This window comes from Homalodisca vitripennis, chromosome 2, assembly GCF_021130785.1.
Source record: "Homalodisca vitripennis isolate AUS2020 chromosome 2, UT_GWSS_2.1, whole genome shotgun sequence".
Classification (NCBI taxonomy): Eukaryota; Metazoa; Arthropoda; class Insecta; order Hemiptera; family Cicadellidae; genus Homalodisca; species Homalodisca vitripennis.
In genome coordinates this window covers 115,102,445-115,174,533 of record NC_060208.1, presented here as the reverse complement: position 1 = coordinate 115,174,533, position 72,089 = coordinate 115,102,445, and positions in this window count along the sequence as shown.

The window sequence follows — 72,089 nt, the reverse complement described above, 5'->3', positions numbered from 1 at the left end:
ACCTTTGTTATTTTTTCTCATGGAGACATTTAATTAAACAATTGTTTGAATCACATTAATAGTATTTCTCCTTCCATCCGCCTCACAATGGAAGTGGAAGTCCAAAACAAGCTTCCCTTTTTGGATGTGTGTGTATTAGGAGATAGGGATTTCCATAAGACAACTGTTTTTCGAAAGATAACACACACAGGAAAATATTTAAATTATCAATCCAACCATCAAAAATCTGTCAAAGAAGGAGTAGCCTACTCGTTGTTTGATAGAGCAAAGAGCTTGTGCTCAGATAAAGATGGACTAAAAGAAGAATTTAAGAAAATTGAATCGGATCTCAGAAGCAATGGATACCCTCAATTAGTAATTAATAATTGCAAACGAACCAGAAGAATCATTCCTAAATCAGAAAACCAGAATTTTGATAAATTTGCGTTTATGTCAATCCCTTATGTGCCAGGATTATCGGAGAAAATTAGAAGAGTAGGTAGAAAGCACAACATTAGAACCGCGTTTAAAACACACAACACGCTTAGAGAAAGTGCCGTAAAAACAAAACCAAAAAATGGCACACAGGATTCCAAAAACTGTGTTTACAGTATAAAATGTAGCTGCAATAGGGAATACATAGGCGAGACAAAAAGACCACTAAACGTAAGGATAAAAGAACACAAAGAAAACACGAGAAAGGGTTTCACAGAAAAGTCAAAAATTGCACACCATTGTTGGTCCGAAGACCATCATATGAATCGGGATGAATCCCACATAATACATCGGGAACCACATTTCTTCAAAATGAAATTAATTGAGGCAACATACATTAAATTGGCAGACCAACCAATCAGTCAACCATATGTCGAGATTAGGCCGCTTTGGTTGCCAATTCTAAAAAATGAACTAAAGAGAAAACCAAAAGTATCAAACGGATCGGATATTTGTAATAAACCAATGCGGAGTCACAATATGGTTTTAAGAAGTTCATCTCGCATGAACCAATAATAAGGAAAGGGCCCATTCCTGTCCCCCTTCCTTTGTATTTCCGCCATCTTGTTTTAGCCAGCCGTCACGATTACCATTGACTAGTCCCTCTGGTCAGTCGTAGGTGGTTAGTAGACGAGTGAAGACGTATTGTGACCTGTATTCCGTAGTTCTGTTTTAATGATTAGTGTTTTGTATAGTTTTTTATTAAGTGCATGTCTTTAGAGTTAGTGAAGTTGACAAACAACATGTAGGTTGTGATTCCTGACTTAGGCGCGCCACAACGCTTTAGTAAGATTTGTTTATTTTAACCTAGTTTGTAATTATGTATTAGGTTAGTTCTTTACCTGAAGAAGAGATCAGATTGCAGATCTCGAAACGTAGTGTTACTGTTTTCTTGTTTCACTGAACGATGGCAAATGTCCGGAAAAATACTATTTCCTTCACAATCTTATAAAGAAATACATTCATTTATAATTGTTATAAGAATAAAATTATACCCTTGAAATTGATTGGGTTATTTAAAAAGAAAAACGCTTTTCTTAGTGCTGGACGCCATTCAGTAGCAAATACCTTTTTACTTAAAAGTGTATAACCTAATTAAAATAAAACCTTATATTATCGTCACGACTCGTAGGATTTAATTTTAAACGGGAAATCAAAATAATACTTTTTAAGATTAAGTGAATTCTATATAAACTATATAATATATTCGTCTTAGATTTTTATATATATATATATATATATATATATATGTGTGTGTGTGTGTGTGTGTGTGTGTGTGTGTGTGTGTGTGTGTGTGTGTGTGAGTGTGTGTGTGTGTGTGTGTGTGTGTGTGTGTGTGTGTGTGTGTGTGTGTGTGTGTGTGTGTGTTGAACTAGATGGTTCAAAACATTTAATTTGCAAAACAAAATGACTCGTCTTCACCTTTTGTTGTACTTTAAACGTATCTCTTTGACATAAACTGAAAAATCAAATTATCTTAAAAGCCAAGGCACATGCCTAATTACACGCATATAAAGTGGCACTCAACGACGCTTAAAACTAACTTCCTACTTTGTTAAGTTTAAATCCTACTCCCTTTTCACTTTCCATTTACGTTTATCTATTTTACGCTATTAAACCCTATTTCGAATTATTTTTTAATACTATGGTTTATCATTATTCCGTTTTGCTGTTTTTAAACCGATGATTTTAATTATGTCCTTTCCACTAGATACACAGGAATCAAAATGTATGGGATACCCATAATGAGATATTGTGTTAAATGTAGATAAGTCTATGTATTAAATTCCACTGCTATCTCTTTTGATGGATCCGTTTATTTCTGCCTTCATGAATAATGTGCGCTGGATAACAAATCGAAACTCCGGTTGAATCGATGCAATTTGTTATGATGAGTTCTTCATTTTTATCACAATTGTTTTGGATTAACGGCAAAAAAGAAAACAATCACTTGGGCTATAAATAATATTACAACTTACAAATTTTTATTTTGTAAATTAGTTTTATTAATAAATTATAAATAAAATAAAAACCGCGTACATTTCAGAGAAATTTCAAACAAAGGATACATAAGTAAATATTATAAATTAAAGAAGAAAACATGAGACAATTTGATAGCAATATATTGTATAATAGTTGTAAATAGTTAAAATGATATTATACTCAAGCAAAAATTCGTAGCCTATATTATGTAAAGATAATTAGATCCAAACTTCTAAATCAGGACAGATAATTAAAATAAATATTGCATTATAACTATATTGGTAATATAATGCACACATATTTTAAGAACAAGTTTTTATATAAGTATGAGACATTTATAATCTATACTGATTAAAATGACAAGTTCTGAATGAATCCCACAGCAGCCCCAACTCTAATTTATTTATTTATTTATTTCATTCCAACGGCAAAACCAATGTTTACAAATCAAATCTATAACATGCAAATACTTAAATATACTAGTAACAGAATACTAGCATGCATGCAGTATAAATACAAGCAGTATGTAACAACCTGAAAAGTATACAAGAACAATAACAGCGATAAATATGTGTATATAGTAACAAAAACAATTAATAAATATTATCTGTACGTATGCAAGAAATAAAAAGACAAACCAATGTTTACAAATCAAACCTATAACAAGCAAATAATAAGTATACCAGCAACCGAATACATGCAGATATAAATACGAGCAAAGTATGTAACAACTTGAAAAATATACTAAGAATAATAACAATCGATAAATATGCATATATAGTAACAAAAACAATAACAATCAATAAATACTATATGTACGTATGCAAAAATAATAACAAATGAAGAATAGATACGGTAGGACGTTTCATGTAGAGTCTTGCTGTGCGGCTGTCAATACTCCTCTCCTTATGGTCGAAACCCCGTCGTGGAAGAGATCCAACCCGCCGCAGTGACGGTTGCCAATCCTCATCATCCTTGCAAGTGGACCATGGAAGTCATAGTTACTTGAGTATTGGCGCCTCCCAAACAACTCCCGCGAACGAGTCCCCAATGGTATACGGAAATCCACTCGCGAAAGCAGCGACGGGCAGTCCAGCTCCCCCTTATCAGCCGAATCAGCAACAAGACATCCGCCACACAGCGCCTGGTCCGAAGATCTGGGAGAAGAAGCTCGGCCTGCAGCTCAGCAACAGGAATGTCTCTAAACAGCAGTCCTCGCCGCAGTCCCACCAGTCTCAGGAATCTCCTTTGGACCGCTTCCAGTTTGTCAACAAGACCCAGCTGGTAGGGAGACCAAACAGGACTCGCATATTCCAATAACTGGCGAACGAAGGATGAGTAGAGAGTCCTTAAGACTGCAGAGCTTGTCATTCCACGAGTTGACCTGTTGATGAATCCCAATATCCTATACGCTCTTCTGCACAGCTCATCGACATGGTCATTGAAGGAGAGATCAGCAGAGAAGGTAACACCCAAGTCCTTAATTTTGAATACTCTATCCAGAGGTTGACCATCCAGTGAATACTGAAAAATACTAGGTTGATGCAATCGACTGAAGGTCATTACAGAGCATTTGGACGAGTTTAGCCTCATGTTGTTAGTTCTACACCAATCCAGAACACCATCAAGACTCGACTGAAGCAGTGCAGAGTCGTCCCAGCTGGAGACCACCGTGTAGATTTTGACGTCGTCAGCAAAAAGCAGGCCACCCACTTTCAGTATCGAAGTAATATCATTGATGAATACAGTGAAAAGATATGGGCCTAATAAGGAGCCCTGAGGGACGCCCGAGGATTGGTGGAATTTAAGTAGACCAGATCTAATGTAAGTAGACCAATATAGGCTAAAAAATTACGCAAAGCATTTATGTTTAACGTTCTTTAATTACAATATTTGACTGAGCAGGAACAAAAGTCAATTTAACATCGTTAAGAGTTGCAATGATAAACGTATCATTCTAAGAACTGATGGATTGCCTCTTCACGTTTAACCTTTTAAAAAGGATTATTTATTATTCAGTAAAAGTACAATCAGAAATTTCCTACTAAAAGATCAATCTACAATAAAGGAATTCTTATTATAAATTAAAAGGAAAATAACCTAACAAACAAAAAAATTTTAAAACGCTGACTGACTGTTAAAACATGAGGCTTGTTCATTCAATTTAGTTCCAACCAATGAGGACTAGGCTCCGTCTCTCTCCACTGAGCTTGGAACGGGAATGTACATTACTGGCTCTTCTAGTTTCAGTTTAACACCTTTTCTCATGATTCCCATACATATCGAGGCAGAAATATATATTATAATATTATGTATATATATATATATATATATATATATGTGTGTGTGTGTGTGTGTGTGTGTGTGTGTGTGTGCGCGCGCGCGCGCATATCACTAATGTGCCATTGTTAAATAATCCAGTTAATCCGGGACTTTTAAAATTCCTTAAGAAAAATTAATATTGAATGTTTTCCATCCTAAAACCATGAACAAAGAAAAAGAACCTATGGTTTCGCTCAGATACCCAAACCCAAAGACGGCTTGGCATTTATATGTTTCTCTTTATTTCTGAATAATTAAATCTACTTCATTATATACGTAGTTCACGTTTAATGGAACGAACTTGTTTTTTATTACAAATTGTAACTAAAAGGTCTATAAAGTTTGTGTTTGATTTCCAAGAGATTTTTTTCTTATCATTTTGAATGCATTAAAGTAAATATTGTAGTATTTAAATGTGTTTTAAGCAGATGTAATGTTAAACTATCAATAAAATTTCATAATGTTCACAAAAGGGTATCACAAACTTCTATTGGAAATATTATTCGTAATATTAAGCAAAACATGTCCTATAAATATAGGTTGAGTAACGTGTCGTTTAGGCCGCCATCCGCCATTTTGTATTTGGTCTACAAAATTTATATTTATAAAACTATTTAAGCGAGTGAAACCTAATTTTCCACATATATTTGAATAAATAGAGAAAAATTAAACCACTAATGGTGTTACTTTCTTTAATATTAAGAAAATAGTGTCAGTTAAAAATATTCAAAGTCCAATAACAAAAATATTTGATGTAATAAATGTAGCAGACCAAATATTTAAGCAATTTGATTAAAATTCCAACGGTACTTGTTTCAACGAAATACTTTTAGTGTTTAACCGAACAAGACTATTTTAAAGGTACGCTTGCATAAGCCGAGAGCAACATACATTTTGTTTTTTCATAGGCATCATCTGTTTCACATAAGTTTGAAAATTTATGAGATACCAGATTATAATTTTTTACAGCAATTCCACCAGTACTTACGTTGCACAAGCCGAAAGCGCCAAATATGTGACAGTAACTGTTGACGGGTGTCATGAGTTGGTAGCTCCTGGATTTTATAAGCGTATCTTTAAGAGGATCGCGCTCCTTAAATTTATGCGTTGACGTATTTTATTTTAAAAAGTACAGTTGTAATAGTTGTATAAAAGATATAAAACAATTTTTGACTGTACAGATAGAGTCAAAAACATGCAATATTACATAAATTTTACATAAATGTATATATCCATGGTAAAAATCACGCTATATATTGAAACTAAGTTCGGCTATTGCCATTTATACAAATGTAATTAATGTATTTACAATAAAATTAAGCTATTTACGTTTATTTAAACGTCATTTGACAGGTAGTTGGATTTCCGATCATTTATGTTAGTTTGGTTATTTAAATGCATATGTGATACACGGTAACATACAAAGTATAATTATATATTTAACAATTATATTATTATTTAGAATTATATATAATATATATATATACCAATTAAACTTGGTACCTTATTTAAAAGTAATAAATCAAATAAGAGAACAGTGCAAACTAGAGCTTTCTATCACAACCCGGTTCAAAATTGCAGCTCACTAAAGTTAATTAACTTAAAAGCATGGATGATTCGATCTGAAGATCAATGGACAAAAACTGAAAAATTAAACTGAGGACACTTCTCTAGAGAGTGTTTGTTTCCATATTCCTAGGAAACAAAAGCGAACCATTCCTATAAAATGGGGGGTTTTGGGCACAGTTTAAAAATATGTAAATGTTAAGTAGTACAGTAGCACTAGTAATAACAATAACGTTAAGCAATTAAACTGCTATAATTGACTAATCTGCGTTTTATATCAGATGTTAAAACTACTATTTAAGTACAGTTTTACCTTGTCCAAGCCTGTTGTAGAAACTTTAAAAAGTACGCAGAATGGATTCATGCGGGATTTGCCTCAGCTATTAATCCCTAACGCCATTAAATCACTGGGGTTTATTTTTTTAGACGTAGTTTTTAATGTGACCCAAATAAATTAGTCACAATAAAAAAGTAGACAATACTTATATTGTAGCCGATGTTGGTCATTCAGGTTTGGGGCGGTGTTTAAACGTATCCTGAACTCGTTGGATTGTTCTAACTATTGATTTAAATCCAGGGTTCCGATAGGGATAATTATAATTAAATAAACTCACATCATCAGGATCATAATGAGTTCTTGTTCACTTAAACACTCCATTTCAACCTAAAGTATAACAAAAACTCATCTTAACTTTGTTAATTACAACCGGAAAGTCAACATGATACTGTACTTCCTCAAACTTGATAAAATAAAGCAAGTAACCTTTCTTCTATCTTATCTAAAGCAGGTAATAACTATAAAAGAGGTTTGGGTTTGTGAAAGTGGTTGACTATTGAAGTTATTTACATTCTGAATGTGGATTTTCGTGTTGTTTAATAATAAATATTGATTTTATATCAATGAGCTGCCATTTTGCACTGGGTTTAAGATAGAAAGCTCCAGTTTCTACTTTTCTTCTTCTTTCATAAAGAGCTTTGATATCAGTTAATAGGTCTTTGCGTTTAAGTTTTATGTTACTCAGTATTATTTGAATATATATTTGCATTTTGACACAGTATGTACCGGGACACATAGATAATAGCAATGACACCAACCAAGTAATCATATTAATTATAATATTACATGATAAATTTATTTATATAATTATTTATATAATTTATTTATATAAATTTATTTGCTACTAATAAATGTGCATATGCTTTCAAAAATCTGATCTACGTGTCATCAAGAATGTGAGGTAGTATTATTTAGCTGTTCATTGGCAGATTTGGATTTGAATACATACCATACGTTAAGGTTGAGTGTGGACTGGATAGCCCTAAGAGTGTCTTAAATTAAAAATTTTCGTTCTATTTTAATAACATACTTTACAGCCTTCTGCCAGTTCTTCCTCCAGGAGGGATTTGATCTGGCACTGATTCAAGAACCATGGCTTCACCAAGGGAGAAGTGGCGGGCCTAAATGAAACCAAAGGTAAGTTTAATTTACTGTACCTCTCTAAGGAATGTCAGAACCTGCATCCTGTTGAGGAGAGGCTTGGATTTTCTAACCCTCAATGAATTCTGCTCCAGAGATCTCACTGTGGGCACACTGACCTGGAAGAATGGAGGTATAGTGCAGAGCACAATTGTAGGCTCCGTATACTTGCCATATGATGCCAGGGAACTCCCTCCATCAAGAGACCTAGAGCTCCTGGTGGAAGAAGCACAAGCCAGACGTCCAACAACTTCTTCTAGGTTGTGACGCCAACGCCCATCACTCTGCTGGATGGGGCCAGCAGCACCAACACTAACCCTAGAGGTGAGGCACTTTTACAATTTCTTCTAAGTAGGGACCTATTTATATGTTAATAAAGGTAACCGCCCTACGTTCGCAACACGAATTAAACAAGAAGTTATTGACATAACAATCTGCACACAAGGAATACTTGGAATGGTTGATAAGTGGCACGTAAGCGAAGAGGCCTCATTATCGGGATCACAGGTATATCCTTTTTAACTTGCAAGATGAGGCTGCAGAGGTCCTCTATCGTAATCCCAGGAGGACTGACTGGTTGGGATATAAGTCTGACCTTCAGTCACAGTTGGGATCGGTAGGCGGAAGTGTGCGATGCTTCACAGACATAGATCAGATAGCTTCTGACCTGCAGAATGCTATAATCAATAGCTTCCATGACAATTGCCCATTGCGACGGGGGAAGAGTCGAACCAATAGTAAGTGGTGGACTGCAGACCTCGCTCGCAAAAGGGCTAATGTCAGGAAAGCTGTACAATCAATGCAAAAGGAGGCCGTATCTGGGAGTCCTACCATAGAGCTCTAACAGAATACAGCCTAGCAATTAAAAAAGCAAAACAAAGTTCCCTGGAGGCAGTTTACACAGAAGGTAAATGAGTTAAGCGCGGCAGCTAGACTGCAACGCTTGCTAGCCTCAAGTCCAACCGGTCACTTGGGATCTTTAAGGGTCCCAGGGAGGTCAACACACTTCCGGGTCTAGTGATAGCCTCAAACTTCTCCTTGAGACTCACTTCCCTGATTGAATCTTTGAGAATGACGACACTGGAACGTCTGGTAATCACGAGGCAGGCTCACGGCCAAGAGCTTGTCGTGGTAGCTGGGGCCATTGCCAGAAGGATTGTCACTCTCTCTAAAGCCAAATGGGCAATTTCTAAATTTGCCCCTTTCAAATCTGCAGGAGGGGATGGAATCTTTCCGGCCCTGCTTCCAACAAGGGCCGGAGAATCTCCTTACCCTTCTATGTGAACTATTCAGGGCGAGCCTAGCCTATGGGTACATACCCACAAGTCTGGCGTCTCAACAGGGTGGTCTTCATCCCTAAAAAAGGGGAGAGCGGGACTACTCTGTCCCTAAATCTTTTCGTCCCATCAGCAGTTTATCTTCCGTTTCTACTGAAAACATTAGAAAGACTGGTGGAGAGGCACCTGAGAAAGGGAGTTCTCTCAGACACTCCCCTTCATCGCAACCAACATGCATACCAGCAAGGCAAATCCTGTGAATCAGCACTGCACCAATTAGTCCAGTAGGATTGAGGATAGCCTGTCCGCCAAGGAATTGGCATTGTGCACCTTCATAGACATTGAAGGAGCTTTCGACAATGCCAAATTCACTGCAATGGTAAGTGGAGCACAGCGACGTGGCCTCGAGCCAGCTCTGTGGCCGGTGGCTTAGGGCCATGCTGTGCTCCAGACGGATCAGGGCCGATCTCAATGAAGTATCGCTTGTGATCGCACCCACAAGGGGATGTCCTCAAGGAGGCATCCTGTCATCTCTACTGTGGAATCTAGTAGTAGATTGGTCTACTTGAGGACCTTACTAACAACGGAATCTATGTCCAAGGATATGCAGACGACATAGTCCTTATGGTACAGGGAAAATACACAAATGTTGTTGTTGATATCATGAATACCAACCTTCAACATGTACACAACTGGTGTCAGGGAGAGGGACTGAAAGTAAATCACCTCTAAGACAGTAGTTGTACCATTCACTGGAAAAAAGAACCTAGAGTCTCTTTCTAGGCTGAAACTCGCATCCACTCAGCTGGAGTGGTCAAAGACAGTCAAATATTTAGGACTGACTCTAGACCATAAGCTTACGTGGAATGATCATCTTAATAATATCCTGCACAAAGCAAAGTGGGCGCTCATGACGTCCAGGAGACTTGCAGGAATCTCATGGGGCGTAAAAACCCTAATATAGCACTATGGCTTTTACAAAGCAGGTTGTAAGGTCTCAAATCACTTATGGTTCATTAGTCTGGTGGACAAAGGTGAATCAGGTAACTGCCAAAGCCAAGCTTGAAAGCTTACAAAGGCTTGGCACAATCTTTGTAACCGGAGCATTCAGGAGCAGTCCCTCAGCGACCCTCGAGGTGGCTTTAAGGACTTCTACCTCTTGATGTTCATATAAAAGCTGAAGCGCGTAAGTCAGCTTATCGGCTGATGGTTGCTGGCTTGTGGAGGAATGGCGCGTCTAACGCGAGCCATGGCGCCATCACTGAAGCTGTAAACCCAAGCGCATTCTCGAAATGGTCTCCGACACAATGAGAACGGAGTTCGTATTCAATAAGCCATTCTCTGTTGACTTCTACTCCAGAAGATGAGTGGAAATCGCAAGATAACATCCCAACAATAAGAAAGAGCTTTGTCTGGTACACGGATGGCTCGCTTATTAAGGGTAGAACTGGATATGGAGTGTTTAGTCAATCCCCTAGAACTGCCCTTAGCGGCAGTTTGGGTCGAACTTACTGCTCCATATTTCAAGCCGAAATCTATGGTATCCTAGCCTGTTGCCAACCTAGGCCCTCACCAGAAGGTACCAGGAAATGAACATCTGTATAATGTCAGACAGTTCAGGCAGCTCTTAAAGCTCTTGACTCCAACAGCATTTCATCCAAGCTTGTGTGGGAGTGCTTTAAACACTCTCTGCAAGCTTGGATCACGCAACTGTGTGCGTCTTGGTTGGGTACCGGGCCACACAGGCATAGGTGGCAACGAATGCGCCGACAGGCTTGCCAAAAGCGGAGCAAGCATGCCATAACACCGGTCCAGAACCGAGTTGTGGTATAAGCAAGTCAGCCGCCTTATCAAAGTATAAACAAATGGTCCAGGAAGACACACCGCTTGCGGTGGCAGAGTCACCAAGGACAAGCACTCGGCAAAAGACTGCTTGCCGATTCTAGCTCCGGATTCACCAGATGGCTGATGGGGCTGGGGAGGGGATCGGGTTTAAGCAAGTGATTGCCTTGATCACTGGACACGGCCACTTCAGGAAACACCTAAACACTCTAGGTTTACGAAATGAGGACTCGGAGTGTAGACTCTGCAATAAGTCTGAAGAGACTGCAAAACACATAATACTGGACTGTGAGAGACTGGGAGCAAGGAGAAGGGCTCTTTTCGGTGATAAACAACCAGGCGACGAACCAGATGCTAGTATCGGGAAAAAGCTTCTTAGCCTAATTAAGGGCACGAAGATAGACTTACCCCCTCTAACATCAAAGGGGCACACAATAAGCTCAGGGTTGACGTGTGAGGATCTAGGAAATCCACCCCAATATCCCAAAGGAAAAAAAAAAAAAAAAAAACATACTTTACTACTGCATATGCAGATATGAATTGGGTATAATTGTTATCATAAACAAACATAACATAACGTAGTTATACAATTTATACATTTATGATATTGTGTAAATCTTTTATTTATACAATTAGCTACTACTAAAACAAAGTAAAAGTAATAAATATTGTGTTTTGTGAAACCTTCATTACACGCTGCCCTGTACAGTTGCCATAGCCTAGAGAACAATTACTATTGTTAGAAATTTTAATATGAACTAAATTGCATGAATATTAATAAGGGTTGGAAACAACGGGAAAGTTTCCAGTCTATGTTGCAGTGTTTAGCACTTAACTGTCACAAACCCAGTTAGTTTTCCTTACCTAGTAGTGCAATATCAAACGATAAATTATATCCAATTTAATTGTTTAAAATAGTTCCTTTAACCTTACATCATGTACTATTAATCTTGGCAGTGCTTAAAACATTAAGAACAAGTCTTTTGTGGGAAATAGCATTGATTAGATACTCAATAAAGTTTTATAAAATACTAAACTTAATTGTATTAAACTGAGTATAGTACACAACATTAACTTCGAGTTTATTACCTGGAATACTACCTAGTCGAATTGGGTTATAATGATTAAACATACGACCCGGTTGTAAATATAACCAAAAGCTACATCAGAGTGAGCTATTATAGAATATTTCTTCGGTTACTTTTTAAATTACTTTGTTCCATTTTAAATGTTTTCTTAATGCGTTTCATTACAATATGTACTGGATTTTGCATGGATTTGGTTAAAAATCTAATCATATACACTATATAATAATGTTTAAGAACTAAATTATGATTTTCGTATATAAAAATAGATAATCTCCTAGCAAAGTTTGTGTCTGAAATCTAGCTAAATAAAAAATATGTATTTTACTTTGACAACTTTATAGTTTTACAACCTATAGAAAAAAAATTTAAAAATTATGGTATTGATTTACAAGAACTTATTAACTTAAGGTATTATAGAGGCCACTAAAATTAAGTTTGCAGTAAAGAAAATTATGCAATTTGTGGGTCGTAACTGACAACTTTTATTTTAACATTATCATAAGTGATTTTTAAACCTAATAATCTATTTTTTGTTTTATTATATCCAAAACAAGAAATAGATTATTCAATTAATAATAATCCGCACAGAGTGATTTTTAAATGCCTGTTTAATCAGCGGATAAAGTTGAACTTATGTGTTAGATCTAAAGTCCCTTCAATCTAACAAGCTTGGAAACAGCTTAAGTACAGTTCAGTCTCAATGTGTCCTTTGCTTGAGGCTTCAATGCCCCCCCCCCCCCACCGTACCCACCGTATCGGTTGGTGTGGAATAAATCAGCCGTTTGACCGCTGGAGTTGAAGTAAATTACAATACATCTAAATGGTCATTTATATTTTGTGCGTTGCTGTATCGAACTATCCATCTATCATTCCAAGGTGATACTGAGTGTGTAATTTGTTAAAACTTTCTTCAATTCTGTTTTGTTGAAGACTTAAATTACATAACATATATTATGCCATTTGAGGTCACATTATCCCATCGCATTATTAATGTACTACTAGTACTAGTATGGAGACCTTCATACAGCTCAAACAGTAATCAGAATGTATAAACTAGGTATTTCATAAAGTTTCAATATTAATTAGGTGTAAATGAACAAAAACTTCCTTTATTTGGGTCCAATTTCCTTTAATTCTGCACTATTGTCATTTTAAGTATCCAAATATTTCGTAACGTCAGCAGCAGTCAATAACAATCAATACGTCTAACGATCACAACAAGTCCATTTAACTCTGGTAGTAAAATGAAATAATAGACGTCGCAAGGAAAGTAGTTGAAATTAAAATGTTATAAAAACAATTATTTTTTATTGACACTCCTAGATCTCTTATATTTCTTTTGTTCAGGAGTACAAAACCAATAGCTTAACGGGAAAATCACATTTTACCACTCTGGCCGTGAAGTTTACAATTGCATTACTTTTTATAAAGTAATCATTTAGTTTATGAATGAAATGTCTTGAATATATTGAAATGTATAAATGTTGATTTAAATCATAAATTGTACAGTTAAATAATGTTATAGATACATTATTATGACCTGTAACAACTGTCTATTCCGTAGTAATCAGTTTTGTTAGACAAAGACGAAACAATTGTGAATATTGTTTCTATTCCATCAAATACTTTTTTATGAATATTTTGTGTTGAACTTGACTTATAGAAGCTGTTAGCCAAGTAAAGTAGTGTCCAGTGCCAAACCACCCGCTGTGTCAGTAGTATAGTCACGCCGCAGTGCGCTACAACTCGCCATGTGTTAGTGCTATGTTTTACGTTGCTCATTCAAGTTTTGTCAGAGCTACCACTCAGGACATTAAAGTTTAATTGTGTATGCAATCTTGAAATGAAAAGATTGATACATACGGAAAAGCACCAACAATTACTGTATTACTCTAATACAAGCAGGTTCTTCACTTCTTTTACAGTCTCTTGGAGATATGTATGTATAAAATCTCCGAGAGACTGTAAAAAAAGTGAAGAAGCTGATTATATTAGAGTAATAAAGTAACTGTTGCTGCTTTTCCGTATGTATCAATATTTTTATTTTAGTATACATTTTATCATAATTAATAAACCTTATTTTCGTTTTATAACATGTATTAGATTGTCCAAATAAATGGTGATGTGTTCGTTCATTTTTCTTATATATTGTTTTACCCAAATTTCATTCCTAAAATGATATTAGTACCTTTTGATTTTTTATCAGTACGTTACACCAGTGTGTAAACACAAATACGTAGGCACATATTACATGGGAGACTTAAAAAAAACCTTTTAGTGCAGATTTGTTCTTTAAATATAAAGAGTTATAGCTACAGTTCCCGGTCAACAAAAGGTTGTCGTGGATAGCATACTAAATAATAATAATGTAACACTTATCCATCGTTTTATGCGTCCCGATAAAATATATAGGCCTACATTAGTCAAAATTTCATTATTGAAATGAAAACAGAGTAAAAACAATTTTGCTATTAACCACATATCTAAAACCTAAACTTGTTTCTTTAATGAACGTTATATAGATTGTGTAACCATTTGGCTGGGCAGGCAGACCGCGTGCAAGGACAGGATCGCTCAACTCTCATCCAAGCAGCAACACGCTCAACGTTGCTTGATTCGGTTATCTTGTGAAAAGCGCCATATCCACTACAAAGCGCCATAGACCATTAGATGCGTGATATTTGGATTTTTGCTACAACATTAGTCAGCAATTTAGGGGGCTCTGCAAGGGTAACCCGTCTCTCTATTGTAGCGATATCTCCTAACATGTCACACGATACGTTAAGAACGGGATGGATAATCCGAATTAAACCTGGATAATAAATAATAGCGATTGATGACAACAAAATGAGTGGGGTGAGGTTTGGAGGACATACATAAATCACGCAGTGAGTGTTTCTCGATGATTTAGGTTTTGGAATGTAGGAAGTTCCAGGCCGGTCAAAAGAAAGATTTTTGTTATGAATAAAAAAACCAGTGAAAAAACATAACTGACTAATCTAATAATTGGAAACAGCTTGTTTAATTTTATAATAATAACATTATATTGCCAACTGACTCTTCTAATGTTATTATTAACTAATACGAGAAAGATTAATGGCGCTGGCCATTAGCTGTGAATATAGCTGTAACTTTATAGGTTCCGAAAAAATCTTTAAACATAAATTTGTATATATTAGTTAAATTAAATCGTTTACTCATGGAAATAATGTTGTATGGAATTTACAAAACGTGCTACTGAAAAATTACTTACAAAAACGTAATTTAAAGCCACATATAAGACGTCAAATAGTGTGAAAGGTCTAAAGCTTATTTTGAAACTTGAGCTTTCAAAGACCATTAAAACTGCTTGTCAGAAAATTGTGCAATTAAGGATGACGCGTCTGAATCATCTTACTGCAACCCGCGCCAAACACTGCGGAATTCTATGATTATATGGAAACTTACTGATCTATTTCAACATTTGTTGCAAAAGCAAACATAATCACGTCTACAGTTAGGAAAATATACGTACATTTGACTTCATTCATCTGTTTTGGAGATAGGATAATACATCAAGCAGACAGTATGTGACCATAGCCACGTCGTTCGGGAACAGCTTTGGTTAGCATCAAAACCACAACCCCGCCTAAAATCTCATCGGACTATGCTCAGCTTATTCCATTGGAATATTTTTTCTTCTATTTTTGGGAACAAAATTACCCTTTTTGATTATGTTTTCATTATCTCTAGCTTAAAACTCGTAAAGAAGGTTTAAGGATATTTAATTGATACTATTTTTGAATATGTATTGGCTTAACAAAAAATGTCGAATAACCGTTTATGTGATATTGTAATTGCGGGTGTATAACAGCCTTTAAAAGTTGCCAATAAACAGATTTAATGATTTTATGCCATTGTTTGATTATGTAACAATATCATTGAAAATAATGTTTCGAATCGCTATCATTGTTTTATATAATATCTTTTGATTCAGAACTGACTAGCAGTATGTACAAACTAATGTACCAAATATTTTTAAACTCAGAGGAAGAAAAGCATAATTTACTTTTAAATTTTATTTTATAACAATGTTATAAAAAATTAAAGTAATATTTTTATAATCGCAAGAATATTTAATTAACTTTAATAACTGCTAGTTATCAACACATGAAAAGATCAGATTTTCTTAACTTTTTATTGATAAGACTATGTACTGGAAAGTAAAGTAAAATAATTCACAATTCAATAGAACTGTGTTGTTACTTAATTTTTTTGTCCAACAGCTATATTTCTGTATAATTAATATAAATTTTAGTTATAATTAACTGAGTATATACTCAACAATACAAAAAAAAATTGTTTAGTTACAATTGGAAATTAAACAACAAACACGAGAACATAATTCTAAAGACGAGTCATTAACCGTATGTAGAACGATCAGCAGATATCTCGTGGATATAACTTATTATTGATGTAGCTAAGAGCTAACACTATGATGTCTGCCTTTACCGTGAAGGATTTTCTATACGATTTCTTTAGTTTTTTATTGCTGGATACAAACACTAACGATAGACTTCATTGCTTAGGTCAAGTTTGTTTAAGCTCACAAATATTTATTAAATAATTTAATTAAAGCATCTAATATAAAAAATATAATACTATAGCAAGATAAGTTTATTTTGTTGTCTTTTTTATGTTACCTAATACAAATCTATATATCTCATTAGTAATAATTACAGAGATGATTTTTTTGAGATACATATCTGTATCGTACTCTAACAAATGTAACGCTGGAAACAAAGTAACATGTAAAATTCTGCTCGATTTGGGATTCCTGACCGAAATGGAAAGGATATGGTCAGTACAGATCAAGGACATTACATGAGTAGCTAAGGCATCACCGTCATTCATATTACACGCAATAACGGGTTCGAGCCATTCATGTCGTGCAGTTTGTTGTGAATGGCGAGGCTCGAACAAATTACCCCCCCCCCCCCCCCCCCCCCCCCGGAAATCGGCCCTTACACAGCGATATCAGTAAATGTAATTTTTGAACTGTATTTCGACTAGGGTGATCCTAAAATATATTCTTGTCTCTAGTCATACGAATCGTAATCCTAAGAAATTGAAACATTAAGATCTAGTAATTTTATTTTTATTCTGAATACAAGATAATAATAAAATTTATAAAAGTATAAAACTAATATCACAGTCGATTCTAACAGATGTAAGTGAATACAGGCTCAGGCCCTTTCTTTTTAGTATTATATAAAGTAGTATTTATAGTAGTTTTTATTTATAAAGTAGTTAGTATTTATATAAATCCAATCTAAATAATATTTAAATCTCCGCTCCAAATAATGATATTAAACTAAAAGTAAAAATCTCGTATATATATGTATTACTAATAAACTAAATTGCCTAATAAATTCTCTAACGTAGATGTACAATAATTTAGTTTATTTTAATCAAAAAGTATTAGGTAATTGAATCTACAAGTTAATATTTGTCTTAATCATATTATGAAGAAAATATAGTACTTCAGTAGTTTAGACTTTAGTGACCAACAGGTCTGTTCTCGAAAATTACAAGAATAAGCATAAGTTCTCCATAAAAGTGTACTTTGCCTCTTTTGAACCTGCATTATATCACATTGAAATTTATTATTAGATGTAATAAAATTAAATGTAGCATAACAAGAATTCATCATACAGATTAATTACAATATTTAATAAAATGCAGTAAATATCTGAAGAATGTATCTCACAAAAACGTAGGTAGAATGTTACCGAGCTATTAAGATAAAATAACATTTACCATATATTGTACTATGCTTTATTTGTTAGAATTTAGGTGTACTGATATAATATTAAAATTATTGTAAAAAATTAATTACATTACTTATAGTTTAAAATAATATTTAATTGAATCGCTTTTTAGAGGATTTAATACATATACGGTTTATATTTTCATCAAATTATAGTTTTTTTTAATAATTGGCGTTACCAGATATTCAGCTCATTTATGTTGCGCTCTTAATGCGTAACTTTTAAAAGGGTGTGCATTATCCATTGGTAGTACATTCATATGGATATAAAAAACAGATCCAAGCCATTAACCCGACTGATCACAATCGCAGTCAATGTGGGAATATAATGACTGAGTAAATGAGTTCCTAGGAAATGCCGTACATCAATGTGAAGATATGATCCATCAAATTAACGTTCATTTTGCCAAATAACAGTTTTATTGTAAAATTTGCAAATAAAGTGTTCCATCCCTTTGCATGGAGTTTCTTCACTAAGTTTCCCATTAAGAATGAATGGTCCTAAATTTTGATTCCTAAAAATTCCGACCCACATATTTCCCTTCTCTGGGTATTAAGTACACTATTCACGGAAAATGTGGAGATTTTCTGGGTCCCAGTATCCGAATTTGAGTTTGGTAACAGTCCTATTGATAAAAAAAGCAACGATCACTGAACGCCATGTATCAAACAAACAATGGATGAGCATAAATTATTGCTTCCAGTACCTCACAAAACTGTAAACGACGGTCTGGACAGTCTTTGTAACTCTTGCACAAGCTGAATTTTATAAGAGTAAATGTTTTTCTGTAAACGTATCACTGGCCCTTGGGAAACGTCACAAACATCTGCGACTGGTCTGGTGGACTGCTGCGGACCTTCAATAAATTGTGATACAAATTCAACCTATTTGTCTTTGACTAAAGGAGGTCGACCTGAACGTGGAGCATCTGAAATCGATCCAGATACTTGAAATTTATTTAAGAGCAATAAAACTGTTAACACGCAGACAGCAACTTTCTAGTAAGAAAAATTTAGGTGCAAAGACTTAATTAAAATTTGACGACCTAATACTTTTTTGGGAAAGAGATCTTTAGTGTTCACTATTCTTTAACTTGTTTTATACTTTTTAAAATGAGAGGTCACTTGCGAGGAATTAACATTTCAGGTTTTTAGTTGCATCCAAAATTTTACATTTTGGGGGGACACACATAAAAGAAAATGCTTAATGAAAGACCATTTTCACATTGCATCACTACCTAATGGATATTTTCTCATAAAAAGTTAAGATGAAAATAGGTGGGGGTACTTATTTTATCTACCCTGTAGAAGTCTTATTGGTTTCTGACTGTAGTATGAAAAAGAATGAATCGATATCGCAATATCAAGGGAGGCCATCATTGTCAAGTACCTTATACAAAATCACTCATAGGTTTATTTATCATGATTTATTTTAATAATGACATTTAAACAATGTTTCCAATGCATTAAATAGTGTAAATTCGTCATTGACACATATTATAGTGAAAGTTACATATTTCTTAGTTTTATGATATCTGCATCACGACAGATCCAGCACAGTTCTTAAGTTTTAACTGTAAACAAATATTTTGCCCTCTTTGATGAACTGAAAGTATCAACAGCTGTTTTTTGTAATTTACATTAGGATTACCTTTTACTAATTTTATAATATTACAGGTAGTATTTCAGTTCCTCATCTTAATATTAACCTTTCCCGTATTTTAACGAATATAAATACAGAATGATCTAAATTGATTCAGCCGTTCTTGAGATTAGAGATCAGCAACATATTTAATGATTACCAATTATGTATAAGACTTTATATTGTAACTTTTCGGTTTTCTTTTATCTTAATGAAACTTATGTTTACTGTATGAGGACACATTATATAAAAAAACAACAATAATTCCTGGTTCAGTGGCAATAGGTGATATATTTTTCTCGATCAAAAAAAGAAAACATAAAACAAAGGTAACTAATTTAAAAAATGCACAACTTTAAATTTATCGTGCTCGTTCAGTATATTCAAAATGATCAATCACACACAAGCATATTCATATGTGTATTCTAGAGTCGTGGCTTGTTCCCGTGTTCTTGTGCGTTTATTGCATTTGCAACAAGCGAATGTAAATTAATTCCATCCGTGACAAGTTCGTGATTAAATGTTAGATTAGTATATTACCATAACCAAATAACACAACACAATGCTACTTCTTGATTGTTCAATACCATTGTAAATTCTGAATTTATAAATAATAACTAATTCACCACTTTAAATGGAGCTTAACTACTTATAAAATTGAGTTTATAATATAGAATTATATTATATTAGTTTGATCTGAATATATATCGAATTCAGATTAAGATATCGATGTACAATATTCACAACGTACTTATTAAAATACTTTTTGCATGGTAAAAAGTGTCTCCTTTAAAATTAAATTTCACAAGTTAGGAGTTGCAGTTTAGAGATACAAACCCCTTTCTAACACACAAAAAATTCAAAAACGTATTTAAATAAATATAATTAAGGTAGTACATTTATATCTCAATCGGTTTGGATTATATCCAGACACATCAGTGCTTAATTTACACTCTTAAATGAAAGGGGTTGGTTGCCCAAAATATTTGCTAGGATCTAACATTTTATAATTTTAATTATAACTGATGAATAATACACACTCGAGACTTTAAGCGCAAAGGTTTACTCACCATATAACGTACAACATCAATACGACTACACGAGCACAGACCGACAAAGACAATTCATCAAACATTGGTAGAGACGATCAGCAGATTTCCCCGGGAGGCTCTCCAATGTTTGCTGTAGGTTACAGCTAACACAAGGACATGCCCGTCTTCACCGTGGGGGATTTTCTATACAGTTCCTGTAGGGTTATAGGCAAGGTACTTACATCAACGTTAGTCTTTATTGTTCAGCACAGTGTTTTATATTAGGTTCACAGATTTAAAACGAGTTATTGGAGTTTTAAATTAAATGTGAAAATAATAAAATTTTATTATTAGACCTTCATTTAAATGTTGGTTTGAATTAATACTATGAAACTGTAAATGTGTCCTAATTGTCATTTGGAAAACAAGTCTCTCTCGTACTGCAACAATTGTAAGTTAGGAACAAGCTAACTTAAAAACTTCCCAATACGTGGGTATAACTGAGGAAGATAAAAGGGTTAAAGGCAATAGGAAAACACACTGGAACAGCGACTGGGGCATTAACGTTATTGGAATAGATGTATTGGCTGGTCATGCCAATTACACGCCAAAGCGGGTCCGAGCTATTCATGTCGTGCAGTTTGTCATGAATGGCGATGTTCAAACACACTACCTACGTCAAAAATGTCCCTTGTCCCTCTCACTCCCTGAAAAGAGGTTTCAGTAAATTACAGTAAATGTTATTTTGATTAATTTTTGTTTCCATTTCAAGAACATTCTTGTATCGAGTTATACTAATGATAATCATACAAGTAATTTTACTTATAAAATTACTTAAAAATAATAATTAAAATTAACAATTAAAAAATCTATATCAAAGCCAAGCATAAAGCTTGTGACTGATGACTAGTTCATGCTCGGCGCTTCTAAAGTTATTGTTAAGTTAAACGGCATGTAAAGTTATTATATATAAATACCTTTTTACTAAAATAAACATATGACAAGATATTTTTAAATGAATTTAAATTTAACATTACTTACATATAATTTTAAAAATATCAGTTTTCTAAACAAACATAAAAACTATTAAAAATTAAAATAATACTTTTAATAAATTCGTAAAATTAACATTTTATCAATGCCTCGTCAATCTTAATATTACTTAAATTATTTGATCTGATAAGTTTGTTCAACGAAGAAAATGTTCCTATTTTGTTCACATTTATCACAAAGAAATTAGCGAATGATTAACGCGAAAGTAAGATTTAGTCGCCAGGTGTACAAGAAGGCTGGAGATGAGCTTAACTGACGGATATGCTCGATGAAACTTTCTTCATTACGTATTTAACGTTACTCTTCCTTTAGAGTCTACGGTGTTTAATAACAGTGTAAGATATCGTTCCAATATTCCAAATTTGTTTTATCATTGTGAAAGATCGACTGTGTATTCATGTTTGGTTTCCACACGTCCTGAAGAAAATGTGTTTAATTTCACCCAAAAAGGGAATAACTACGCCATGTGCAAAGCAGTATGTTGTGACCTATGTTACATGTTCGTTTTTTAAATTCTTAATTCAATTGAGGTGGTAAATTACTTTCCTAGCATAAGAAGCTTTAAAGAATTGCACAGTTTCATTTTCAATTTAAAAAAGGCAACGTTTTACCGTTTTATAAAATTATAAACTGGAATACAATTATTCTTGATAAAATAAAGAGTTAATATTTATTGAAATTATACAGACAAATCCAAGGATGTCTAAGTTAAATAAATGGTTGACGACCAGTTAAATAACGTGCGGCAGTTCTATGTCTGGTGATTAAAGGTTTGGTTGTGAACTGTAGTCTATGCATATAATTTTAATTAGCAATGGGTCCATTACCCTTACCAACTTTAAAAATTTAACTATCCTGTCATATAAAATTTAAATAAAATTGATTATATATATTATGCGTAACATGACAATCAATGGCTATTTATGAATATTAATTATATTTTTGAAAATGACAATTAACATAATTTTATATCCCAAATAAGAGCTCAACGATTTTAAAAGTTTAACAAGACTCGATTTTAAAGTAGACACGAGGTCATTAAATAGCAATCAGCACTTACTTTCCTTTTACACACAATCCTTTAGTCTAATCCTATAAAAAAATCTTCAAAATCTTCAACAAAAGATTCAAAGGTTAGCAAAGAGCACAATTAAAACTCATATTGATCGCTTTTTGGTTAATATTGTAAAAACTTTATGTCAATAAAAATAATCATTAAACAACTTTAACATACACATCATTACGTTATGAAACAAAATAAAAGAGATATATTAGTTTATTATGTTTACATATCGATTATAAAATCAAGCCCGTACGTTATTTAGAAAGTCGAAACAAATATCCTAACACAACGAAAGCTAAAGCGTACTTGGTTTACACGCCTCATAAATACTGTATGTATGGGTTTATATTACATCTTTCTTGAAAATGCAAGTTTGTTTTAATAATAATAATAAGATGTAATAGAAACTTATGATTGACTAACGAAACATAAACATATAACCTATCACCTTAGTATAGACTAATGGAATAATGTCTATGTAATGATATAATGAGACTGCGTAATAGTAAAACCCGATTCCTTATACTTGCACATAAAATGAAATGAAACTTCACGTGATTTTGAAAATTATAGGATTTTATTAAATTAAAATGAAACTAAAATGTTAACATTTTATTATAAAAAGAAATTATAGTGAATTTAATAAATATAAACGAAAGGTCACTTGAAATACATTTATTTTAAACAAATAATTAAAATAAAATAATTTTCACTCAGCTTTTATTAATTAGGCTTTTAAATAAACTTCTCTCCTCAACTCTGGAAGCCAACTTTCAAATTTTAATTGTAGAAAAGCCATGCAAATCTATGCCCCACAGTTTACTTAATTATTTACAAACGGTACATCTACATAATGGCCTATTATTAAATACTAGGTACTACAAATACTAAAGAACACGATAAATAAACTAACCATGCATATAGGAATAGCAGGTATATTTGTAATGCACAGTAAATCCCAGTCCATTACACGCTGTGGTTGAAAATATTTAGTTGTGACACGCTTGTATAATATGTTGCCGTACTGTTAAGTATGCAGTATCAGAAATAATATTGGTCTTGGCGCATTAATTACCTACAGGCCTGAGTTCGTATACGGAACAAGTAGTAAAATTGCAGTAAATCCGTATCCAATATATGCCAAGTGTGATATTACATACTAATCTTGACACCCTTGTATAAAATAATGCCATATTCGATATGAATATTGCTTTCTCTTTCATCTAGCCCTACATAAAATCTACAACAAAGAGGCTCAGCAAGTAAATAGTAAATTGACTTATGAGTATAAAGAGTATAAAGAGCTATGCACAGTAGCTAGATTTACTCAGCGTAAGCAGGAACCCAGATACGAGATGATATCGACTAGGCAGAATGTTGAAGAAAGACGGCATGAGAGTGTCATTAACGTATTGATAGCAGGTACAAGTCACTTTGAAAGTACACTTTCACGAATTTTATTATGTTTACCATACGAATTTGTTTTGCGTAGGAATTTGTTAGTCTAGTAGTACAAGAGAGGCTCAATATGTATGTACTCTCCTTACAAATTATTTGAGCTCAACACATCAGGAGTTATTCGCAGGTTACAATTCGTAGTATGTTGTTTTGGGGCTGGCAGTTTGTTCCTTAAGACTAAACACTAGTAATCATGAGTATTACTACACAACCGCCTCCACAATAACTGTTCTGTAGGAACTGGGTCTTTACTTCCATTGCCATTAAAGTATACATTTTGTAGTACGAATACCTAGTTCTGGCCGAGTTGAAAAGAGAATTCAGTATGCTTTATAATATAATATAAAGTAAAAAGTTAAGAGATGAATACATTATTTATAAAATTAGTAATACGTACTCCAAATATTGATCACTATATAACTGTGTTTTAGATAAGAGCTTAAACAACAAATAATGATAAACACGCGCAGATCCCGATCCCAACTGTTTTTGTGAGCCTCATGAATATTTATTGATGAATCCATTTACTACATTGGGTAGGGCAGACCTACTTATAATTAAATCAATTTTCTGAACAAGAAAACTGAACTAAATTTAATTTCCATAAGTAATATTTATTTTGATAAATTAAATAAATTGTTGACTAAAGGCGTTCTAGTGGGGTTAATAAACACATTTAACTAACTAACATTAATTGTATTTGTTTTATTAATCACAATGACAAATTACATGAATTTAACTATTGATAAATAAATAAATTATTAATTAAAATCCTATTAATCCACTCACGCTTTCTTAAATGATCTGTTATTAACTAACACAATATTTAAAATATACTAAAAATACAATGTATATATTGAATAATTTTACTAGCGGCTTACTATTGTGGTTAAGTTCAACTAATCAGAATTAATGGTATCTTATTTTGGTCTTGGAAATAATTAAAACGTATTATTAAATGAATTAACTTATCAATAATTACATAATAAAGAAATTATAACTTTCATTTCAATTCGTAAAAGGATTACAAAATAGTAAAATAAATCCAAAATATACTTCTAGATTATTTGAGTCTCATAATCACCTAATATAGTACTTGTATGTTATAGTAATATGTAGCAATTAATTTTTAACTTAGTAAAATTATAATTTACTTAATTATTATATTAGTTGATTAACAGACGAGCATTTTTATCGTTCATTACTTTTTATACAATAACACAACATAAAGAAAACTGTAAGAAAACGGTTAAAACTAAATGAGCTATCAGAATCCCAAAAGCCTCAAAGAGCATAGTTTTTACTTCCGTCAGTTTACAACAATCATACATAAAATTATAACATACATAGTCGTATTGATTAGAATGTTTAAGGTTAAACATATTTTAGTGTCTCCTGGAGAATTATATGTCCTGCACTGGGTGAGGATAAGTTTTAAGTATAGAATTAAGAGCAAACAATAGAACTTTGAAAAATAAACTATTCAGAAACGGTTATTAAAATAAAAAAATTACTAGTTCGCCTTAAGGTTTCACCTTCAAATCATAAAGTCCAAATTTCAGGAAGAAAGGACTGATAATTTTACAATATATCAATTTAGTGTGTTCAAAGGTCTGGATCTACTCACATACTATGTTTATAAATAGTTTATTCATTATTGTCAATCACGTGTCCCCTTAATAGAAGGCCCGTCAATGCACGAATATCATTGCCTCCAAGAAGGGTGACGTGGGATAAATTACTAAGAAGGCCGATTATTTCTATAAAATATAGTTTCAGTATCTATGATTGGAAGAGATCTCTGATAACACATTAACTCACTGTATTTGGACCATACGAGGACAATAGTAATACTATCCTTTTTTGAAGGTTATTTTTCACAATGGAAGGATTGTGAAGGAAACAGGATTTTCCGGAAATTTTCAATCGTTCAGTGAAACAATAAATCATAAGTTATAAATACAAATTAACTCCTAACTACTCCAAAATCCCCCATATGTATGGCCTTCCCAAAATCCACAAACCTACCATCCCTCTTCGGCCCATCATTAGTTCTCGTGATTCACCTTGCAGGGAATTGTCTAAAGTCCTCTTGGACATCTTAACGCCATTGGTAGGAAAAACTTACTCTTTCATCAAAAATTCCAGGGATTTTGTAGAGAAGTCAAAATCCATAAAGTTGACTGAAACTGACAAACTGGTAAGTTTTGATGTCGAAAGTCTATTTACAAATGTACCAGTTCCAAAAACTATCGGAATTATTAAATCACGTCTCAAAGAAGACCAAACATAAAAGGATAGAACTAAACTTCCCGTGCCAGTAATTATGGAACTGTTAGAACTATGCACTCAATGCAATTATTTTGAGTTAGAAGGTAAAATTTACCGTCAAGATGAGGGGATGGCAATGGGTTCTCCACTGTCTCCTATTTTCGCCAATATCTTTATGGAGGAATTTGAGCGAAAAGCTTTGGCTTCAGCTCAGTTCAAACCGAAGATTTGGTGGAGGTATGTGGATGATACCTTTGTTATGTTTTCTCATGGAGACATTGAATTAAATAATTGTTTGAATCACATTAATAGTATTTCTCCTTCCATTCGCCTCACAATTTAAGTGGAAGTCCAAAAAAAGCTTCCCTTTTTAAATGTGTGTGTATTAAGAGATATGGATGTCCTTAAGACAACTGTTTTTCGAAAGATAACACACACAGGAAAATATGTAAGTTATCAATCCAACCTTCAAAAATCTGTCAAAGAAGGAGTAGCCTACTCGTTGTTTGATAGAGCAAAGAGCTTGTGCTCAGATAAAGATGGATTAAAAGAAGAATTTAAGAAAGTTGAATCGGATCTCAGAAGCAATGGATACCCTCAATTAGTAATAAATAAGTGCAAAAGAACCAGAAGAATCATTCCTGAGTCAGAAAAACAGAATTGTGATAAATTTTCGTTTATGTCAATCCCTTATGTGCCGGGATTATCGGAGAAAATTAGAAGAGTAGGTAGAAAGTAAAACATTAGAACCGCGTTTAAAACACACAACACTCTTAGACAAAGTTTCGTAAAAACAAAACCAAAAAATGACACACAGGATTCCAAAAACTGTGTTTACAGTATAAAATGTAGTTGCATTAGGGAATACATAGGCGAGACAAAAAGACCACTAAACGTAAGGGATAAAAGAGCACAAAGAAAACACGAGAAAGGGTCTAACAGAAAAGTCAAAAATTGCACACCATTGTTGGTCCGAAGACCCCAATGAATTGGGATGAAGCCCACATAATACATCGGGAACCACATTTCTTCAAAAGGAAATTAATTGAGGCAACATACATTAAATTGGCAGACCAACCAATCAGTCAACAATCAGTCGATATTAAGCCGCTTTGGTTGCCAATTCTAAAAATTGAACTAAAGAGAAAACCAAAAGTATCAAACGGATCAGATATTTGTAATAAACCAATTCGGAGTCACAATATGGTTTTAAGAAGTTCATCTCGCATGAACCAATAATAACGAAAGGGCCCATTCCTGTCCCCCTTCCTTTTTATTTCCGCCATCTTGTTTTAGTCTGCCGTCACGATTACCATTGGCTAGCCCCTTTGGTCAGTCGTAGGTGGTTAGTAGACGAATGAAGACGTATTGTGACCTGTATTCCGTAGTTCTGTTTTAATGATTAGTGTTTTGTATAGTTTTTTATTAAGTGCATGTTTATAGAGTTAGTGAAGTTGACAAACAACATGTAGGTTGTGTTTCCTGACTTAGGCGTGCCACAACGCTTTGGTAAGATTTGTTTATTTTAACCAGTTTGTAATATTATGTATTAGGTTAGTTCTTCACCTGAAGAAGAGATCAGATTGCAGATCTCGAAACGTAGTGTTACTGATTTATTGTTTCACTGAACGATGGCAAATGTCCGGAAAAATCCTGTTTCCTTCAGTAATACTCTTATAATGAAATACACTCATTTATGATTGTTATAAGAATAGAATTATACTCTTTGAGATTTATTGTGTTATTTTAAACTTAAAACGCTTTTCTTAGTGCTGGACGCCATTCAGTAGCAAATACGCTTTACTGAAAAATGTATAACCTAATTAAAAAAGAAAAAAAAATAAATATAAATATTATCGTCACGACTCGTAGGATTTAATTTTAAAGAGGAAATCATAATAATAATTTTTAAGATTAAGTGAATTATATAAACTCTATAATTTAGTTGTCTTTGATTTTAATGTATATATATATATATATACAGGGTGTATATTATGTCTGGAAACACCCAAATATATCCTTTAATAATATAAATATAAATTTGAAACCTCTTTACAATCGTGATAGAGATTGGGCATCTACTTTTTGGAACAATGTTTTGTTATGTCACACCAACGGGGGACGTCCTGCACGAGGGTATCGTGAATATTCTTAATGGAAGCCTATACCTTGTGATACATAATTTTAAAGGTAATAGCTTACTGAATTGAATGCCACAAACCGCATCTCAAGGGGAATTATTCTATCAGAAAATAGAGCATTTTTAGTATTGAAAATTTACTGATGTTCAACAATGTAATTTTAACATGGTTCTTGCCCACAAAATGAGTTTACTCTAATTTTTTAGCATTTTTTTAAATGTTCAATTAAATAAAACAAAAATTTCATTTTAAGCTGGTTCTATTAGCACAAATTTGCCAGTTTTTATTACAGTACAATTATGGAAATACTTATGTTATTGATTTCTTATTACAAATAAAAAATAATGTATGCTGTTAGAAAAGTCTTACAACAAACGTTTTACCTGAATTTGGTGTCAAAGCAATTGTTCGAGTGCTGTGTTCCTTCTACGGTTTGACAATGAGCCAATCTTGTGTAAAATTATTCGACAGAGTTTGCCTAACATTTCTTCAGTTATCAAAGCAATCTCCTCTATAATCCTGTTTCTTAGGTCTTCCAAATTATGAGGCTTTCTTCTATAAACATTGGATTTTAAATGGACCCCATAGTGAAATAATCGATTGGTGACAAATCCGGAGATCTTGGAGGCCATTCGATTTCTCCTCTTCGGCCAATCCATTTTATGAGGAAACCTTAAATCCAAATACTCTCTTACCTGTCTCCCATAATGGGGTGGAGCACCATCCTGCTGAAACCATACATTATCAAAGTATTCTCATGATTGCAATTTGAATAGCTGGGATTATTTCATTTTGGAGCATATTGTAGTAAAGTTCGGCATTTAAATTTCCATTGATGAAAAAGGGTCCAACAATTTTGTTACCTAAAATTCCACACCATACGTTCAGTTTTTGTGGTTGCTGTGAATGGGACTCAGTAATCCAATGTGGGTTTTTCACTAGCCCAGTAACGGCAATTGTGCCTGTTAACATTGCCATTTAGGAAAAAAGTTGCCTCATCAGAAAATAGTATGTTGGTCAGAAAATCTCTATTGTCATCACATTTGCGCATCACAAGTTCACAAAACTCAACTCTTCTGTCGTAATCATCCTCACTTAACTGTTGGACTAAATGAACTTTAAATGGTTTGTATTTATTAATTTTCAAAATCTTACTCACAGACATAGGGTGCATATCATGTTGCTGTGGCAGCTTTTCTGAGCGATGTATGTGGGTCTTCAATAAATGTTTGCCAAAAACATCTAGTGCATGTTCTTCATCTGTTGCAGATTGTATCCTACCCGACTTTGGCCGATTACGTACACTCCCTGTCATTTCAAAACGCTCAATAGTTTTTGATATTGTTGAAACACTTATGGGATTCCTTTCTGGGAAAGTGTCATTAAACAAATTACAAACTTCCCGATAAGATCTTTGACGATCGCCATATCCTCGCATCATCAACAGAGTAATTCGTTCTCTTTCAGACAATTCCATTAAAATGCCAAATAAAAACTGAACTACTGTAATTAGATAACTTGTTGACAGCAATGCTTCAGAGACACTGATTAACTCGACAGGAATGATATGACCTTTGTCCATTTGTAATTCCCAAGCTTAGACCTGTCTAGTGAAAGCTCCATGCTCAACAAACTGAAACCTGTAGACCAGATGATTAATAACACAATAATGTTTCTCATAGGCTAGTGACCTTTGTCTCTTTAAACCTTCCTGCTGACTGGAAAACACCAAGTACAGATTCATAAGTAATCAGAGAAAGTGACTCATAAGTTTTATTCATTGTAATAAAAACTGGTAAATTTGTACTAATGAAACCAGCTTAAAAATAAATTGTTTATTTTATTTTTTTTAATTGAACATTTAAAAAATGCTAAAAAAAATTAGTGTAACACATTTTGTGGCAAGAACCATGTTAAAATTACATTGTTGAACATCAGTAAATTTTCAATACTAAAAATGCTCTATTTTCTGATAGAATAATTCCTTTGAGATGCGGTTTGTGGCATTCAATTCAGTAAGCTATTACCTTTAAAAATTATGTATCACAAGGTATAGGCTTCCATTAAGAATATTCACGATACCCTCGGCAGGACGTCCCCCGTTGGTGTGACATAACAAAACATTGTTCCAAAAAGTAGATGCCCAATCTCTATCACGATTGTAAGAGGTTTCAAATTTATATTTAAATTATTAAAGGATATATTTGGGTGTTTCCAGACATAATATACACCCTGTATACATAATCTTATATATATTAATTATTATATATATAATAATATATATATATATATATACATATATAAACATATATATATATATATATATATATATATATATATATTGATCTTCAATAAGAATTCTTCATTTGAATTAAACAGTTTATATATTTCGGCTTAAGCCGTCTTCAGGAAATTACAAAAAATATATAAATAGGGCTATAAGAACAGAATAAACATAAAACATCAACACAGAAAATGAAAAATAAGAATGAATTATGTACAATGGTAAACATACGATTTAATTTTATAAATTCACTTTTTTGACTAAGTCACCTTAAATTTAATCCACTTGGAAATTTTGATTTAGTGACGAGTTGATGGGCTTGTTCCATGGTTCTCAGACTGTGTGTACTTCAATTTTCTGATATTTTTCTAATTGGTTTCACTGAAAATGTTTCTTCCAAATTTAAATTATGTATTAAGCCATGTGCCACTACAGGTTGCTCTGTCTTTTTATGTTTATATGCATACCTGTGCCCAGTCATCCTTGTTCTAAGAGAATTTATCGTTAAACCAATATAATCTTTAGGGCATAACTTGCACTGAATTTGGTAAACAATATTTTTTGATTCACATGTTAAGTCTTCAAATATACTGTATGATTTTTGTGTAGAACTACTTGTAAATGTTTTTGAAGTAGAGCACATGTTGCAAACTAAACACCTGGGTTTATTGCAAGGATGTGACCCAACTGTCATGTTTTCTTGGTCTTTGTGTTTTTTTTTTGGTGTGGTAATTTTGGATGGACTAAAATATCTTTCAAAACTGGTGGTTTTCTAAATCTTATTTTTGGAATGTGTGTGTATGTGTTTTTTTTTTTAATTATTGCATTAAACAAAATGACTCGTCTTCACCTTTTGTTGTACTTCAAACGCCGTCTCTTTGATACGAACTGAAAAATCATATTATCTTAAAAGCGAAGGCACGTGCCTAATTACACGCATATAAAGTGGCACTCAACGACGCTTAAAACTAACTTCCTACTTTGTTAAGTTTGAATCCTACTCACTTTCCATTCACGTTTATCTATTTTACACTATTAACCCTATTTCGAATTGTTTTGTTAATACTATGGTTTATCATTATTCTGTTTTGCTGTTTTTAAACCGATAATATTTAAATTATGTCCTTTTCACGGGATACATAGAAATAAAAATGTATGGGATACCTATAATGGAATACTGTGTTAAATGTAGATAAGTCTATATCATAAATTCCACTGCTACCTCTATTGATGGATCCGTTTATTTCTGCCTTCATGAATAATGTGCGCTGGATAACAAATCGAAGCTCCTCTTTAATCGATGCAATTTGTTATTACGAATTGTTCATTTTTATCATAATGGTTTTGAATTAACGGCAAAAAAAGAAATCAATCACTTGTGGTCTCAATAATGTTACAACTTACAATTATTTATTTTGAACGATAGTTTTATTAATAAACTATAAATAAAATTAAAACCGCAAAAAATTCAAACTAAACATGCATAAGTAAATATTATATATTAAAGAAAAAAAAACACAATATATTTTTATAGCAAAACAGGGTATAATAATTCTAAATAGTTAACATTATCTTATACTTAAGCAAAAAATCTTATATGAAAAAAATAAATAGAGCCAAAGTTCTAAATTAGGACAGATAATTAAAATAAATATTGCATTATAATTATATTGGTAATATAATACAAGTGAAACAAGTATTTATATAAATATGAGACATTTATAATTTATACTGATTAAAATGTACATATATGTATATATATATATATATATATATATATATATATAATATATATATATATATATTAGTAGCTTGTAGGTCTATTCAAACTACTTCATAGCCCGCTAAAGGGAGGCTCTTTAATAACACTGTTACGTAATTTAAGTTGTAACTCTCATTACTACGTTTGGATAGCCACTGAGTTGAAGAACAAGGGTGTCGCTTCAGTCTGTCTCACGAAACGACAGTGCAAAACATTCATCCATAGCCACCAAAAAAGTACTCACTAAAAAATTAAAAGAAAGTAAATAGTAAAGAATGGCTTATTTTACCAGGTGAATTTACGGTTAAGGTGCCCTCTCTAACACTTAGGCTTCAGAACACGTGTGTCCACCTGTTCCCCGACATTAATATTTTTATGTTAAAGTTATATCATATTTTTGTACCTTTTTTTAATACCAATAAATAATTTTGTGCCACAATAGTTTATTCATAAAATACTATGTATAAACCGGGGAACGGGTAGACACTTGTACCCGACATCAATATTTTTTGTTAAAGTTACATCATATTTTTTTACCATTTTTAACGTTTTTCAATACCAATTAATAATTATGTACCATGCTCGTAAGCTATGAATCACTCAACCACGGTCACTCAAATACAAAGTAACGGATGTTTACCAACTTCTATTTGAAAACTGTAAGGGGACCATAATATAGGCCTACTATCATAGATGTTTTCACAAAGAAGGCATCCTTCTTCGATTTTGAAAAGTACGTGCGAAGCCGCGTGTAAATGGTAGTATATATTATTTATTTACTTTATTATTATTATACTTTAATAAAGTATAAGTAACTGATATTACACAGTTGAATTGATCATTAACCCCTTTATTTCTATGATACGTCAGAAATGTCGTAGTCATTTAGTGTTGGGAATCTTCTTTCATGAAATAGCATGTAGATTTCAAAAATTATAAAAATATTAACCTAAATATCAATGATGGAAAATATCAGTTTTGCAGATCCGCTATGTGAGTCATCAGCACAGTGATGACAGGTAGGCCGGGCTGTACGTGTCAGGGTGGGCAATTGCTCTATTTCAATCCACCTATTTTTACCTAACAAAAAGCTGTCGCGTCCGCAGAAGATGATAATTTTCCATTTCAATTTGAATTACAAAGATCATTCATGTAAATTTAAAAAAAAGAATTGCTCCTAAAACTGACCCTTGGTGTACTCCACTATTGATGTAACCAATTTCACTAAACATGTTACCCGCGGTTTCGCACTCAATTTCCTGCTGAATAACAGAGATGCCATGAGCATATACTATTTAAACGCGTACTCAACACTCCTGTGATGGTTACTGGAAAATATTCTATTTTGATCTAAGAGGTGGGTGAAACAGCTTTTATTTCACAGTCTAGAAAATATCTAAAACTAATATTTTATTATATTTAAATGTAAACCTACGTTTCAGCCTAATTGTAGAACTTCATATGAAAATGATAATAGCTGTCACTTAAGATTGGCTATCCACTAACAAAAACCCCAACACAACCAAACACTAAAACCACAGTCAATAATAAAACTAGAATGGAATGTTCCGTGATCACTCGCGCCGTTAGGGTCGACTTAACAGACACTGACGGGGTCGCTCGCATAGTTAGGACCAAACTAACAAAGGCGTGAGCCCAGACATTTCCCACACCTGCCACTCCCCTCCCTCATTATAGATTATTCGTAAATATTTTAACTATTTTCATCAATTCTTCAATATTTTGGGCAATTTTTTTAGGTTATCTTTTGTTCTAAACCATTCTCGGACTGCAGCGAATATTATAAAAACATAATTAGTCAAATGGGTCCAGCCAATCTCGTGATTAACGCTTACCTACACATTTACCTATCCATTTTTATATAGTAGTATATATATATATATATATATATATATATATATATATATATATATATATCCCTAGTGAAATCTAAAAAGCGACATAGAACTTTCTCTATACTTCACAAAAAGGAGGTAATGGAGATATGTAATATATCGATATCCACACACTTCAACACAACTGTGTGAATATTGCAAGGCCAAATCCAACCAATGCCCAAGACGGCCGAAATTAACGAAAATACGCAAAAAATAATCATTAATATTATTTTAAGTTTAAAGACATTAATTTATCCAACTAACATTGGATGTAGTGCATTTTATTGTGAGTAAAACATCTTAATAATTAGTGAAACTAAGGAGTAGGAGGGGCAAAAAAGATTTAACAGATGTGTCTTTAAACAGCGTATTTAGTCATATTTACCTATAAGTTTTAAATTGTATTTAGTAATATTTACCTATAAGTTACAAATGGTATTTAGGGGGGGGGTTATTTAATCTATAAGTTTCAAACTATATTTATAACTATTTAAACCTATTTAATTAAAACATATATTATTTGTTATATATTATAATAATATAGTTGCTGCATAGATCTCAGGTGCCGTTCCATCATTGGACCAAAGTTCATAATTGTTCAAGTGGTTAGCTTTTTTCACTCCTATAAGATATAAGACCCCAATAAATGTTTGAAATTCTACTAAATCAGTGTCGTTGCAGCCTAGCGCTCTTGTGTAATTTGGACGCATTTCTTGTAACTGCTGGTTTGTATAACGTGCAATATCTGATATCATGTCGTTAGGGAAAACTATCTTCCAACAATCAACTGGGTGGTTCAATTCTCTAAATGACCGATTAACAGAAGGGAGTTTCTTTAAAATATTTTGTCATGCCCTTTTCGTTATTTGTGGCTTGTGAACATCCCAGTTAGTAACTCCGTCTTTAGATGTGTAAAGTGCAGAAACCCGCTCAATGGGCTGTTTAGAACCTTTTTGTGTAGAAGGCCCTGGTTGCACAGTGTTTACATCTACAGAAATGGATTGTACAATATTAATTTGTTCATCAACGGTGTCATAACAAGGGCTATCGTCATCAGAATGTTCTGTGTGCACGTCATAAATGTCATGTTCACTCTCATTATCGGTATCTGATAAATGTCCTTGAAAAGAAATATCACCCTCACTTACATCATGTTCTTCAAGCCAGCACCGAATTTCGTTGTCATTTGTTCTCTCCATCACTAAACATACGAGAAATGGAGCTTACGAGTGAAAATCCACTAACAAAAACCCCAACACAACCAAACACTAAAACCACAGTCAATAATAAAACTAGAATGGAATGTTCCGTGATCACTCGCGCCGTTAGGGTCGACTTAACAGACACTGACGGGGTCGCTCGCATAGTTAGGACCAAACTAACAAAGGCGTGAGCCCAGACATTTCCCACACCTGCCACTCCCCTCCCTCATTATAGATTATTGAAAAAAAGAGAATGCTGCCGAATATACTCTAGATAGCATATTTATAACCTGAGGCCCATACAACGAACATTAAAATATTTCTTTAACAACAACTAAAAATGTTAGGTACAACCTAATAGCGCCAGTTCCCCCGGGTTTACCTATTCCCAGGTTATATATTGTATTTTATTAATAAATGAGTGTGGTACATAATTATTAGTTGGTGTTACAAAACGGCACAAAAATGGTAGAAAAATATGATGTAATTTTAACATAAAAATATCGATGTCGGGTGCAAGTGTCCACCTGTTCCCTGGTTTATTTAATAAACTATTGTGGTACAAAATTATTTATTGATATTACAAAAAAGGTACAAAAATTTTACAAAAATATGATATAACTTTAACATAAAAATGTTAATGGGTGCAAGTGCCCACCTGTTCCCCGGTTTATACATAGTACTTTATTAATAAACTATTGTGGTACAAAATTATTTTTTGGTATTACAAAAAAGTACAAAAATGGTACAAAAATATGATATAACTTTAACATAAAAATGTTGATGTCGGGTGCAAGTGTCCACCTGTTCCCCGGTTTATACATAGTACTTTACTAATAAACTATTGTGGTACAAAATTATTTATTGTTATTACAAAAAGGTACAAAAATGGTACACAAATATGATATAACTTTAACATAAAAATATTAATGTCGGGGAACAGGGGGACACACGTCTTCAGAACTACCACCAATGGCGGGGCAGGCGAGCTGCTTACAAGGACAGTTTATTTTAGCGTTCATCTACCCAAGCGGCAGTCACGCTTGTTACTAGTTTCAGTTATCCGTGATAACCACCGTAAAACATGTTTCGAACCAATACATTTAATTGATATAAAACGGTATTTTAAATAACAAAAAGTGTTTAATTACCACAATATGTCAATATGATTTAAATGAATGTTTATTAACTTTCAAGAAGTAATTTAAAAGAAGAAGGGTTGAGCTGAACTAATTATCAATATACTGATTATTTCTTGGCTCAAGTTTTGGCACTGAACTTATCGGGTGTTCATGAACTTTTACAACAAATGGTTAAATATTTTAAAATTTTAATAATAAACTCATTGTTGTAGTATGAATTTAAAACCCTCTACTTTTCAAAAAATTGTAAAACTAAATAGGATTCTCTTCATTTATTACTGTATTTCCAACATTTGGATTTGGAGAACCACCTTTTAACCCTTTCTTTTGGAAAAGCTGTAAATATATGTTGGACCACGTGTTAATTCGTGTTGGATCGCGAAGGAGCAAAAATTAGATTTCCTCAAGTCTTACTGCTTGATTCTGTACCGTTTTTATAGCACATATATTTTAAATTTTTATGGAGCAAATACTTTATAAATTAAACAACTTTTCGGAAATACTTGCTTTATTCCGAAATTTATGTTTACCAAAAAATTAACAAAGTTTACAAACTTTTGATTCGATTTTCTTCAAAACTTCACACAATCGAACAAATCTAATTAAGAGTCTGATTAAAAATGAATTAAAATTAAAATGAAACTAAAAATTTATACTTCTCAAAAATGGTTTAAAAATTAACAAAATAAAATAAAAGTTCTCTTCTCAAAATACTCAAATTCAATATAACACAAAACTTGATATTAACTTTATGACCAAAATTTAATTCACAATACTTCAAAAAATGTAATTAATTCTCAGACTCTGAAAGATGGGAAACTTTAGAAATTTTAATTACAACAGTATAAAAAAATCAAAGATACTAACTAAACGCTGGTACGGGACTTACTACTTTGAAGATTACGGAGGGCTGATAGGGATTTTAATACGCACTGAAGAAAAATTAAAAAACTTGAATTAAATTTACACGCGATAAAAAATGGAATTACTCTACTAAATCCCACACTATAGGGTTAGAGGAAGAGCTGCGATTCTCAACAGGACCTTGTCGTCGTGGCTTCAAGACTCGAACTGAATCCTCCAGCGAGCCGGGAGGAACGCATCACCCGATACGTCACTGACCGATCAGCTGATTGCCGGTCCAACTGAACAAACAAAGTCCCCGCACCGCGTCTAGTTAATAAGAGCCTACTTCCTACCGCGATTCAGCATAAATGAATTTGAACTATGGTACATATTTTCCCTAGCCCGAAGCTGCAATCACGGTAGGAACCTAAACCTTTAAACACTCATCCCGGACTAAGTACAATAATATCCCTCCACATGCACACTTTTAAATAACAATTCTTTTGTACTTATCACTACGTGGAGGCTGTGATGTGTAGTCCGAGGGGTGATGTGGTAGAAGGTGTCCGACGTCCAGTGTGGGTCCCCAGGTAGACCATCGCAGAGGGATGTGGTAGGTGAGGAGTAGAGGCAGGTAGCTTCTCCAATGATTGTACGGCCGGTGCAGTGCGGCGGCCTCGTTGATCTCGTGGTTGGCTGGCTCTGGTTCGCTAATAGCACTGCTACCTTGCTCCTCCAATCTAATAACAATTTCAGCCAGCGAGGCATTGAGCTCTCTTGGAGGACATTCCTTTTACAAAATATTTCCCTCCGTATAATTGTATGGCTGTCAGTCTTTCACGGTGTTCTTATTGTACGCCTGCGCCAGTGTCACGAATGTAAGCCATTACCAGATGTTGTTAATTACAATACAATCAATTTACAGGGATTACAATGGCACAATAATCAATTGTTTACACACAATAAACCTCATATAGTGATAAAAAAAAACAATATTACATATCACTATCACTATTAATACAACTCATTGTATACCAAAAAATATTACCCTGTCCTTCTCTATTGGAAGGAACAGGGAAACAACAAAACACCACAACATTACCAAAATTACCCTGTCCTTCTACATTTGAAGGAACAGGGAAGAAATATATCTCATGATATATCACAATACATCAGAATACATCTGTGTATTTACTTTATACACCATTAATGCCATTCATTGTCCCTGAAAATTACATGGTTTACAACAACACTTCTATTACACACTTACACTGGCATTTTATATTATGACTTCTCATCTTAGCCATACAATGTGCTGAAATAAAAACGTCGTCACATCACCCTTTTATATTCCATTATTTATTTTTACTATTATAATAAGCTACTGGACTCTCATACTTAACTTGTTTTGTGTTTTGGGCCAAATTTAATACATAATTATATAATCAATTCTTGAAGTTAATTTAGAAAATAAATTATATTGCCAATTTATTGTTTTTAGGCCCATCTTCAATTCCTTTTCGACAATATAATTGTCCTGAAAATAAAACATACTGACCTTTGCCCCGAGCTAATGTTTTATTGAGTTCTCAACTTTCACTTTTAGTACTTTAACTTTAATTGTGAAACATGGACTTTCTTCAATGATCTTTCATCCTTTATATCCTGAACTATAAAGGTCACTTCTGTTAATTTATATATAATCCTGTAGGGTCCACAAACCGGTTTGCCATTTTTTGCCTGAAATTTTTCCGCTTTGTTACTCAGCCAGTGTGTCTTCACGTATACAAGGCTTCCAACTTTGAATGGGTGTTCACATTCCTTATCACTATAGCCTGCCCTCTTCCTGTTAGCCGAAATGGACTTTTTTAAGTTTAAACACAGTTCTTTGAAACCTATCCAAATTATCCGGCTTTGACACATTCACAGTCCAATAAATCATTAATATTCCATCTGTTGGTCCAATTCCAAGTTAGGCCTATTTTCCGAACATAATTTCGTATGGTGAATTTTTAGTAGCTTCCGAGGTCGCACAATTTATCGCTAATTGTAATTCAGTTAATTTGGTGTCCCACTTAGTTTGATCCGAATTAAAGTAAATTTTTAACATCTGTTTTACTGTCCTCAACTGACGTTCACTTTTGTTTCCCTGTGGTACAAATGGAGTTACAAAATGATGATTGATTCCCCGGGCGAATAAATAGTTCTTTAGTTCGACACTTCTAAAAAACACTGTGCATTGTCCGACAACTTATATTTTGCAATATGCAAAATTTTTAAAAATTTCACTTTCTAATACTTTTATTATTGATTTACTTTTCGCGTCTTTTATCGCACTTAAAAATTACCATTTTTGAATGGTCGTCAAGTACAATCAGGATATTATTATTTCCACTACTAGACCTGGTTAAAGGGCCAAAAAATGTCTATGTACAATTTATCCATGGGCCTAGCTGATACACCAGAAATCAGTTTGCCATGATAAACCTTACCGGTTTTCGCTAACGCACAAGCTTCGCACATTTTTACCTTGTCTTTTATCAGCCCGGCAAGATCCGCATGGTAAAATAAATCGCATATCTTTCTGGTAGTTTTTTTAATATTCCATAGTGGCCCCCCGATTTCCGACTCATGGTAATACTTAAACACCATATCTACTAAATGTTCTGGTAGACATATCTTTGGCTTACTAGTAGGCTTACTTCTATACATCACAACTCCCTTACACAAGAAATATTTTTCAGAGTTAGTACCACCTTTTATTACTATTATATATTTTTCGTATTATATTGTCCTGGGGTTTGGTGAACCTTAAAGTCCGTATAAGCTAGTGGAAAATTACCTACGCTATTTACAAATACACTATTTACATTTCTTCCTTAATTGCTACTCTTATGCTATTGTCCGTTACACTATCATTTTCTATACCGTACTGGTTATTCTTCAATTTCCTCCACACTTTGCATCTTATCTCTACATTCAAATAGTCTAGATAAATAGTCTGCCACCGCATTGTCTTTTGATTTTACGTGTTTAATTTTGAAATGGTAGGCTCAAAATTGTAGCTGCCCACCTACCTAATTTTCCTAATTTCCTAAAATTGCCTAGTACCCACGCTAGTGCACTATTGTCCGTTATTAGCGTAAAAGGCCTTACTTCTAGGTAGCTGCGAAATTTGTTTATCGCGCATACCACTGCAAGTGCTTCCTTTTGGTACACAGTCAAGTTTCTTTGTTCGGATTTCATTGAATTTTTTTGAATAATAAGCCACTGGTTTATTCTCACCTTCTATGACACTGCATTAAAGGAAATAAAAGTTGATTTGGAGGCATTATCTGTCAAGATAGGAAACTTGTCCGAGGAAAAATCGACCAGGCGAGTATTTGAGACTAGTGTGTAGGCACAAACATCTCACTGTGAGAGTTGATGTATTATGTGAGTTGTATAAGTGGGAAGGAGCGTCTGAAACCTTAATTTCAAAACTTAAAGGATGGTTTGATTGAAATTAAGGCAAAACTAGGAAAACTTGGCGTAAGCGAGGAGGAAATAGTTAATTTTGAAACCAGTCTTTTAAATACAAGCCTGGAAGAGGAAAGAATTCGAAGAGATGAGCAAGCCCGTATCTCAAACGAGAAATGAGGATATTTTAGGTTTGAGTCTTCCCCAGGGGAAACATGTAGAAGGGAATTTTGCAAAATTACCAAATCCCTAGAGCGATTTTTAAAAAATGTTTAAACCCACAGACGGACTAAATGTTTTCAGAATTGTTGAATTATATCGAAATAATGTTAAAAATTAAGGGTGAAACTAGCTTAAGTGATTAGTGAGATCATAAATATGAGTGTAGGTTATGCCACTGGTCCACTTTACAATAAAATGCTTCAATTTAAGGTAAATGCTAGTAATTTTAGTGAAGTACACAAAGGACTATTAGATTATTTTGTTCCATTTGGTCATAGAGAAGCCTTGAAGAGGGACTTAGTAACTAGATCACAAAAAACCTGGTGAAAAACTGAGCAGTTATATTTAAACGTTAAGCAAAATGCAAAATTGCTATTGTGTGATTATTCTGAGACCGAACTGACGGAATTGATAAAATTAGGTATCTCATCTCAAGTAAGGGCCAGACTGGTATTTTGTACAAATCCGAAAGATTTTTGCCGACCTTGACAACTTATGTATATATGAGCAGAACGTAGCTTATGAAGAAGTGAAGGTATGTGAGGAACGTAGAGTTTGCAAAATCGGACTTTGTTCAGAAAAGTAATGTAAACTCAACTGCAAACTGCAAACTCGTATGTAAACAATCCCATGATGGTAAAGAAAGCAATAATAAAATGTTTTATTTGTAATAAACCGGGGACATATCGCTAGGGATTGTCTTAAAAATATTCAGAGAGCACAGATACCGAGATTCGAAAAATCTGCGGTCCCAAAAAACTTTATAAATAGGGGAGAATTCCAAGAAGGTAGTGCGAGAGTGGAATCTCCCCGGTCACGTCCCACTGACATAAAAAAATAATAATAATTATGGAAGAGGTCGAGAACAAATGAGGGCAAGGGGTAAGAATAATGTGGGAAAATTCCTGTATGAATGTAAAAAGGGCCGGACGTAGCCAAGGTTCAATGACCCTGCCCGTTGTAAAAGTGTTTGTTGGTAAGGGTACATATAATGTATTATTGGACACGGGAAGCGGAGTGAACCTGATAAGCGAAAGCATTTACGACTCATTGTTAAAGAAAGGACTGGCTAGTATTCTTGAACATACTGATATTAAAATGTTTGTCGGCAGTTAACAACGAATTATCAATCCTGGGTAAATGTATTGTAAAAATAAAGATAGAATGTTTTTCTTGGAAAGTTCAGTTTTTAGTTTCGAAAAATTTGTTTTGGCCAATAATTCTGGGTTCAAATTTTATAAAAGAAACTGGCATGGTGGTGGATTTAAAACAGGATATGTGTTGGTTTAAGTTTAAACCAGAAGTCACAATCGAGTTATTTCAGAATAATACAATTCTTATAAATAATGTGAACCAGAGTATTGTGGTAGGGTGCAATAAGGCAAAGGAGGGTATTTTAAAAATTATTAACGAATTCCCTCAAGTTTTTACCGATAAAATAGGGCAAGCTATTGACTTCGAAATTGACCTAGAAGTCAGCGACCCCGAGCCAGTGAGATTGAAGCCGTATCCGCTAACCCCCCCCCAAGCTGCAAGAATTAAGAAAAATTTTAGATGAAACTGTTGGCACAGAATATAATTAGACCCAGTGTGTCATATTATGCTAGCCCCGCATTTTTAGTAACCAAACCGGGAAGTGATAAATCTAGAATGGTGATTAATTACTCAAAATTAAAATAGTAAGTTGAAGAGAGTGGAACATCCAATTGGAGACGTATACGAATCATACCACTACTTACAAAGGGTGTACTTATTTTTCAAACTTGGATTTGAGTAATTCATTTACCCAATTAAAACTTACGGAAAAAAGCAAACATTTAACTGGTTTTGTTACGCCGTTTGAATCATATGAATTCAATCGTGTACCATATGGGTTACATTGGGAAGCGGAACAATGAGCCGCTTATTAAATAAAGTGTTGCAAGGTGTAAAATTTCAGTATGCTTTAAAATTATGTAGATGACATAATAATATTTAGTAAAAGTTTACCAGAGCATATAGAAACATGTCAGAGATGTTGTGGAGAGGCTGGCCAAACATGGACTTATTCTATCAGACGTAGAGATCTGAATTATAGATAGTACGAATCCATTTACTGTCAGTGATCAAAGAACTATAAATTTCTCCTTGCACTGTGCTAAATCCCCTCTAATTCAATTTTGAATACATGTCTTTAGCCTACCTTAAGGGAAATAATGAGATAGTAAACAAACCAGAGTACCTATGAGAATTACCTGCAATGAAGAATACTAAATATAAATATGAAAATTACTCAAATAATAAATTTTAATGCGATATAATGCAGGTTTAAAAGCGGTAAAGTACACTTTTATGGAGAACTTGTGCTTATTCTTGTAATTTTCGAGAACATATCTGTTGGTCACTAAACTCTAAACTACTGAAATGCACATCTACGTTAATGAATTTATTAAGCGATTTAGTTTCTTAATAATACATAAATATGGACGAGATGTTTACTGTTAGTTTTACAATGTTGCTTGGAGTAGAGATTAAAACATTATTTAGATTTAATAATAATAATTTCATATGCTTAGTTTGGGAACAAAGTTAAAACTAACAGAAAGAAAGGGCACGAGCCTGTATTCACTGTACATATGTTAGAATCGTCTTTGAGATTAGTTTTAAACTTTTGTAAATTTTATTATTATCTTTTATTCAGAATAAAAATAAAATTAATAGATCTTAATGTTTCCACTTTTTTAGGATTACTATTCGTATGACTCGTAGAGACAAGAATATATTTTAGGAACACCCTAGTCGAAATAAATTTTAAAAATTACATTTACTATTATCTCTGTGTGATGACCGATGGGAGGGAGGTAATTTTTTCGAACCTCGCCATTCACAAGTTACTTGTTAGCTCTAAGTTACATAAATAGTACATGAAATTCACAGGAAATGTGCTGATCGTTCTATCTTCCTTTGATGACTCGTCTTTTGCATTCTGTTCTCGTATAGTTGTAATTTTGTTTAATTTTCTATTGTAAGTAAAAGTTATTCGTTTATAATGTTGAGTATATGGTCAGTTAATTATAACTAAGAATTATATTACTCATAGAGAAATTTAGCTATTACACAGAAAATAATCTAAAAACCAGTACTTCCTAATTGTTTATTATTTTTACTTTAGGTTATAGTACGAAGTTTTATCGATATAAAATTAAGACAAACTTAACTTTGTATGTGTTTATAACAGGCAGTTATTGAAGTTTATTAAATATTCCACTGTTTATAAATATATGACTTTAATTTTGTATAACCGTTGTTATAAAATAAATGTTAAAAAAATAAATTATACTTTTCTTCCTCTAAGTTTAAAAATATTTGGTACATTAGTTTGTACATACTGCTAGACTATTCTGAATCCGAATCAATTAATAAAACATTAATGAAATAGCGATTAAATATTGTCTAAACATGATTTTCAATAATATCGTTACATAATCAAATAATGGCCTAAAATATCACAAAATCTGGTCCTTTAAATTGACAACTTTTAAAGGCTGTTATACACCCGCAGTTACAATATCACATAAACACATATTCGAAATTTCTTAAGCTAATACATACTCAAAAGCAGTATAAATGAAATATCTATTAAACTTACTATAAGAGTATTAAGTTAAAACATAATAAAAACGTAATCGAAAAAGGTATTTGTTTCCCAAAATTACAAGAAAAAATCTTCCAATGGAATAAGCTTAACACAAACGTAATCCGATGAGATTTTAAGCACGGTTGTGGTTTTGATGTTAACCAAGGCTATTCCCGAACGACGTGGCTATGGTCACATATTGTCTGCTTGATGTATTATGTTACCTGCAAAACTGACGAATAAAGTCAAATGTACGTATATTTATATAACTTCACACATTATTATGTTTGCTTTTGCAACATATGTTGAAATAGATCAGTAATTTTCCATATAATACCACATGTCCGCAGTGTTTTGCGCGGGTAGTAGTGAGATGATTCAGACGCGTCATCCTTAATGGCACAATTTTATGGCAAACTGTTTCAGTGGACTTTGAAAACTCAAGTTTCAAAACAAGCAATATCATTTAACATAATTCGATGTCTTATATGTGGGTTAAATTACATTCTCGTTGGTAACTTTTCAGTAGCATATTTTGTAAATTCCATACCAAATTATTTCCTTGAGTAAACGATTTAATTTAACTAATAGATAAAATATTTATAATGAAAGATTTTTTACGGAACTTATATAAATGACAGCTATATTCACAGCTAATGGCCAGCGCCATTACTCTTTCTCGTATTAGTTACTAATAACATTAGAAGAGTCAGTTAGCAATATATTCTATGCCTTCTTATGAGGCTCTACATGTCAAACTTTGAGGAAAACGCTCAGTCACTTCAAAGCGCTTTACAGAAAATAGAGGAGTTTTCGAAGAGAGTTGTCGATTTGGAGTTGGAGAATGGTAACTTAAACAAAAAGGTTGATGAACTGGAAATCAGAGTGGATGACATGGAGCAGTACTCGCGAAGGAACTGTCTGGAGATCCAAGGAATTCCCGAAGAAAAAAATGAAAATGCTCTGGATATTGTCAAGGACGTTGGTTCGCGCACTGGGCATGGATGTCAGCGAGGAGATGATAGACACTTGCCACAGATTGGGCCAGAAAAGACAGCGGTTATAGAGGACCACGAGGTATCATCGTGAAGTTCGTCCGTCGTCTGGACAGGGAAGGCGCTCCTGCAGAAGAGACGTGAGAGGAAGAAGGACTTTTCCACTCGTCACCTTAGTCTTGACAGGCCGTCGGACGTTCCCGTGTACTTGAACGAGTCTCTGTCACCGATGAGGAGGAAGCTGCTGGCCAAGGCGAGGATGCTCAAGAGGGACCGCGGCTACAAGTACATCTGGCTGCGCAACGGCAGCATCCTGCTGCGTAAGGAAGAAGGATCTGCTGTAATTCAAATTAAAACCCAGGCTGACCTTGATAAGTTGTAGATTTAAGCATTTTTTTCCTTTCTCGAACTGGTTTAAAAAGTAAAACTTTATAATGTAACAATTTTATTAATAAGAAAAAGTAAATTTTTAGATAATACACAATATACATTTGACACAGTTTTCCTTTTTCTTTTAGTTTAAAATGCAGAATTTCAACCTAAATGAGAGTTATTTTACTGACAATGTAGGAGGGAAAAATAGTGTAAGTATTATTCAGCAAAATATTCGTAGTATGCGAAAAAAATTTTGATGAATTTATATAGCGGAAATTTCTTCTTGGAAAAAGTTACCAGAAATCATTATTTTAACTGAAAATTTGGATAGGTATAGATGAATCAGATTTTTATCAAATATCTAACTATGATTTAATAGTACACTCAAATGAGAGCTACAGATCTGGTGGTGTTGCTATATTTTTCAAAAGCAATTTTTTTAATAGCTTTCAATTATGAAAGAATTAAATTTCAGTCAGCAGACATTTTGAAAGTTAGATTAGAGAATATGATTTAGAATATTTTAATTGCAGTTTACAGATTACATGAATATAGTATTCACAAAATTTTGTTTTACGAATTAAGACGATATTTACTCAATTCTTGTAAAGAAACAGAGTCAAAAAATCTTTTAATTATTGGTGACATGAATTTAGATCTTTTTAAAGTAGATAACGATATTGATAGCTACAAAGCATTAATGGCCAGTTGCGGACTTGAGTCTCTTATACATGAAGTTACAACGCGAAACAGACCAGACACGGACATGTATTGATCATGTTTTTTGCCAGAGTAGAATGTAAAGACATGACTAGTGTAGAAGCTATAGTAATCAGGAGACAGATCACCGATCACTACATGACGGCTGTGAGGTTGAGTTGTGGTGGAGTGTGTGCGAGCAGTGAGCTGGGGGACCAGTGCACTGTGACCCGCCTTGACTATGACCGGCTGATCGGTCTGCTAGGTGACACTGACTGGGCTCCTGTTTACAATCAGCAGGATGCTTCTGCTGCCTACGACTTGTTTGAAGGTAAACTTTTACAGTATATTAAACAATGTAAAAAAGAGGTAGCGGTTAGTTCGAAATTTACTAAACTCAAACCATGGATAAAATGATAATATATGTAAAAAAGAATAAAAAAAAACCAAATGAGCTTTATAAAAAAACAAGGAATAGACCGGTAAACGATCCATTTAAAAATTATTATATTAGATTCCGAAACAAAATTAAAAACAGATATAGAACTTGTTAAGCGCGAGTATTATAGTAATAAGTTTGAAAGCAGTAAGGGTAATAGTAAGGCAACAGGAAAATAGTTGGTGAGGTTACTGGCCAAGAAAAGCGCACAAACAAGCCTTTTTGTTTAAGTGTAAACAATGAAGTTATTACTAAGTCAGAAGAAGTTGCTAATGAGTTTAACAAATATTTTTTATCTGTAGTAGATGAAGTTATAGATAGGCAACCAAAACCAGTCAGCTTTGAAAATAGTGCATATAAGAATGTATTTAATTTTTATCAAGAGAAATGTTCTATTATGATAGGGCCAGTTTTAAAGAGAAGATGTACTACAAGCAATTAATTCATTACAAAATGGAAAATCTCCTGGAATTGATGGAATCTATTCTTTTTTGCTTAAAAACATTTTCTCATACAATTGTTAATGTTTTTACTTATATAATTAATCTTAGTTTTTCTACGGGAGTTTTTCCGTCAAAATTAAAGCAAGCGGTGTTATATACCAATTCATAAGAAAGGTTCAACATTACTTTGTAGTCAGTTCAGACCAATATCCTTAATTTCTACCTTTTCAAAAATAATAGAGAAAATTATGAAAGAAAAACTATTGAAGTTCTTAGAGAAAACAAAGTTTTTTAGTATTAACCAATTTGGTTTTAGAAGTGGGAAGAGTACGGAAAACGCGTTACTAAAACTCGTAAGCTCAGTCACAGAGGGGATTAACAATAATTTATTTGTTAGTGCACTTTTTTTAGATATAAAAAAAGCATTTGACACTGTTGATCACAACATTCTTTTAAAAAAGTTGTATAATTGTGGTGTACGTGGAGTTGCTTATGATTGGTTTAAAAGTTATTTGACAGATAGAAAACAGTGTGTTAGAATTGATGGAGTTTTAAGTAGCATGGGCAAAATTGTATATGGGGTACCACAAGGCTCTGTTCTTGGGTCAATTCTCTTTATAATATATATAAATGATTTATGCACAGCAAATTTTAAAGGACAAGTTACAGCATTTGCGGATGATACTGCCTTTTTTTATTCAAGTAGCACATTAAATAATATCGAAAGCCAGATGAATCTTGATTTAAAATTGTATAAAGTGGTGGTTTTCAAAAAAATAATCTTGTGTTAAGTACCGAAAAAACTAATTACATGAATTTTTTCACTTAAAAGGAAGGGACTCTCCGAAGATAAGGCTAACCTATAACTGTTTAAATTGTTTAGTAAGTAGCAGCTCGTGTTCTGAATGTTCAGAAATAGAGGAGAAAAATGAAATAAAATATTTAGGTGTTACATTAGATAATGCGCTAAACTGGAAAAAACATATATTATATTTAAACGCAAAAATTAATATCAGGTGTTAGGCTGTTTTACTTTCTACGAAACATGTGTCCCTTGCAAACTTTGCGCTCTTTATATTTTTCATTAGTTCAAAGTAGACTGCAGTATGGAGTTGTTTGTTGGGGTGGATCTTATAAAAAACTTCCCTAAACTCTTTAATTGTAATTTCAGAAGCATTTTGTTAGATTAATCTCGAAAAAAAGTATTAGAGAACCTTCTCACCCTTGTTTTGTAAACTTAAAAATTCTTCCTTTGCGACATTTGTACGTTTTTGCAGTATTAAAAAAACTTTTTTATCGGGAATAGGAACTTAAAGAACTTAAACATTTTTAAGCAAAGATTACGAAATGCTAATGAATTCCAAATATCTAAGCCTAAAACAACATTTTTATGTCAAATCATATAACTATATAGGTCCAAAATTGTTTAACAAATTACCGAAAACCATTTGGCAGATAGGAAGGTTTAAAATAAGTTTTTTGAAGGAAAACAAAAAAATGGCTATATAATTATAAAAACATTGAAGATCTGTTTTTGACATTAAAATAAAACCGCTAAGGGTATTTAACAGTAGCAATTTAAGTTAGTTTTAAGTGGTATATCTTGTAACGTTTTACTGTTATAAGTACATTTACTATAGCAGAATAGTTTTTTAATTTTCTATATATTTTCTTTTTAACAACTAAGCACACATTTCTTGTTTTTATATGTAGTAGTGGTGTGGTTATAATTCATATGATTTTTAGTAATGTTAGGGAAACAACGTTGTTACAATTTTAGTTGCCGCTATGGATTTTTCTCTTAGTTATTTTGTTTAATATTATGATGGAACCCCCAAAACAGGTTTTCAAACCTTAGGGGCCCTATTTATTTTCTCCTTAGTTAATTGTCTCGAAAAATTTATTATGTTTTTAAAATGTTTAGTTTAGATACTTAAATTTTTACTCTTTATTTATTTTATTTTTTTTAGCTGCTAAGCATTATATAAGTGTAAAAGTTTATTTTGTTTAGGAGGCAGCCTGGCAAGTGTTGTTTTTTGTGTTCTATACTTAAATTGTTAATGTATGTGTTCTTTTGAGAAAAGGAGAAAAATAAAACGTATTCTTATTCTTATATTCTTATTCTTATTATAAATATAATAAATCTAAACAAGCTGTTTCCAATTATTAGCTATTTTCCGTAATGTTTTTTCACAGATTTTTTTAATTCATAACACATATCTTTTTTTGGACCGGCCTGGAACTTTCTACATTCCATTCCAAAACCTAAATCATCGAGAAACACTTCCTGAAGACGTGATTTATGTAGTACAAATAATCACCTTCAAACTTCACCCTACTCTTTTTACGTCATCAATCGCTATTATTTTAATATATATATATATATATATATATATATATATATATATATATATATATATATATATATATATATTTATTTATTTATTCCACTACTAACTAAAACGGCGGTGGGGCCTTGAAGTCTCAAGCAAGGGACAAATTGAGACTGAACTGTACTTAGGCTGTTTCCAAGCTCGTTAGATTGAAGGGACTTTAGATCTGACACATCAATTCAACTTTAGCTGCTGATTAAACAGACAGTCACCAATCACTCTGTGTGGATTATCACTAATAGAATAATCTATTAGTTTTTTGCGAAAATATTCAAACTTCATATAGATTATTAAGTTTAAAAATTACTTATAGTAATATTAAAATAACAGTTGCCAGTTATAACCCACACGTTGCAAAATTAAGTGGCCTCTATAATACCTTAATAAGTTCTTGCAAATCAATAAAATTATATTTATATTTATTTTCTACGTGTTGTAAAACTATAAAGTTGACAAGGTAAAATACTTATTTTTATTTAGCTAGGTTTTAGCACTAATTTTGGTAGATTATCTATGTTTATGTAAAAAAATAATCATTTAGTTCTTAAACATTATTATATAATGTATATTCTTCGATTTTAACAAATTGCAGACAAAAGCCAAGAAGTATTGTAATGGAACGAATATTAAAGAAAATTTTAAAATGGAACAAAGTAATTTTTAAAATAACAAAAGAAATATTTTATAATATTTTACACCGATGTATCTTTTGGTTATATTTACAACCGGGTCGTAAGTTTAATGATTTTAATGCAATTGGAATAATCAGTATTCCAGGTAATAAACTCGAAGTTAATGTTGTTTACTATACTCAGTTTGATACAATTAAGTTTAATATTGCATAAAACTTGATTGTGTATTTAATCAATGATATTTCTTACAAAAAAGTTGTTCTTAATGTTTTAAGTACTGTCAAGATTAATACTACATGATTATACCACTTGATGTAAGGCCAAAAGAATTATTTTAAACAATTACACTGGATATAATTTGTCTTTTGGTATTGCACTACTAGGTAAGAAAAACTAACTGGGTTTGTGATACTTATGTGCTAAACACTGCAACATAGACTTTAAACTTACCCGTTGTTTCAAACCCTTATTAATATTCATACAATTTAGTTCATATTAAAATTTCTAACAATGGTCATTGTTCTCTAGGCTATGGCAACTGTACAGGGCAGCGTGTAATGAAGGTTTCATGAAACACAATATTGATAACTTTTACTTTGTTTTAGTAAGTAAATGTATAAATAAATTATTTATACACTACCTTAATGGTATAAAATGTTATGTTTGTTTATGATAAAAATTATACCCGATTCGTATATGCAAATTCGGTATTAAAGTATGTTATTAAAATAGAATGACAATTTTTTAATACAGACACTCTTAGGGCTATCCAGTCCACACTCAGCCTTCACGTATGGTACATGTTCAAGTCTAAATCTGCCAATGAACAGCTAAATATTAATAAACCACATTCTTCATGATACATAGCTCAGGGTGTTTAAAATTCAAAGATATATTTAAATAATACTGACCTAAAATATATTTTTAAACATTAAAGTTTTGATTTTAGTTGTATGTTTATGGTGTGATCTTTATAGTAAGGTTTACTGTGACGGTAGGGAAAATATCAAACAACGAAAAATGGTCTTTTGCCGCAATAAATATGATAATAGTAAATTTTATATTAGACTGAATAATATCGCTGGTGTTGATGTTGTACATATGCACCAAAGCACTAGACATATCACGAAATACATATAGAAAATAGAAGAACACAGTATTTACTGTAACTCAGTAAGCAGCTTATTTATTGGGTAACAAACGGCGAGCAACATCCCACTGGACTGATGGTAGCCGTCAGGATCAATGTCAAAGTTGACAACACACCTGCGATCCTCTATTCGTTATCATGCCCCTGAGGTTTGTAACAGTACAGAACTGTGATTTAATTCTACCAATACACCAGTGTTGTATTTAACAGAATAAATTTTACAAATTACGAAATATGTTTGTCGTAAGTGGCTGAAAAGATATTTCTTATTAGATGATCTTTATTTGTTGTACACTGTAATTTTACTTTTAAGATTTTTTATCTTGTGTAATGTTATGATTTTTCATAAATGGCTATAATGAAAACTTATGTATAGTTTTATATGTACGTTCTACTTATGACATTATTTTATAAAGTTAGGTTGTTTTGCTCAATAAGGTAGAGAGAACATAAAATTACAGATATTGGAGTATACGTTTTTCAAGTCTTGGGAAAAAATGTAACATACCAAGTTTTGATAAAATGTTTCCAATAGAGTTTAAGATTCCAGGTCTGATTTACATGTAGGAAATGTATAACAGATTTTATGATCAATTCCACCGCTTAGGACGTATTTTAAATAAGCTTTACGACATCTCAATAACTACATTACAATGAATGTCGCGACAATTTTTGATGTTTTGAGTTTCCGAGCATTATAAAGTAAAATAAGATTTGATTTTCAAATTCCTTCCCATTACTAGTAACGACTTAGAGACGTCTACATGACTTGTTACTAATAAAAAATACTATATCTATAAATCGACATATGATTAAAGAAAGGCATGATTTAACATTGTTCATTAAAATTCCAACGTTTTAAGACATCGGATAAGAAATAAGGGAGAGCATTCAATTTTACTACTGTAAAACTATGTTACTACTACTTGTACTAAACAATGTCAACTGTAATTTTGTGAAATTGAAATCACAGCTTTTGAGCAACAACAACCAGCCGTTTTATTTTATATATCAACCCATGAGTTATAAAGTATGCATCCATATATCAAAATCAACCCGTGTATATATATTGGGGTTTATACCATTTATACAATTTAATGTAAATTAAAGTCGTTCGACAGGTGTTTGGTCTTCCGATCATATGTTAGTTTGCTTATTTAAAAACGCATATGTGACAGATACGGCCAAATACAAAATAATTGAATCGGAAAAAGTAAGCGCTCTGTGGTGTAATGGTAGCACATTCACCCGGCAAGTGAGAGATCCGGGTTCGACTCCCGGCGAAGCAAGTACTTTTTGCGATTCAATGTTTATTGAAATTAAATAAGGCAATTGCCATTTATACAATTTAATGTAAATTAAAGTCGTTTGACAGGTGTTTGGTCTTCCGATCATGTGTTAGTTTGCTTATTTAAAAACGCATATGTGACAGATACGGCCAAATACAAAATAATTGAATCGGAAAAAGTAAGCGCTCTGTGGTGTAATGGTAGCACATTCACCCGGCAAGTGAGAGATCCGGGTTCGACTCCCGGTGGAGCAAGTACTTTTTGCGATTCAATGTTTATTGAAATTAAATAAGGCAATTGCCATTTATACAATTTAATGTAAATTAAAGTCGTTTGACAGGTGTTTGGTCTTCCGATCATGTGTTAGTTTGCTTATTTAAAAAACGCATATGTGACAGATACGGCCAAATACAAAATAATTGAATCGGAAAAAGTAAGCGCTCTGTGGTGTAATGGTAGCACATTCACCCGGAAAGTGAGAGATCCGGGTTCGACTCCCGGCGGAGCAAGTACTTTTTGCGATTCAATGTTTATTGAAATTAAATAAGGCAATTGCCATTTATACAATTTAATGTAAATTAAAGTCGTTTGACAGGTGTTTGGTCTTCCGATCATATGGTTAGTTTGCTTATTTAAAAACGCATATGTGACAGATACGGCCAAATACAAAATAATTAAATCGGAAAAGTAAGCGCTCTGTGGTGTAATGGTAGCACATTCACCCGGAAAGTGAGAGATCCGGGTTCGACTCCCGGCGGAGCAAGTACTTTTTGCGATTCAATGTTTATTGAAATTAAATAAGGCAATTGCCATTTATACAATTTAATTTAAATTAAAGTCGTTTGACAGGTGTTTGGTCTTCCGATCATATGTTAGTTTGCTTATTTAAAAACGCATATGTGACAGATACGGCCAAATACAAAATAATTGAATCGGAAAAAGTAAGCGCTCTGTGGTGTAATGGTAGCTCATTCACCCGGCAAGTGAGAGATCCGGGTTCGACTCCCGGCGGAGCAAGTACTTTTTGCGATTCAATGTTTATTGAAATTAAATAAGGCAATTGCCATTTATACAATTTAATGTAAATTAAAGTCGTTTGACAGGTGTTTGGTCTTCCGATCATATGTTAGTTTGCTTATTTAAAAACGCATATGTGACAGATACGGCCAAATACAAAATAATTGAATCGGAAAAAGTAAGCGCTCTGTGGTGTAATGGTAGCACATTCACCCGGCAAGTGAGAGATCCGGGTTCGACTCCCAGCGGAGTAAGTACTTTTTGCGATTCAATGTTTATTGAAATTATATATATATATATATATATATATATATATATATATATAAATTAAATTCGTCTATTGCTATTCATACAAATGTAATAAATGTAAATAAAAGTCGTTTGGCAAATATTTGGTCTTCCGATCATATGTTAGTTTTGATATTTAAGCGCATATGTGACATATATGGCAAAACACAAAATATTTAAATCGTTAAAAGTAAGGGCTCTGTGGTGTAAATGTACTACATTCACCCGGCAAGTTAAAGATATATATTCATTCGGATTCCCTTATTGCCCTTGAACTTTTTATATTCCGCCTTCCGCTATTACCGACGTCCTGTTGTTCCTAACTTATCTTATCTTAGCGTCTCCTCCCACGGCCCTACGCCGCTTCACCTAATACATCTCCGTTACTCCCTTCCTATCCGTAAACAATCAGCGTCGTCCTAATTACCCCTGCGTCGTGTCCTAGTTCCACGAACCTCTTATACCCTGACCTTTGCACGCCCCCTAGCGGTTTTCCATACTTCCGTTTACTACTAAACATTTCCTCTCCTCGTGTCCTACTAATCCGCTGTGAGCGTCGCCTTCTGGTAGTCGGCGTCGTCCTGTACACACTTCCTCTTACAATTCCTTTGTCTTCCGACATTACAATAATCCCTGTCCTATTTTCCCACGTTCAGTCCGGCCCCTCAGTCGCTAGACCCGACTATGCGCCTCCGATAAAACTTCCCGTTACCCTACCGCCTTCCGCTCCATTTCCCATAAACCTAAATCTCGCCTAAACACTCCTACATGCCCACCTAATTCCTGCATCCCATACGTCCTGCAGTCCCCGCTTTACACAAGTCGACACATTTTTCCCTATGCCGACGACCCCCTAACGACCCCATCCCAGCAATAAAGAATACCGTCGAGTCTTCAGAAACAGCAGCATTGCCATTCCAAACAGGTTGGAGCAAGCAGTCATACAGCCCTAGGGAGAGTTGTTGCCGGCACCGCAGCTAGGAGCAGACTGACTATATTGGGGGTTCTGCGCATGCGCCAACCCGACTGCTATATAAGAGAGACGATCACAGGTACAGCTCATTCGTTCCTGGGAGTTCACCACGGGTACAGCTCCCATTCGTTCCTAGGAGCTCACCAGATGTACAGCTCATTCGTTACTGGGAGACCACCACTGGAAGCTCTACGTTCCTCAGAGACCGACCACGCTTCGCGACTATCAAGTAAGATAATCACCCTGCGCTAGAGCAATCCAAGCTCATCTTCGTCTTTCTCCGTTAGAGCCATCCTAGCGGAACCTTTCGCCCTGCGCTAGAGAAATCCGAGCGCCTCTACCTCCTTGCCCGCTAGAGCAATCCAAGCGGAACCGTTCGCCCTGCGCAGGAGCAATCCCAGCGCCTCTACCCCCTCGCCCACTAGAGCAATCCAAGCGGAACCTTACGCCCTGTGCTATATCAATCCGAGCGCCTTTTTCTCTTTCCCCACTAGAGAAATTCTAGTGGAACCTTAGTTCTTTTTGCTAGACACTTTCCCAACGCTTTTGTTTCCAAATTCTTATTGTCCATACTCCTCCTCATACCCCACTTAGAGCCTGGGCTGGTCCACTTAGGTTGACTCTGCTCTCAATTTGAGCCTTTGGTTTCACCATTCTAACTACATTCTCCCGACCGCTGGAATACTCTACCCCATTCCACAACTGAGTGGATACGTTACGTTGAAACGGAAAATGGAGTTTCTTCATTAAGTTTCCTATTAAGAATAAATGGTCCTAAAATGAGATTCCTAAGATTCCCGGCCCACACATTTCCCTTTTCTGGGTATTAAGTAACAGTCCCATTGATAAAAATCAGCAATCATCACTGAACGCAATGTATTGAAAGAACAATGGATAAGCATAAATTAGTGCTTCCAGTACCTCACAACACTGTATAAGACGGTCTGGACAGTCTTTTTAACTCATGCACAAGCTGAATTTTATAAGAGTAAATTTTTTCAGTAAACGTATTACTGGCCCTTGGGAAACCTCACAAAGATCTGCGACTGGTCTGGTGGACTCCTGCGGACCTTCAGTAAATTGTGATACAAATTCGAACTATTTATCTCCGACTAAAGGAGGTCAACCTGAACGTGGAGCATCTGAAATTGATCCAGATACTTGAAGTTTATTTACTAAAGTTCTTAAGTATTGCGTTGTCATAATATTATTTCTTCTTTATTGTCGTGAATACAGGGCAATATTACTCTTACACAGTAATAATTTGAGAATATTATTTAAAAGTAAGAATAACAAAGATAATCAAAATCAGTAAGTCTAATAACACTGAAAAACTAAGATTTATCAAAACTGTTCACAAAATAGTAGGCAAACATTAATGATACCACTGGATAGTAATGATCCACTAGATCATGACCACTATACAAGTATGACCTTTTTTGACGAGATTGAAACAAAGAAAGGACTTGTTAGCATTAACCGTAGTTCAAATTCGGAAAGCCCAGTCACTCATTGCAGATAAAGTTTTACCAAAAGACTTTCAAATCTTTATTTTATCCATTGCCAATTACAATCCAACTAATTAAGAACACAAACGAGCAACAAACCGGTTTCCACGCAGACAGTAACTTTCTAGCAAGAAAAATTTAAGTGAAAAAGACTTGACGACTTATTATTTTTTTGGGAAAGAGATCTTTGGTGTTCACTATTCTTTAACTTTTTTATGCTCTTTAAAGTGAGAGGTCACTTGCGAGGAATTAACATTTCAGATTTTTAGTTCCATCCAAAATCTCACATTTTTGGGGGATACACATTTTGAAAAATGGCTAAATGAAAGACCATTTTCACATTGCATAACTACCTAAAGGATATTTCCTCATATATAATTAAGATGAAAATAGGTGGGGGGTACTGAATGTATTTACCCTATAGAAGTCTTATTGGTTTTGGACTGTAGTATGGAAAAGAATGAATCGATATCGCAATATCAAGGAAGGCCATCATTGTCAAGTACCTTATACGAAAACACTCATAGGTTTATATATTATGGTTGATTTTAATAACGACATTCAAACAATGTTTCCAATGCATTAAATAGGTTAAACTCATCAGTTACATATTTCTTAATTTTATGATATCTGCATCACGACAGATCCAGCACAGTTCTTAAGTTTTAACTGTAAACAAATATTTCGCCCTCTTTGATGAACTGAAAGTATCAACAGCTGTTTTTTTGTAATTTACATTAGGATTACATAATATAAACCTTTTACTATTTTTATAATATTACAGGTAATTCAGTTCCTCATCTTAATATTAACCTTTCCCGTATTTTAACGAATATAAATACAGAATGATCTAAATTGATTCAGCCGTTCTTGAGATTAGAGATCAGCAACATATTTAACGATAACCTAAAGAAATTCTGTTATTTGTAAAGACATTGTCCAGGCAATTAGAAAGTCTTGTAGGACTGTGATTCAGGTAGTAATAATTGTATTGTCTTAACAGATTTTGGAGAGCAAGAGCAGTTTCACTATTGGTTGTTACATCAAATTTGTAGTTTAGATCACCTCCCATCACTATAGTGTAGTTGTTCCAGTTTTTAAAGTAGTTCAATAAACCTTCTAAAGATTTAAGACTTTATATTTAACTTTTCGGTTTTCTTTTATCTTAATGAAACTTATGTTTACTGTATGAGGACACATTATATAAAAAACAACAATAATTCCTGGTTCAGTGGCAATAGGTGTTATATTTTCTCGATCGAAAAAAGAAAACATAAAACAAAGGTAACTAATTTAAAAATGCACAACTTTAAATTTATCGTGCTCGTTCAGTATATTCAAAATGATCAATCACACACAAGCATATTCATATGTGTATTCTAGAGTTGTGGCTTGTTCCCGTGTTCTTGTGCGTTTATTGCATTTGCATCAAGCGAATGTAAATTAATTCCATCCGTGACAAGTTCGTGATTAAATGTTAGATTAGTATATTACCATAACCAAATAACACGACACAATGCTACTTCTTGATTGTTCAATACCATTATAAATTCTGAATTTATAAATAATTCACCACTTGAAATGGAGCTTAACTACTTATCAAATTGAGTTTAAAATATAGATTATGTTATATTAGTTTGATTTGAATATATTATATTTAATTAAGATTGAGATATCGATGTACAATATTCACAACGTACTTATTAAAATACTTTTTGCAGGGTAATAAACTGTCTCTTTTAAAATTAAATCTCACAAGATAGGGGTTTCAGTTTAGAGATATAAACCCCTTTTGTAACACGCAAAACATTTTAATAAATATAATGAAGGTAGTACATTTATATCTCAATCGGTTTGGATTATGTCCAGGCGTATCAGGGCTTAATTTACAATCTTAGATGAAAGGGGTTGTGTGCCCAATTCATTTGCTAAGATCGTCGTAAACATGTTTTGTTCATGTCATCGTGTTTTTGTTCATGTCACAAGATACGGGTAGTAGTTATAAGATTTTAAATGTCTCCTCTCTACCCCTTTTGAAAAAGGGGAAGTAAATTATTTTTATCCTTAAAAAAGTCTAAAAACTTATTTTAGTAGTATAGTGAATATAGTACATCGAAATCTCAATCCTCTTGGAGTAAATCCAGGCATATCAGGACTTAATTTATGCCCCGTAAATGATATATATATATATATATATATATATATATATATATATATATATATATTATATATATATATATATATATATTCATAATATGCCCTATATATATAGCGCATAAATTAAGTACATACATATATATATATATATATATATGTATATACTAGCTGTTTCCCGCGGCTTCGCACGCTTTTCGTAAGTTTTGCCCGCGTATGAGCATTTCTGGTTGAAGTAAATTATATTTCCAACCCCGATGTAGATTTTACCTTGATGTCACGATCAAGAAAATATGTCAAAAATTTATTGTACATGCATAATGTATTTTATTACAAAGTGGTCTACCACTCAACCTTTAAGTTCAACCAAAAATTTAGTTTAGACAATTATACATCATAACTTAGCGCCTTCAAATAGTGTTTCACTGTTTAATATACGTATCTATCTCGTAATTGCAGGTTATAATGTGCAGGCGCTTTGAAAACTTTTCTTCATTTTATTCGTTTATATTCACGACATAAGCGAATAATTCAGATAATAACTATCCTATCTTCTAAGTTAGACTAAATTACGGATACATGTGAAATTTGATTGAAATTGGTTCAGTCGTTTTGGAGTTTATTGGCAACATACATCGTGACTCAAGATTTTTATATATATAAGATATATATTTTACATACTCTAAATCATTAAAATTTTTATTGTATATGGACATGTATTGACTATTGTTTTATAAACTATTACAATATTTCCTTCCGCACAACAGTAAATAATTTTAAGTATGTATAAGAACTAATGCGAAGACATTGCGTGCCAAGAAGCCTGTATACTTTCCAGTTTTTACTAAATATACATTTATATAAATTAATTTTAAACATTTAAATATTTATCTCAGTTCAGAAGTTACCAAAGTTGAGCATTTAAGCGACTGAAAAAATGTTTACGAAGTATAATAATTTGTTCACAGTTTCACAGTTATTAAATTCTAACAGAATTGGATTTACAGACTGAGTTTGTTTTAATAAAGTTACAAGAGTAAACTCACCTGTCCGTTCTCTGGGTAGTTTCCTATTAAAGTTGGATCTCGCTGTTCTTACGGATTTATATCACGAAGTTAGCAACCTTAGAGTAATTAACGTATTGTGGAAGAAAATCTGAATGTGACCATTAAAAATATTTGCCTCTGCAATTACTTAAGTTGCATGAAGTGTGAAATTAGTGTAATGAATGACAGTAATGATGATTTCTACTGACACTCCAATTACAAAGCTCAGTTTATACCTACACATTTATTTATATGACGGAAACGTATCTTACCTTAACAGTAATCATTTTCTTATTTTAATCCTAAGTAATCGTGTCAGTAAAATCATCATTGTCAGTAAAATCATAGAGTCATAAATGGTGATTTAATCTAGATTCGCAAATGATGTTTAAATAAATACAAATATGCAAAGAGGGTCAATATCTGTCATGTCCGACATCTGACTGTCTTTATATAGCTAAGTACATATCTAAAACAGTTTACTATTTTACATTGATAGTTACGTATCAGTTTTATGATAATATCAATTAAACCTAAAGTGAGTTCAGGCATTCGGTAATACAAACACGAAAACATAGTAGTTACAATACTGACCAGATTAGTTTTGTTTCAGAAATAAAGTTGTATTAAGAACAGTTTGGCCTGGAACTATCACGCGAACAGACAGACAGATAATCAAACAGAAATAGAGCAATATAATTTATCAATCCTCTGGAGCGATGAGCCTTGTTAATTTGAAACAAATGTACTGGATGGTCTTAAGCTTTCCGGGTGGAATCTGGGATATTAAACAGTAATTGCACTAAAATAGTATATTCAAACAAGATTAAGTTCTGAACACATTCCTCTCAATTTCAGAGTATAACTAGAAACTGTTTACCTAGTAACACTGCAAAAAGGATTTTGATGGAATTCCAAATTGAACCAAATATTACGTATATTACTAACATTCAAGTGAGTGCCTGTTCGATCATCACGATAACTTCACACTTCACGTGTTCAGGGGCCTCCTTCCATCCTGAAAGGTAAAATAGTTGCAAATTATCAATGCCGACTCAATGAATTTTGAAGTTCAGGCTGCTGCGTGACTTTTGGTGAGACACACATAAAGAAACGTGAGGAACGTTAGTGAGAGGAGAATTTTGTAACGTTAGTACTGAAATTTCATATAAGCAATAGGTTCGTCCCTCACGAACTTAAAAAAATAAACTAACCTTTATAGAGTTGATAGTAAATTTGCCTTAAAATATTATGCATAACGTGGTAATACCTACTAGGTAAGTTATGAATATAAAATATATGTTTAAAATGAAAATTTCTATGGTACTATGACACAAAATAAGAGCACAAAATTTGTTGGAAACTTAACACTATTTTCGTGTGGTAGATCTCAAAGTCGTTTAACTGTGTTTGCATTTAAATGACAATCGGTATTATCAAATGTTGGAAACATATTTAAAAAATAAAATTTTCTAAGAATGGTTTATTAGTATTTATAATTATTATGAATTCAAAATTATATTGACTACACCAACGAACATCCTAATGGGCTCTTTATAAAATCACCAAATTGTAATAAAGAAGTAAATATATTCACAAGACAATTTTGTAGTTCATTGTTCTGTAACCAACAGCGGTGTCGGGCTACGTTCCACGCGTTCTTCTCATCTCTGTGATTACTGTTAACGCTTGGATAAATTCCGGGTTAAGTTAAATTGCATTATTCATAAATGTTTTAGTATACACATCTTGTATATCATTATAATTTGTTTTTAAAGGGTTTTACGACCAGAAATCATATAACACTTGAACATTATAATTATATATAAGAATATTTCCTCCGTTGATACTGGTGAAATGTTACGTCAAGAAGAATAGTTATTATTTAAGTTTAACACATTTCGTGCTACATTTTAAACCCAAGAAATCAGATACTTTCTAGTATTATCCTTGAATATTGATATTAAACTAGAATTTATACGCTATTCACATTTCCTTATACATAAGATCAGTACAATCGTTAGTTAAATTTACCATATTATTAATGCATTGTTTGTGTAATTTCATCGCTTCTCTAAAAGCCTACAGACCATCCGAAATAATAACTATTCAAATACTATTGATGAGTTTATATAGGTTGGGGCACCAGGCATCCTTTCGTTATATCTGTATTATAATTTTCGTACGGTTTTTTGCATTTGTCTATGGAAATAAAATATGTATTATTGATTAATATCTTTCCGCTAGGTCTCCCATCTTCATACTAGTGAAATGTAATAAAATTGGAACGGGTCTCATCTGATGAAACAGTTGTGCTCAGTATAATGAATAGTTTAACAAAACATAAAAAAAACGCTATTTAATTGATAATTACCTGAATGAAGATTTGTTTCATTACAGTAAAGCTTAAATTTCGCCATATTTTCATTTTATAAATATATTTATTTATATCTAAAATATGTGCAAATTTTTTAATGAACGGGTTTTACCTCAAAATAGTTCTTCAAAACATATAATACATTTGAAATGTCAAAGATTTTATATAATTTAGAGTTAAATTTTGTTTTAGCAATGTTATACTCTATTTAAGAGTCTCGGTGGCCATTCGTGAACGCAATATTGTCAAAATTAAGAAGAAATTTGGGTATTATTGACTTAACCTACTACTTTATTATTTACTAGAGGATTATGTAAAACTTTCTACATCTAAACACATTAAGCACTTGACATTAATATCCGTATAATTGTATGTAATGTTAACATCCACATCTAACGGTTATTTAATTTACTTTTGGGATTAACAATTTTGATTATTTCAGAAATGCTTGATATTTATTTATGCGTGAATAGAGAAAAATTATACTATGTTATATTACATTAAATATTAGGTTCTTAAAATATGAAGGGTATAGAAACTTAAAAGCAAACTCGGGGGACAATTTACAGCTTGATGAGAAAGATTTATAGTACTACTCAGTCAACCGGCATTGAGGATAACCGTCTTGTTTTAAAACAGTAACAAATTTAACTTATTATGCTTTAGATATCATAACAACCATTCCTTTTAACTGTAAACCTTAGCAAATATAAGGTATACAGGTCTATATCAGAATATTGTAGATATCAAATACAAAGCTTCTATCTAAATTTTGTTACAGAATAAAATAATATTACATGTATACTAATACATCGTAGGAGAGGGTTACTCAATTAGGCCTTTTAGACAAACTCAACTATACCTCCAGGAATATCTTAAACCGAAACCATCTACAATGGCCATGGATTACATTTTTGTTACTGGAATAGGCTTTTCAGACTTTCTCAGACCAATACTTGTATTTATGTTTTATCGGCAGTTCAACTCAAATAAAATTCCGTTTTAAAATAAAATAGAGCTCTATTGTTCCATTTAATTACTAAGTGGAGTGCCTGTATAAATTTTCTTTGTGTCTGTACGTCAGCACGATACCTTGAAGATGAACCAAACTCAACGCTTTAAATATTGCATCAAACTTCAGAATTGTTGCAAGAGAACGAGCCGTCATTGGAAATAGCGCTACAATTTACTCTAACAGTTTGATGTGTTACATGGCATCACTGCCATAAATTCACGGCTGACTGGCCTGTCACATGTTACACCTCCCTTAACATCAGTAACTGTCACTTCTGTAAGTGATATCTGTATTTGGTGTTTACTTCTTCAGTTCTGTTATAACACAATAAATAAAATTAAATACAAGTATATCTTAGTTTGGCTTAATAACAATCTTCTTAAATATGACTCTATTTGTAAATATTTTTACTGTAAGAAAAATAAATATAATCATATAAATTTATCCTCAATGGAGTAGTACAACCTATACCCACTTTAACTCTGCATTTTTCCAGCACCATATTCCTTAAATTTTCCCAACTTTTATTACAAAATACCAAGGAAGCACAATTTTATTTCTAATCTGATCAATGGGCTTATTATTTAATATTATTACATTATTATTATTATTATTTAAGAGGAGTATATTTTATATCTTCTCTATGAATAGAAGACAATTCATATTTTATAAGTGCAGTTTGTTATAAGGGGAGTCGGTTGACCCAAAGGGTAAAAAATTTCGATACATTTTTTATTGCTCAAATTTGTTATAAATATATTTAGAATTGATTTATAAAAAGGTTTCATGCAAATTTGTTGAATGTAACTCATTTTATAAATTATTTTGTAAAACAGTGCGCATAGATTTTTGATCGACTTTGTTGGTCGAAACGAACTTTTCATGTCACTGTCTCATTTTTTGTATAGTACTGATTGTTATTTTTAGAACTTAATTAATAGTGTTGCAGTAATTTTATTTTTAGAAGTTGGTATTAACACTCTGTAGTTTGACTACTGGCTTTGAAACAAAAAAAAGGGCAACCAAAAACCTTTCTGATGGCAAATCAATTGGCGGCCGAGGCAGACTTACTGGTGTTGCTATAAAACAAATGGTGTTCCTATTTATTATGGACTTGCCATTAGGAGGAATACAACCAGCCTGCAACAAATGAAACAAGCAGTATGGGCACTCTTTTTTCATTTAGTTTCCAGTAATGAGGAACCGGCGAACGCGCTTTGTCCAAAAACTGGTAATAAATGGTGCAAATATTGGCAAACAAGTTTGAAGAAGCAAAGGTACGACCACAACGCACACTTCCTCCTTCCCACGAGTATCATGGATGTAATCAAGCCAATTTTCAAAGACAGCTGCACCTGAATTACTCAACAAATAATGTCTACATGGCGGTATTCAAAACATGAGCGAGTCGTTGAACAACATGATTTGGTCCTGCTTGCCTAAAAGAAAATTTGTTATGTTGAAGACTCTAGAAACTGGTGTGCATGAAGCCTTAGCTTGTTTTAACCTTGGCAACCTAGCTAAGGTGCAAAATTCTAACTAAGTTAGGCATCATTGCTGGGATCATAACTGTATGAGTGCGCTAAAGAAACTAGATGAAACTAGAATTGCGAAGGCCGAGAAAGCAGTCAGTGAAATTGAGAAGAAGTGCCGGCAGAGTGCAGTATTGGCAAGAAGGAGGCTAGAGGATGAATATGAGGATGAAGAGGACCCAGACAATCCATTTTATGGAGCAGGAATACACTAAGGTAGGCGTATGTATAATTATTTGCTTAGAATAATTTTTAAACGCGATTTCCCGAAAGTTAACTTTTTTGCACTTATATACCACTATCTCAGAAACTACTCAAGATATCTCAATGATTTTTGTTTTGTTTTGTAGAAAATTTAAAACTAAAAAAGTTGACCCGGCAGATTTTAAAAATATTTATAACAAAAAAAGTTATTACAGTTTATTTACAAATAAAACATGGTGTTTAAAATTTTCTTTTTAATTAAAAAAACTATTATTTTTAATTTTTTTATTTCTTTGAGTCAAAACATGAAGAATACTGCAATAAACAAAATTATAAAAAAAATTATGTTGATACCATATACGGTTCCTGATATAAAGGTACGGAAACTTTGATAATTTAACATAGGGTTAGATAGGGTCAACCGACTTCCCTAGCCTAGTATGTAAATAATTACGTAATTGTATTAATAATAGGCTATGATCAAGTGAAAAAGTTTTCTGATAGCTTGACTTATTTTGTAAGTATTTCGTTACGTCCTGTCAGGTCTTTAAATACTCCGTTGTATCGTTTGTTGTGTATACACGTAAACTAGGTTACTATTGATCTATGGATATCTCTCTCCCTTCTTTTCATAAAATAAAGTCTTATTAATTAAAAGTCTCACTACACCATAACGCTTGAAGAGCAAGTACGGTTCTCAGTGGTTAATTCTTATAACTAAACAATAATCTTTTAAAGTTTCAAAGTATTGTTTCCTCTATATCTAGCTGCAATTAGTTCAACAAATTATTAAATTATTAGAGAATCATGTGGAGCATTATTAGCGATCAACCAACTAGTATTTGGTGTTTCAAATAATGGAGTAGCTAGAATCCATACAATATATTAAAGTTCCCATACGGCAGATGATATAACTGACAAGAAGTTCCAAATATAGTAAGGTTTTGGAGCCTACTTTATGGTAGTATATATTCTAAATGTTGTACATTCATTAAATAGCAACGTCTCGTGCCTTCCCTTGCCCAGTAAAACTACCATACATAGCTACTAAAATATAAAAACTCCCAGAGATAGTGAGTATGATAGGACCTGTCATAGAACTTATACCTCATGGTCCTGTAGATCTTTCTATAGAAATTAATAAAAATATCATCAAATCCAAGCACATGTAGAATCAAAATGGCTTTAGAGGCCTTGAGTACACAGAGAACTGCATTCTAACATACCTGAGCTTTTCTGATACTAAAAACCCACGGATAACAGTAGGCAGAACTCAGGTGGTTTCTGTTGCCAAAGAAATACAGGGGCTAGTCAAAGCCTTACCTGAGAAATCCTAAAGTATGGGTAATTTTAAAGCTCGTGGTGTTCTAAAGGGGATACGGAGCACAATAACAGCATCCACACGTAATTTTTTCTGTGGATGGAGGAAAATCGAAAGATGGATTCTCGAGATTACCATAGGTCAACTCTTACCAGTTACCACGGATAATACTGACAGACTTACTCGGAACAGTGTCACGTCCTATATTGACAAGGTGTTACAACCAAAGAAATTATATGAAACAAGATATTGCACAGGTGTTGCCCCACACATGACCTGATACAGTAGGAGCTCTTAGTAGGCTCAAGTATACACCCTCTGAAAATAATGTGGAAAGCAGTCCCAAGAGGGAATGAAGCCTGAACCGAGTGTGTGCGAGTCTCATTTACTCGCAGAATACGCTAACTCTGCATTAGCATTTTCCCCGCTGTTACAAAAATATATGTTAGGTTAATGTTAAGATATGTTATGAACACAATCCACATTGTAATACTATAAACTAGAATAACGAAGCGATTATTTAAACGCAGAGGTCATTGTTACAGCCCAGGTTATTGATTGATAGCATAACATTCAGGTATCTAATGAACTATGATGGACATTCTTTATAAGACCATTAATATAAAATTGTTATTTCACTACAGAAGTAGTGTAGAATTATAAGTATTCACTGTATAGATATTATTGTTAATAATGTTAAAACGAGTAACAATACATTGAAGCAGACGAGAGTGTCGAGATCGAATGATCAGCGAGCCAGAAGTCGTAGAGTAAACCGTAAATTTCCAAGAACCACAGAAATCATATTTAACGCTAAAGCAACCTGCTGGATATAATTGTATTTTCTAGTGTAGAGGGCTGTTAGAGGGGTAGTGTATGGCCACAATAATAACCGCAGTAACATTATGTACTCTTGGCAATAAGGAATATTTACACAGATAAAATATGTAGTTTACGTGTATATTTGAACTTGATTACAATTTCAAACTTAATAATAAATGTCAACAGTGACCTGCTATACTTGGACGACTGCATTAGCAATTACCCATCTATCCGACTATTATGCTTCCAGGTCGTTCATTAATAACTATACCTTCATATCAAACAATGAAATAGTTATTGCTGAAATTTTCTCGTCAGGTTTTATTCGTCTATGTGTAACTGTATTGACCCAAATGATATTTGTAATTTAATAAGTAAAATCTGACTGATACATACCTACATATTTTAGTCTAATAACACTCATTACCTGTCACGAAATGCATATCTAATTTTAAAAACCAACATTATAATTTATTTTTGTAATAAAATGTGATTAGTACTTTTTTTAATCCTACAGTGTAAAATATTTCTGGATGTCAGGTTTCATTTACAAAATTCTTAGAACGAAACTCTGAACATTTTTTGTAAAAACGATCAGAAAACCTGTTTCTCAAATGTATGTGTTGACAATGATACAACCTAAAAGGTTGTACGATACTTAAAACCTCACTTACATTTTTCACAATTCCAAGTTTTCGTCGTCATTGGTAGGTAAACAAACAAAAACTATTATAAATTGTAAATAAACTTCTTTGTGGGGCATTTTGCAGCATGATAACATGAAATTAGTCACCTATGGGGCAAGAGAGATGCATAACTTCCTCCTAAATATGCTTAATTTAGTGTAATTGCTTTCGTGCCTAACAAAAAAAACACACAACTTATATACTATATATTCGTTATAAAAATATAAGTTAAATTATGTGACAGCTCTGTCAGTAAGTCACAAAATCAGTTGTTTTTATTGTAGCTGCTTCAATCAGCTGATTATAACAAGACATTGTTAAATGTTTATCATAATATCCTTAAGCTTTCACAGAATTAAGGTCTTTATTGATACAAAAATCATTAATAGCGATATATGTGTATGCTACAAAAAGCCTTCATAAATGAAGGCTTCCAACTACATTTTATTCGTCAATCAATCAATCAATCATATTTTTATTGCTTTCAAACTATTCAACATTGTATTTGCAAACGTCAATAAATAAATAACGTCAATAAATGAATAATAATAAATAAATAACGTCAATAAATTAATAATAATATAATAAATAAATAAAGCTAAAAATCCTGCAGTTTGCTATTCTAAGATTCATTCGCTGCTCGCATACATACATTAAATTACATTCTCCCTCTTATTCATACATGGCTTCAGTATCGGTACTAAGTTACGAAAAATTAGTGGTCCCAGCGGCGTTACATGAACTCATCGACAGAGTAAAACACTTCAGACACTAAATGGTCCTTTAATCGAGCTTTATACAGGGTTGGGTTGTTGACATTTTTTATGCTCTCAGGGAGATTATTAATTAATCTGACACCAGCTTGTAAAGGAAGTTGTTCAGATGCCAGTGTTCTACGATGTTGCATCCTGTAACTGTCCCCACCTCTAGTATCGTACCTGTGGACGTCCCTGCCACGCACTAACTCACATCGGAATCGGCAATACAGAGCTACATCCAAGATATAGAGGCAGGGTAAAGTCAGAAAACCATGCTTCCTGAAAGCATCGCGACACGACTCTCTTGGATTCAATTTGCACATTATTCTGATGACTTTTTTCTGAAGCCTGAAAACTCTGTGGAATCTGATCCTGGCACATCCACCCCAAAAGCGTATGCCGTAGGTCAAATGGGGGTATAAAAAGCCAAAATAGGCCATCCTTAGAACGTCAAAAGAGCAAACCTGTGCCAAATTCCTCAGGGAAAAAACGCCTGAAGCAACCCTTGCACATACATGCTCAACATGATCGGTCCAAGTTAATCCTTTATCGAGATATATTCCTAGAAATAGAGTGGATTCCACTTCCTCTAAAAGGGTGTCCTCTACCATGATAATGGGTCGAATTTCGTTAACTTGTTGATGGAGAGAAAAACTTATATAATTCGTTTTTGTATTATTTGTTTTAATATTTAAGTCCGATAAATACTGAATACAAGAATTCAGTTCAACAAAAGTTTCTATTTCCAGAACAGTATTTGATTTTGCTCTGACGCAGAGAGTCGTGTCATCCGCATATTGGACTATCTTTCCATTCTGAATTAATAGTCCAAGATCGTTCACATAAACTAAGAACAGTACAGGTCCAAGGATAGATCCCTGGGGGACCCCCTGATTCAAAAGAACTATCTGTGACTGAACATTGCAAATTTCTATAAACTGATATCTGTCACTGAGATACGATTTCAACCACTTCAGTGGCAGACCACGTACCCCATACGATTCCAGTTTTCGCAAAAGAGTAGCATGGTGAACACAATCAAAGGCCTTCGACAGATCGAGAAATACACCAATTGTGTGCTCCCGACCCTCAAAACCCTCCACGATCGCATCCACAAGGCTTGTGATAGCGTCAATTGTTGACATGTTTTTTCGAAATCTAAATTGGCTTGAAGACAAAATGTCAAACCTATTGAGGAAATCCATGAGTCTTGCAAGAAACAGTTTTTCAAATACTTTCCTTAAAAGTTGCAGAATTGAAATGGGACGATAGTTGCTTGCGAGGCAGAGATCGTCCTTCTTAAAAACTGGAATCACTTTGTCTTGTCAGTGCTTTCAAGATGTGATTGAGGCAACGTTTGAGTAGCTACACTGACATGCCATTGATGTCACATGATTTTTTTGTGTTAAATCCCCGTATCACCCCCACCACCTCGTCCTCGCTAGGAGGAGAAAGCACCATGGACGATACCGGTCCCCTTATAGGTTCCAAACTAGACCAACCCGCGCTCAAAGGCAGGTTCGGCACCGCGGTTGCAAAACAATTACTAAACTCCCTGGCCACTTCTTCAGGGGTCTGTAAAAGTTCATACACAACTTTAATTTTTATTGGTTTTGAAAATTTAGAAATATCTGGTTTTAAATTTGAGTTAATAATTTCCCATGCTACTTTGGATATGTTTATTTATTTATTTATTTATTTCCAACGGACATACTCCATTTTTACATTCAAGATCCATAATTCAAGATCAATAATTACAACTTAACCTAAACCAAAAAATTGCCTCAACAAAAACATGTGAAATGTTATCTGCTCTCTTTTGTCTACTCTCAATGTCATATGCTTTAGCTGCTTTTCTGTAAATTCTCTTATAGCTTTTGAAAATGGTTTTAAACCGCTCATCTTGAGACTCCTTAAATATAGAGTATTAAAACTTTAATTTTTCTCTTGATTTGAGAATGCCCTGGGTAACCCATTGATTTTTAAAAAATTTAATTTTATCATTGAACATTTTGAATGGGCAAGTGGCGTCAAGATGAGTGGTTATGTAATAACTAAATGCGTTGAATGCCTCATTTGGGGATTTTAAATTGGTTAAGAAAGTCCAGGGTTTTTTGAAAGAGACTGACAGAGACGATCAACATTTCTGGGATGTAGAGAACGTTTGAGTTTTTTAGTTTGGTGTTCAGGTTCCGGCCTCACTCCAAGGATGGTAACCTCCTGCGCAAAATGGTCAGATATGGCGGTGTCCAATACAGAGACAACAGCAGTTGAAATGTTTGTGATGACATTTTCAATGGCTGTGCTAGATGTAGCGGTCACTCTAGTGGGTAAGTTCACAGCTCACTCAAATCCGAATGAATTTAACACGTCTCGAAGCCGCTGGGTCATGGGGTTGGTGTGGTCTAAGAAATTGATATTCAAATCGCCAATTATAATGAAATGCTTGGACTTCAGTTGAAAAAAGGATAAAAGTGATTCGAGTTTCTCAAAAAATGTATCGGTGCAGCCTCTGGGGGATCTATACAGTCCGACTATGTTTACCTTTTCAGAGGATTTTAGGTAAACACTTATGCCACTAATTTAAAAGTCCAATTCAGAGCTATAGTTTGCTTTAAAAGGCTCGAACTTTAAATAATTTATTACAAAAATGGCCATAACTCCCCCTTTGAAAAGACTGCGATGAAAAGAGTTTGCCAATTGATAATTGTTAATTTTAATTTGGGAATTTGAATTAATGTTGAAACTTTGCTCTGTAACAACAAAAACATCAGGATTTAATTCCTCGCATAGCAGTGACAGTTCACTCACTTTGTTCGTTGCGATCTGGGTATTTAGATGTACCACATAAAGCTTATTTAAATTAAATTTAGGGTTTGTTAGTTTTGCACTATGCCAATTTTTGTTGTGGTATACCGATACTGAAACCGAGATGCGTCTACTGGGACTTCTAAAAAAAGATTTGGTCTATCTCGTTTGGTCTATTTGTAACTCAAACTAGGAATTAAAATAAATTTGATATAACCTTTATATTAAAACTAAGTA